Consider the following 72,089-nt stretch of genomic DNA (forward strand, 5'->3'; position numbering starts at 1 on the left):
TGTGGGACTGGAGACTGGGGTCGGTCGGTCTCCCCCCCCCCCAAGTCTCCCCTTCTTCACCTGGAAAGGTGGAAGAAGAAAGTTGTTTGTTCTGAACGACATCGACCCCGGATTTTGTCCCTGTAGGAAACCATAGACATGACTGCCCTGTGGATTTTCTGACTTGGGTGCCTGGATAAAAAAAGAAAGAAAGAAAGAAAGAAAGAAAGAAAGAAAGAAAGAAAGAAAGAAAGAAACCTAGTGTCTGGGTCTTCTTCTCCCTTAAGGAGACTATGGCCCAGGCCTGACCTCTAATTGGATCAGTCAACCCCCCTCTCGCCCGTGCTGTAGTTCCCTTGACTGAATTTTTCTCATTGTCCCCCGTGCCTGCGGCTTTGGCTGCCACACGTAGAGAATGATATCTACCCCAAAAGGAAGGCCTCAAAGGCCGCCTGAGGAGCGATGTTTCTCTGTGATCTACTTCTGTCTGTTGCTCCTCATCTCCCCCCCCCCCCAGTCCCGGGGAGTGAGCCTTGGGAGCCAGAAGACTTCTTCCCCCAGGTGGGTTCCAGAGACCTGACATCCCTCCCCGCCCTGGTGTTCCAGGGTGGTCAAGCTGCAGTCAAAATGTGTGTATGGTGCACTGGTTTATTTTGGTATGTCATTGGGACACACACACACACACACACACACGTAGCTCTGAAGGGCTCTCTCCATTTCCACACACATGCATACACGTACACACAGGTCTGACTGGGTGTGTTGTTTGTCTGGAACACTTGGAAGGCCATTTTAGGGGCAGTGCCTTCCCAGGCAAAGAGGAGAGTGGATGAGAACTTCTCAGGAGCAAAACCCCTCTTGGAATGGGAGGGTGAGTTGTGCTGCGGTATCTCCTGGGATGCGGTGACTGGCTCTCCCCTGCCTCTTTCTGTGCCTCACCGGAGGGAGCAGAAGCTTCTTGTGGGCTGAGCTAGATCCTGTGTGCCCAGACGCTGTTCACTGTGCAGCCATTTCTGCTCATGTGCTGGGAAGGGGAAGGCAGGCCAGGCTCCTGTCCTGTTTCCCAGAGACCCAGTCTGCTCTCTTCCTCCTCTGACCCCTGCCTGCTGATGGGGAGCAGAGTAAAGTGTGCTCTCTCTCTCTCCCTCTCTCTCTCCCTCTCCCTCTCTCTGCTTGCTCTCTCTGGGAGACTGTCTGTTCTCCCCTTCTTTCACATCTCTGACCCACTGCCATTCCACCTCCTTTCTGTCCCCAAAAGAGCTCAGTGGCTCCCCTAAGATCTTAGAAGAAAGACAAATAGAGGCCGGTGGGCACAGTGGCTCACTAGGCTAATCCTCTGCTTGCGGCGCCGGCACACCGGGTCCTAGTCCTGGTTGGTGCACTGGATTCTGTCCCGGTTGCTCCTCTTCCAGGCCAGCTCTCTGCTGTGGCCCAGGAGTGCAGTGGAGGATGGCCCAAGCCCTTGGGCCCTGCACACATAATGGAGACCAGGAGGAAGCATCTGGCTCCTGGCTTCAGATCGGTGCAGCGCTCCGGCCATAGCGGCCATTGGGGGGGGGGGTGAACCAACGGAAGGAAGACCTTTCTCTCTGTCTCTCTCTCACTGTCTAACTTTGCCTGTCAAAAAAAAAAAGACAGAAATTTAAAGTTAGCTAGTGGGAGCTATGCAGCATTGTAGCACAACATGTTAAAGACAACGTCAGCGGGAGATGGGCCAAGTAGTTGTGTCCTTGTCACCCACAAGGGTGGCCCAGATGGAGCTCCTGGCTGCTGGCTTTGGCCTTGCCCAGCCTCAGCTGCTGTGGGCATTTGGGAAGTGAAGATATCTCCCTCCCTCCCTCCCTCCCTCTCTCTCCCTCTCTCTCTCCCCCCACCTCTCCTACCTCTCCTCTCTCCCCTCTCTCTCTGTCCTTCTCTTTATGTCACTGCATTTCACATGAAAAAGAAAAAAATGGCATAAATCAATGTATCTCTCCAAGAAGCATACAAAGCTGGGCAGGTTTGTTGTGCTTCCACCCTGCCTCCCGGTCTTCCAGTGGTGACCCTTCACATTTCCTTCCAACTCCTGGTGGTGGAAGGAGACACACAGCGAGGAGATACTGGGCCATCCTTTATAACAGTACTACCTAGGGAGGGCCGTCCCGGCTGGAGACAGTGATTGCATTGAAGAAAGTGAGTGTGTGAGTGTGACTGTGAGTGTGTGCCTGTGTTCCTGTCTGGCCCAGCTCCCAGCTCCCGGGAAGCCCTCCCTCTCATCATTGGCTGAGATTTCTGGAGAGCCAGGCCTGGAGAAATATGGCCCAAGGGTGTGTGTGTGTGTGTGTGTGTGTGAGTGTGGGGGAATCTGGAGCTGACCCACGGGCCTGGGACCCAGTGTCATTCCTCATTCACCTTCCTCCCTCAGCCTCCTCTGCCCTGCCCTTCATCTCCCCCTTCCTCCCCACCCACCTACCCCCGCCGAGAGAACCAAATCTCTCTACGGCGATCCTTGCGCGCCACCTAGCGACCACAGTATCAGATCGGGCACGGTGGCCGGTGAAAGCCAAAATGGCGCTGGCATCTAAATAGAGCGTCCTGAGTATCGCGAGACTTCGGGGTGGAGGCTGCGCAGTGGTTGGGGGCCTGTTTAGCACATGCGCGGTGTGGAGCACAGGCGAGCTTTCTGCTGTGGGGGCGGGGGCGGCATTTTTCTCTGGGCTGGGGCGCTGCCGCCGCCACCGCAGCTGCCGCGAGAGGGGTGGGAAGCTGGCCGGGTGCGGGGAGCGGGCCGTGACTGGGGATGGGCTCTCGGGTCCTTGGGCGCCACCCTGGGTGATCTGAGTCCCCTGTGGGTTACCGTTCACGTCTTTCTTTCTCTTTCTTTCTTTCTTTCTTTCTTTCTTTCTTTCTTTCTTTCTTTCTTTCTTTCTTTCTTTCTTTCTTTCTTTTTTCTCTTTCTTTCTTTCTTTCTTTCTTTCTTCCTTCCTTCCTTCCTTCCTTCCTTCCTTCCTTCCTTCCTTCCTTCCTTCCTTCCTCTCGTTCTTTTTCCTTTCTTTTATGTTCTCTTTCTCAGTTTATTCCCTGTTGTCTCTTGCTCTCGTGCTGTTTCCCGCTCGTCCGTGTGTCTGTCCGTCTCCTTCTAGCTTCTTTCTCTTTCTTCCGACTTTATTTCTCACTCCCCCCTTGACTTGATATTCTTTGTCCTTTCTTATTTTTTCTCCCCACTTGCTCTCTCTCTCTCTCATCTTTTTAAATCTTCATGCTTTCTCCTCTCTTCCTTATTTTGGTTTCATTTTTTGTCTCCTACCTTCCCTCGTGTGTTTCCTCTCTTTGTCATGTCCTCACGTCCTCACGGTTTTCTTTCTAAACTTCCATTCCTTCTTTCCCCCATCTTTTACGTTTTCTTTCTCTCTTCTTAGTTTTTGTCTTTCTGTTCGGTCCTCCTTTTTTTTTCTTCTTTCTCCAACTTTTTTTTTTTACTTTCACTCTTTCTGTTTCTCTCTCCCTAGTGTTCTTTCAATGTTTTCCCCTCTTTTTAATTCTCTCTGCTGCTCTCTCGTCTTTTCTTTTTCCTTTCCTTTCCTTTCCTTTCCTTTCCTTTCCTTTCCTTTCCTTTCCTTTCCTTTCCTTTTCTTTCCTTTCCTTTCCTTCCTTCACCTTTGGGTGGCCAAGTGGACTTTTTAAGAAGTCAATTCTTATGTGAATGTGATATCAATGCAAAGAGAAGAGGTTCTATGTAGTTCATAGATACAAAAAATAAGAATATGACACACTACACTCCCCTCCCCCCCCATTTTTTTAAACTTCTGTGTAAATAGTGATCTGTGGAGTGCATCCCCACGTGCCCAGGCAATAGTGAAGCCCATGGATGGCCTCTGTCACAGATGGTGTGCTGCCAGAGGATGAGCCTCCTTCCCGATGCCCCCCTCTCCCTCCCCACACACACCCCATGAGCCACGAGAAGATGCTCCTCGCGGCCAGGACAGCCCTGGGGGTCTGACAGGCTGACTCCCCGGAGCCAGGCGAGGCCAGACCCGTCTTTGGGAGGCACTTCATGCTCTGAGATTCCCAGAGTCTGCTGAGTCCCAACCCTCGGCTGTGTGGGCACCTATGCCCCACAGCCTTTGTGGTTGTGCAGACACCTGCCCCCGACCCCCTCCACACACTCTCTGCCCCCGGGCAGCAGAGAAACACGTTCTGAGCTATGATGTCGTCCCCCTGCCGCCTGGATGCATCCAGCTGGCTGTCCCTTGGTTCCTCGGTGTCGGTTGTCGGACTCCACCTGGTGGCTGCCTTGATATGGCTGTCGCAGGCTCCGGAGATGACAAGGGATGACAAGTGGCCGAGGAGCCCGAGACAGAGTGTGACAAAGTCCCTAAGCTGCAGGAAGGACTGTCCCTGCCCTGCTGGGTACAGCCTCTGTGTTTGTTTGTGTTTTCTGGGCTTTATCTACGGACTTGATGGGTTTGAATGCCTTTTGGCATGAAACATTTTGTTTTCTGGCAGCAAACGCTAATAGATTCTACATGGTGTCAATCCCTCCACACATTCGAGTTTTCTTGGCAGAACAATTCAGAATCCCGAGAAAACATGCTATTTCTGTTTGTGACATTGCATTGGATCCACTTGCCTAACAGAAAGATTGTGCTTTTCCCAAAACCACTTTGACGGTGTTTTTTTTGGTTCAATTTCACCCGAATTCCACAACACTTTGTCCGGATATGCCTGGAGGAAAGCAGAAATATCCGGTGTGTTGTGGCTATCTCAATGCCAGATATTGATACAGCCTCTGTGTTTGTTTGTGTTTTCTAGGCTTTATCTAAGGACTTGACGGTTTTGAATGCATTTTAGCATGTAACATTTTGTTTTCTGCCGTCAAATGATAATTGGTTCACCATGGAGTCAATTCCTCCACACATTCAATTTTTCTCGGGAGAACAATTCAGAATCCCGAGAAAACATGCTAATTCTGTTTGTAAACCTGGCATTGGATCCACTTACGAAACAGAAAGAATGTGCTTTTCTCCAAAACCACTTTGACCGTGATTTTTTGGTTCAGTTTCACCCAAATTCCACAACACTTTTTCGGGTTATGCCTGGAGGAAAGCAGAAATATCCGGTGTGTTGTGGCTATCTCAATCCCAGATCTTGCTACAGCCTCTGTGTTTGTTTGTGTTTTCTGGGCTTTATCTACGGACTTGATGGTTTTGAATGCATTTTGGCATGTAACATATTGTTTTCTGATGGCAAACGCTAATTGGTTCCACATGCAGTCAATCACTCCACACATTCGAGATTTCTGGGCAGAACAATTCAGAATCCCGAGAAAACATGCTAATTCTGTTTGTAAACCTGGCATGGATCCACTTACCAAGCAGAAAGAATGTGCTTTTCTCCAAAACCACTTTGACGGTGATTTTTTGGTTCAATTTCAACCGAATTCCACAACACTTTGCCCAGAATGCCTGGAGGAAAGCAGAAATATCCGGTGTGTTGTGGCTATCTCAATCCCAGACCTTGCTAAAGCCTCTGTGTTTGTTTGTGTTTTCTGGGCTTTATCTACGGACTTGAGGGTTTTGAATGCATTTTAGCATGTAACATTTTGTTTTCCACCGGCAAACACTAATTGGTTCCACATGGAGTCAATTCCTCTATACATTCGAGTTTTCTCTTCAGAAAATTCAGAATCCCGAGAAAACATGCTATTTCTGTTGGTAAACATGGCACTGTATGAACTTCCCGAAAGAAAGATTGTGCTTTTCTCCAATACCAGTTTGCCGGTGATTTTTTGGTTCAATTTCACCCGAATTCCACAACAATTTGTCCGGATATGCCTGGAGGAAAGCAGAAATGACCGATGTGTTGTGGCTGTCTGAATCCCAGATCTTGGTTCAGCCTCTGTGTTTGTTTGTGTTTTCTGGGATTTACCTACGGCCTTGATGGTTTTGAATGCATTTTAGCATGTAACATTTTGTTTTCTGCTGGCAAACGCTAATTGGTTCCACAAGGAGTCAATTCCTCCACACATTCAATTTTTCTCGGGAGAACAATTCAGAATCCCGAGAAAACATGCTAATTCTGTTTGTAAACCGGCATTGGATCCACTTACAAAACAGAAAGATTGTGCTTTTCTCCAAAACCACTTTGACGGTGATTTTTTGGTTCAATTTCACCTGAATTCCACCACACTTTGCCCAGATATGCCTGGAGGAAAGCAGAAATATCCGGTGTGTTGTGGCTATCTCATCCCAGATCTTGGTACAGACTCTGTGTTTGTTTGTGTTTTCTGGGCTTTATGTATGGACTTGACGGTTTAGAATGCATTTTAGCATGTGCCTTTTTGTTTTCTGCTGGCAAACACTAATTGGTTCCAAATGGAATCAACCACTCCACACATTCGAGTTTGCTCGGCAGAACAATTCAGAATCCCAAGAAAACATGCTATTTCTATTTGTTACCATGGCACTGGATGCTTTTGCCGAAGAGAAAGATTGTGATTTTCTCCAAAACCACTTTGACGTTGAGTTTTTGGTTCAATTTCACCTGAATTCCCCAACACTTTGTCATGATATGCCTGGAGGAAAGCAGAAATATCCGATGTGTTGTGGCTATCTCAATCCCCGATCTTGGTACAGCCTCTGTGTTTGTTTGTGTTTTCTGGGCTTTATGTACGGACTTGACAGTTTAGAATTCATTTTAGCATGTAACATTTTGTTTTCTGCTGGCAAACGCTAATTGGTTCCACATGGAGTCAATCCCTCCACACATTCGAGTTTTCTGGGCAGAACAATTAAGAAAATGAGAAAACATGCTATTTCTATTTGTTGGCCTTGGCACTGGATGCATTTGCCGAACAGAAAGATTGTGCTTTTCTCCAAAACCATTTTGACGGTGATTTTTTGGTTCAATTTCACCCGAATTCCACAACACTTTGTCTGGATACGCCTGGAGGAAAGCAGAAATATCCAGTGTGTTGTGGCTATCTCAATCCCAGACCTTGGTACAGCCTCTGTGTTTGTTTGTTTTCTCTGGGCTTTATCTATGGACTTGAGGGTGTTGAATGCATTTTAGCATGTAACATTTTGTTTTCTGCCGGCAAATGCTAATTGGTTCCACATGGAGTCAATTCCTCCACGCATTTGTGTTTTCTTGGCAGTAAAATTCAGAATCCCGAGAAAACATGCCATTTCTTTTTGTAAACATGGCATTGGATCACTTGCCGGACAGAAAGATTATGCTTTTCTCCAAAACCACTTTGACGGTGATTCTTTTGGTTCAATTTCACCCGAATTCCACAACACTTTGTCGGGATATGCCTGGAGGAAAGCAGAAATATCCGGTGTGTTGTGGCTATCTCAATCCCAGATCTTGTTACAGGCTCTGTGTTTGTTTGTGTTTGTGGGCTTTATCTACGGACTTGAGGGTGTTGAATGCATTTTAGCATGTAACATTTTGTTTTTTGCCAGCAAACGCTGATTGGTTCCACATTGAGTCAATTGTCCACGCATTCAAGTTTTCTCAGCAGAACAATTCAGAATCCAGAGAAAACATGCCATTTCTGTTTGTAAACATGGCACTGGATGCACTTCCCGAACAGAAAGGTTGTGCTTTTCTCCAAAACCTCTTTGACCGTGATTTTTTGGTTCAATTTCACCCGAATTCCACCACATTTTGTCCAGATATGCCTGGAGGAAAGCAGAAATATCCGGTGTGTAGTGGCTATCTCAATCCCAGATCTTGGTTCAGCCTCTGTGTTTGTTTGTGTTTTCTGGGCTTTATGTACGGCCTTGATTGTTTTGAATGCATTTTAGCATGTAACATTTTGTTTTCTGCTGGCAAACACTAATTGGTTCCACATGGAGTCAATCCCTCCACACATTCAATTTTTCTCGGGAGAACAATTCAGAATCCCGAGAAAACATGCTAATTCTGTTTGTAAACATAATATTGGATCCACTTGAAGAACAGAAAGATTGTGCTTTTCTCCAAAACCACTTTGACGGTGATTTTTTGGTTCAATTTCACCCGAATTCCACAACACTTTGTCCGGATATGCCTGGAGGAAAGCAGAAATATCCGGTGTGTTGTAGTTATCTCAATCCCAGACCTTGCTACCGTCTCTGTGTTTGTTTGTGTTTTCTGGGCTTTATCTACGGACTTGAGGGTTTTGAATGCATTTTAGCATGTAACGTTTTGTTTTCCACCGGCAAACACTAATTGGTTCCACATGGAGTCAATTCCTCTATACATTCGAGTTTTCTCTTCAGAAAATTCAGAATCCCGAGAAAACATGCTATTTCTGTTGGTAAACATGGCACTGTATGAACTTCCCGAAAGAAAGATTGTGCTTTTCTCCAATACCAGTTTGCCGGTGATTTTTTGGTTCAATTTCACCCGAATTCCACAACAATTTGTCCGGATATGCCTGGAGGAAAGCAGAAATGACCGATGTGTTGTGGCTGTCTGAATCCCAGATCTTGGTTCAGCCTCTGTGTTTGTTTGTGTTTTCTGGGATTTACCTACGGCCTTGATGGTTTTGAATGCATTTTAGCATGTAACATTTTGTTTTCTGCTGGCAAACGCTAATTGGTTCCACAAGGAGTCAATTCCTCCACACATTCAATTTTTCTCGGGAGAACAATTCAGAATCCCGAGAAAACATGCTAATTCTGTTTGTAAACCGGCATTGGATCCACTTACAAAACAGAAAGATTGTGCTTTTCTCCAAAACCACTTTGACGGTGATTTTTTGGTTCAATTTCACCTGAATTCCACCACACTTTGCCCAGATATGCCTGGAGGAAAGCAGAAATATCCGGTGTGTTGTGGCTATCTCATCCCAGATCTTGGTACAGACTCTGTGTTTGTTTGTGTTTTCTGGGCTTTATGTATGGACTTGACGGTTTAGAATGCATTTTAGCATGTGCCTTTTTGTTTTCTGCTGGCAAACACTAATTGGTTCCAAATGGAATCAATCACTCCACACATTCGAGTTTGCTCGGCAGAACAATTCAGAATCCCGAGAAAACATGCTATTTCTATTTGTTACCATGGCACTGGATGCTTTTGCCGAAGAGAAAGATTGTGATTTTCTCCAAAACCACTTTGACGTTGAGTTTTTGGTTCAATTTCACCTGAATTCCCCAACACTTTGTCATGATATGCCTGGAGGAAAGCAGAAATATCCGATGTGTTGTGGCTATCTCAATCCCCGATCTTGGTACAGCCTCTGTGTTTGTTTGTGTTTTCTGGGCTTTATGTACGGACTTGACAGTTTAGAATTCATTTTAGCATGTAACATTTTGTTTTCTGCTGGCAAACGCTAATTGGTTATACATGGAGTCAATCCCTCCACACATTCGAGGTTTCTGGGCAGAACAATTAAGAAAATGAGAAAACATGCTATTTCTATTTGTTGGCCTTGGCACTGGATGCATTTGCCGAACAGAAAGATTGTGCTTTTCTCCAAAACCATTTTGACGGTGATTTTTTGGTTCAATTTCACCCGAATTCCACAACACTTTGTCCGGATATGCCTGGAGGAAAGCAGAAATATCCGGTGTGTTGTGGCTATCTCAATCCCAGACCTTGGTACAGCCTCTGTGTTTGTTTGTGTTTTCTGGGCTTTATGTATGGACTTGAGGGTTTTGAATGCATTTTAGCATGTAACATTATGTTTTCTGCCCGCAAACGCTAATTGGTTCAACATGGAGTCAATCACTCCACACATTCGAGGTTTCTGGGCAGAACAATTCAGAATCCCGAAAACATGCTATTTCTATATGTTACCATGACACTGGATGCAATTGCCGAACAGAAAGATTGTGCTTTTTTCCAAAACCAGTTTCACGGTGATTTTTTGGTTCAATTTCACCCGAATTCCACCACATTTTGTCCGGATATGCCTGGAGGAAAGCAGAAATATCCGGTGTGTTGTGGCTATCTCAATCCCAGATCTTGGTTCAGCCTCTGTGTTTGTTTGTGTTTTCTGGGCTTTATCTACGGACTTGATGGTTTTGAATGCATTTTAGCATGTAACGTTTTGTTTTCTGCTGGCAAATGCTAATTGGTTCCACATGGAGTCAATCCCTCCACACATTCGAGTTTTCTGGGAAGAACAATTCAGAAAATGAGAAAACATGCTATTTCTATTTGTTACCATGGCACTGGATGCATTTGCCGAACAGAAAGATTGTGCTTTTCTCCAAAACCACTTTCACGGTGATTTTTTGGTTCAATTTCACCCGAATTCCACAACACTTTGTCCGGATACGCCTGGAGGAAAGCAGAAATATCCAGTGTGTTGTGTCTATATCAAACCCAGATATTGATACAGCCTCTGTGTTTGTTTGTTTTCTCTGGGCTTTATCTATGGACTTGAGGGTGTTGAATGCATTTTAGCATGTAACATTTTGTTTTCTGCCGGCAAATGCTAATTGGTTTCACATGGAGTCAATTCCTCCACGCATTTGTGTTTTCTTGGCAGTAAAATTCAGAATCCCGAGAAAACATGCCATTTCTTTTTGTAAACATGGCATTGGATCACTTGCCGGACAGAAAGATTATGCTTTTCTCCAAAACCACTTTGACGGTGATTCTTTTGGTTCAATTTCACCCGAATTCCACAACACTTTGTCGGGATATGCCTGGAGGAAAGCAGAAATATCCGGTGTGTTGTGGCTATCTCAATCCCAGATCTTGTTACAGGCTCTGTGTTTGTTTGTGTTTGTGGGCTTTATCTACGGACTTGAGGGTGTTGAATGCATTTTAGCATGTAACATTTTGTTTTTTGCCAGCAAACGCTGATTGGTTCCACATTGAGTCAATTGTCCACGCATTCAAGTTTTCTCAGCAGAACAATTCAGAATCCAGAGAAAACATGCCATTTCTGTTTGTAAACATGGCACTGGATGCACTTTCCGAACAGAAAGGTTGTGCTTTTCTCCAAAACCTCTTTGACCGTGATTTTTTGGTTCAATTTCACCCGAATTCCACCACATTTTGTCCAGATATGCCTGGAGGAAAGCAGAAATATCCGGTGTGTAGTGGCTATCTCAATCCCAGATCTTGGTTCAGCCTCTGTGTTTGTTTGTGTTTTCTGGGCTTTATCTACGGCCTTGATTGTTTTGAATGCATTTTAGCATGTAACATTTTGTTTTCTGCTGGTAAACACTAATTGGTTCCACATGGAGTCAATCCCTCCACACATTCAATTTTTCTCGGGAGAACAATTCAGAATCCCGAGAAAACATGCTAATTCTGTTTGTAAACATAATATTGGATCCACTTGAAGAACAGAAAGATTGTGCTTTTCTCCAAAACCACTTTGACGGTGATTTTTTGGTTCAATTTCACCCGAATTCCACAACACTTTGTCCGGATATGCCTGGAGGAAAGCAGAAATATCCGGTGTGTTGTAGTTATCTCAATCCCAGACCTTGCTACCGTCTCTGTGTTTGTTTGTGTTTTCTGGGCTTTATCTACGGACTTGAGGGTTTTGAATGCATTTTAGCATGTAACGTTTTGTTTTCCACCGGCAAACACTAATTGGTTCCACATGGAGTCAATTCCTCTATACATTCGAGTTTTCTCTTCAGAAAATTCAGAATCCCGAGAAAACATGCTATTTCTGTTGGTAAACATGGCACTGTATGAACTTCCCGAAAGAAAGATTGTGCTTTTCTCCAATACCAGTTTGCCGGTGATTTTTTGGTTCAATTTCACCCGAATTCCACAACAATTTGTCCGGATATGCCTGGAGGAAAGCAGAAATGACCGATGTGTTGTGGCTGTCTGAATCCCAGATCTTGGTTCAGCCTCTGTGTTTGTTTGTGTTTTCTGGGATTTACCTACGGCCTTGATGGTTTTGAATGCATTTTAGCATGTAACATTTTGTTTTCTGCTGGCAAACGCTAATTGGTTCCACAAGGAGTCAATTCCTCCACACATTCAATTTTTCTCGGGAGAACAATTCAGAATCCCGAGAAAACATGCTAATTCTGTTTGTAAACCTGGCATTGGATCCACTTACAAAACAGAAAGATTGTGCTTTTCTCCAAAACCACTTTGACGGTGATTTTTTGGTTCAATTTCACCTGAATTCCACCACACTTTGCCCAGATATGCCTGGAGGAAAGCAGAAATATCCGGTGTGTTGTGGCTATCTCATCCCAGATCTTGGTACAGACTCTGTGTTTGTTTGTGTTTTCTGGGCTTTATGTATGGACTTGACGGTTTAGAATGCATTTTAGCATGTGCCTTTTTGTTTTCTGCTGGCAAACACTAATTGGTTCCAAATGGAATCAATCACTCCACACATTCGAGTTTGCTCGGCAGAACAATTCAGAATCCCGAGAAAACATGCTATTTCTATTTGTTACCATGGCACTGGATGCTTTTGCCGAAGAGAAAGATTGTGATTTTCTCCAAAACCACTTTGACGTTGAGTTTTTGGGTTCAATTTCACCTGAATTCCACAACACTTTGTCATGATATGCCTGGAGGAAAGCAGAAATATCCGATGTGTTGTGGCTATCTCAATCCCCGATCTTGGTACAGCCTCTGTGTTTGTTTGTGTTTTCTGGGCTTTATGTACGGACTTGACAGTTTAGAATTCATTTTAGCATGTAACATTTTGTTTTCTGCTGGCAAACGCTAATTGGTTCCACATGGAGTCAATCCCTCCACACATTCGAGTTTGCTCGGCAGAACAATTCAGAATCCCGAGAAAACATGCTATTTCTATTTGTTACCATGGCACTGGATGCTTTTGCTGAAGAGAAAGATTGTGATTTTCTCCAAAACCACTTTGACGTTGAGTTTTTGGGTTCAATTTCACCTGAATTCCACAACACTTTGTCATGATATGCCTGGAGGAAAGCAGAAATATCCGATGTGTTGTGGCTATCTCAATCCCCGATCTTGGTACAGCCTCTGTGTTTGTTTGTGTTTTCTGGGCTTTATGTACGGACTTGACAGTTTAGAATTCATTTTAGCATGTAACATTTTGTTTTCTGCTGGCAAACGCTAATTGGTTCCACATGGAGTCAATCCCTCCACACATTCGAGGTTTCTGGGCAGAACAATTAAGAAAATGAGAAAACATGCTATTTCTATTTGTTGGCCTTGGCACTGGATGCATTTGCCGAACAGAAAGATTGTGCTTTTTTCCAAAACCACTTTGACGGTGATTTTTTGGTTCAATTTCACCCGAATTCCACCACATTTTGTCCGGATATGCCTGGAGGAAAGCAGAAATATCCGGTGTGTTGTGGCTATCTCAATCCCAGATCTTGGTTCAGCCTCTGTGTTTGTTTGTGTTTTCTGGGCTTTATGTATGGACTTGATGGTTTTGAATGCATTTTAGCATGTAACGTTTTGTTTTCTGCTGGCAAATGCTAATTGGTTCCACATGGAGTCAATCCCTCCACACATTCGAGTTTTCTGGGCAGAACAATTCAGAAAATGAGAAAACATGCTATTTCTATTTGTTACCATGGCACTGGATGCATTTGCCGAACAGAAAGATTGTGCTTTTCTCCAAAACCACTTTCACGGTGATTTTTTGGTTCAATTTCACCCGAATTCCACAACACTTTGTCCGGATACGCCTGGAGGAAAGCAGAAATATCCAGTGTGTTGTGTCTATATCAAACCCAGATATTGATACGGCCTCTGTGTTTGTTTGTTTTCTCTGGGCTTTATCTATGGACTTGAGGGTGTTGAATGCATTTTAGCATGTAACATTTTGTTTTCTGCCGGCAAATGCTAATTGGTTCCACATGGAGTCAATTCCTCCACGCATTTGTGTTTTCTTGGCAGTAAAATTCAGAATCCCGAGAAAACATGCCATTTCTTTTTGTAAACATGGCATTGGATCACTTGCCGGACAGAAAGATTATGCTTTTCTCCAAAACCACTTTGACGGTGATTCTTTTGGTTCAATTTCACCCGAATTCCACAACACTTTGTCGGGATATGCCTGGAGGAAAGCAGAAATATCCGGTGTGTTGTGGCTATCTCAATCCCAGATCTTGTTACAGGCTCTGTGTTTGTTTGTGTTTGTGGGCTTTATCTACGGACTTGAGGGTGTTGAATGCATTTTAGCATGTAACATTTTGTTTTTTGCCAGCAAACGCTGATTGGTTCCACATTGAGTCAATTGTCCACGCATTCAAGTTTTCTCAGCAGAACAATTCAGAATCCAGAGAAAACATGCCATTTCTGTTTGTAAACATGGCACTGGATGCACTTTCCGAACAGAAAGGTTGTGCTTTTCTCCAAAACCTCTTTGACCGTGATTTTTCGGTTCAATTTCACCCGAATTCCACCACATTTTGTCCAGATATGCCTGGAGGAAAGCAGAAATATCCGGTGTGTAGTGGCTATCTCAATCCCAGATCTTGGTTCAGCCTCTGTGTTTGTTTGTGTTTTCTGGGCTTTATCTACGGCCTTGATTGTTTTGAATGCATTTTAGCATGTAACATTTTGTTTTCTGCTGGCAAACACTAATTGGTTCCACATGGAGTCAATCCCTCCACACATTCAATTTTTCTCGGGAGAACAATTCAGAATCCCGAGAAAACATGCTAATTCTGTTTGTAAACATAATATTGGATCCACTTGAAGAACAGAAAGATTGTGCTTTTCTCCAAAACCACTTTGACGGTGATTTTTTGGTTCAATTTCACCCGAATTCCACAACACTTTGTCCGGATATGCCTGGAGGAAAGCAGAAATATCCGGTGTGTTGTAGTTATCTCAATCCCAGACCTTGCTACCGTCTCTGTGTTTGTTTGTGTTTTCTGGGCTTTATCTACGGACTTGAGGGTTTTGAATGCATTTTAGCATGTAACGTTTTGTTTTCCACCGGCAAACACTAATTGGTTCCACATGGAGTCAATTCCTCTATACATTCGAGTTTTCTCTTCAGAAAATTCAGAATCCCGAGAAAACATGCTATTTCTGTTGGTAAACATGGCACTGTATGAACTTCCCGAAAGAAAGATTGTGCTTTTCTCCAATACCAGTTTGCCGGTGATTTTTTGGTTCAATTTCACCCGAATTCCACAACAATTTGTCCGGATATGCCTGGAGGAAAGCAGAAATGACCGATGTGTTGTGGCTGTCTGAATCCCAGATCTTGGTTCAGCCTCTGTGTTTGTTTGTGTTTTCTGGGATTTACCTACGGACTTGACGGTTTTGAATGCATTTTAGCATGTAACATTTTGTTTTCTGCTGGCAAACGCTAATTGGTTCCACAAGGAGTCAATTCCTCCACACATTCAATTTTTCTCGGGAGAACAATTCAGAATCCCGAGAAAACATGCTAATTCTGTTTGTAAACCGGCATTGGATCCACTTACAAAACAGAAAGATTGTGCTTTTCTCCAAAACCACTTTGACGGTGATTTTTTGGTTCAATTTCACCTGAATTCCACCACATTTTGCCGAGATATGCCTGGAGGAAAGCAGAAATATCCGGTGTGTTGTGGCTATCTCAATCCCAGATCTTGGTACAGACTCTGTGTTTGTTTGTGTTTTCTGGGCTCTATCTACGGACTTGACGGTTTAGAATGCATTTTAGCATGTGCCTTTTTGTTTTCTGCTGGCAAACACTAATTGGTTCCAAATGGAATCAATCACTCCACACATTCGAGTTTGCTCGGCAGAACAATTCAGAATCCCGAGAAAACATGCTATTTCTATTTGTTACCATGGCACTGGATGCAATTGCCGAAGAGAAAGATTGTGATTTTCTCCAAAACCACTTTGACGTTGAGTTTTTGGTTCAATTTCACCTGAATTCCACAACACTTTGTCATGATATGCCTGGAGGAAAGCAGAAATATCCGATGTGTTGTGGCTATCTCAATCCCCGATCTTGGTACAGCCTCTGTGTTTGTTTGTGTTTTCTGGGCTTTATGTACGGACTTGACAGTTTAGAATTCATTTTAGCATGTAACATTTTGTTTTCTGCTGGCAAACGCTAATTGGTTCCACATGGAGTCAATCCCTCCACACATTCGAGTTTTCTGGGCAGAACAATTAAGAAAATGAGAAAACATGCTATTTCTATTTGTTGGCCTTGGCACTGGATGCATTTGCCGAACAGAAAGATTGTGCTTTTCTCCAAAATCACTTTGACGGTGATTTTTTGGTTCAATTTCACCCGAATTCCACAACACTTTGTCCGGATACGCCTGGAGGAAAGCAGAAATATCCAGTGTGTTGTGTCTATATCAAACCCAGATATTGATACGGCCTCTGTGTTTGTTTGTTTTCTCTGGGCTTTATCTATGGACTTGAGGGTGTTGAATGCATTTTAGCATGTAACATTTTGTTTTCTGCCGGCAAATGCTAATTGGTTCCACATGGAGTCAATTCCTCCACGCATTTGTGTTTTCTTGGCAGTAAAATTCAGAATCCCGAGAAAACATGCCATTTCTTTTTGTAAACATGGCATTGGATCACTTGCCGGACAGAAAGATTATGCTTTTCTCCAAAACCACTTTGACGGTGATTCTTTTGGTTCAATTTCACCCGAATTCCACAACACTTTGTCGGGATATGCCTGGAGGAAAGCAGAAATATCCGGTGTGTTGTGGCTATCTCAATCCCAGATCTTGTTACAGGCTCTGTGTTTGTTTGTGTTTGTGGGCTTTATCTACGGACTTGAGGGTGTTGAATGCATTTTAGCATGTAACATTTTGTTTTTTGCCAGCAAACGCTGATTGGTTCCACATTGAGTCAATTGTCCACGCATTCAAGTTTTCTCAGCAGAACAATTCAGAATCCAGAGAAAACATGCCATTTCTGTTTGTAAACATGGCACTGGATGCACTTTCCGAACAGAAAGGTTGTGCTTTTCTCCAAAACCTCTTTGACCGTGATTTTTTGGTTCAATTTCACCCGAATTCCACCACATTTTGTCCAGATATGCCTGGAGGAAAGCAGAAATATCCGGTGTGTAGTGGCTATCTCAATCCCAGATCTTGGTTCAGCCTCTGTGTTTGTTTGTGTTTTCTGGGCTTTATCTACGGCCTTGATTGTTTTGAATGCATTTTAGCATGTAACATTTTGTTTTCTGCTGGCAAACACTAATTGGTTCCACATGGAGTCAATCCCTCCACACATTCAATTTTTCTCGGGAGAACAATTCAGAATCCCGAGAAAACATGCTAATTCTGTTTGTAAACATAATATTGGATCCACTTGAAGAACAGAAAGATTGTGCTTTTCTCCAAAACCACTTTGACGGTGATTTTTTGGTTCAATTTCACCCGAATTCCACAACACTTTGTCCGGATATGCCTGGAGGAAAGCAGAAATATCCGGTGTGTTGTAGTTATCTCAATCCCAGACCTTGCTACCGTCTCTGTGTTTGTTTGTGTTTTCTGGGCTTTATCTACGGACTTGAGGGTTTTGAATGCATTTTAGCATGTAACGTTTTGTTTTCCACCGGCAAACACTAATTGGTTCCACATGGAGTCAATTCCTCTATACATTCGAGTTTTCTCTTCAGAAAATTCAGAATCCCGAGAAAACATGCTATTTCTGTTGGTAAACATGGCACTGTATGAACTTCCCGAAAGAAAGATTGTGCTTTTCTCCAATACCAGTTTGCCGGTGATTTTTTGGTTCAATTTCACCCGAATTCCACAACAATTTGTCCGGATATGCCTGGAGGAAAGCAGAAATGACCGATGTGTTGTGGCTGTCTGAATCCCAGATCTTGGTTCAGCCTCTGTGTTTGTTTGTGTTTTCTGGGATTTACCTACGGCCTTGATGGTTTTGAATGCATTTTAGCATGTAACATTTTGTTTTCTGCTGGCAAACGCTAATTGGTTCCACAAGGAGTCAATTCCTCCACACATTCAATTTTTCTCGGGAGAACAATTCAGAATCCCGAGAAAACATGCTAATTCTGTTTGTAAACCTGGCATTGGATCCACTTACAAAACAGAAAGATTGTGCTTTTCTCCAAAACCACTTTGACGGTGATTTTTTGGTTCAATTTCACCTGAATTCCACCACACTTTGCCCAGATATGCCTGGAGGAAAGCAGAAATATCCGGTGTGTTGTGGCTATCTCATCCCAGATCTTGGTACAGACTCTGTGTTTGTTTGTGTTTTCTGGGCTTTATGTATGGACTTGACGGTTTAGAATGCATTTTAGCATGTGCCTTTTTGTTTTGTGCTGGCAAACACTAATTGGTTCCAAATGGAATCAATCACTCCACACATTCGAGTTTGCTCGGCAGAACAATTCAGAATCCCGAGAAAACATGCTATTTCTATTTGTTACCATGGCACTGGATGCTTTTGCCGAAGAGAAAGATTGTGATTTTCTCCAAAACCACTTTGACGTTGAGTTTTTGGGTTCAATTTCACCTGAATTCCCCAACACTTTGTCATGATATGCCTGGAGGAAAGCAGAAATATCCGATGTGTTGTGGCTATCTCAATCCCCGATCTTGGTACAGCCTCTGTGTTTGTTTGTGTTTTCTGGGCTTTATGTACGGACTTGACAGTTTAGAATTCATTTTAGCATGTAACATTTTGTTTTCTGCTGGCAAACGCTAATTGGTTCCACATGGAGTCAATCCCTCCACACATTCGAGTTTGCTCGGCAGAACAATTCAGAATCCCGAGAAAACATGCTATTTCTATTTGTTACCATGGCACTGGATGCTTTTGCCGAAGAGAAAGATTGTGATTTTCTCCAAAACCACTTTGACGTTGAGTTTTTGGTTCAATTTCACCTGAATTCCACAACACTTTCTCATGATATGCCTGGAGGAAAGCAGAAATATCCGATGTGTTGTGGCTATCTCAATCCCCGATCTTGGTACAGCCTCTGTGTTTGTTTGTGTTTTCTGGGCTTTATGTACGGACTTGACAGTTTAGAATTCATTTTAGCATGTAACATTTTGTTTTCTGCTGGCAAACGCTAATTGGTTCCACATGGAGTCAATCCCTCCACACATTCGAGTTTGCTCGGCAGAACAATTCAGAATCCCGAGAAAACATGCTATTTCTATTTGTTACCATGGCACTGGATGCTTTTGCCGAAGAGAAAGATTGTGATTTTCTCCAAAACCACTTTGACGTTGAGTTTTTGGGTTCAATTTCACCTGAATTCCACAACACTTTGTCATGATATGCCTGGAGGAAAGCAGAAATATCTGATGTGTTGTGGCTATCTCAATCCCCGATCTTGGTACAGCCTCTGTGTTTGTTTGTGTTTTCTGGGCTTTATGTACGGACTTGACAGTTTAGAATTCATTTTAGCATGTAACATTTTGTTTTCTGCTGGCAAACGCTAATTGGTTCCACATGGAGTCAATCCCTCCACACATTCGAGGTTTCTGGGCAGAACAATTAAGAAAATGAGAAAACATGCTATTTCTATTTGTTGGCCTTGGCACTGGATGCATTTGCCGAACAGAAAGATTGTGCTTTTTTCCAAAACCACTTTGACGGTGATTTTTTGGTTCAATTTCACCCGAATTCCACCACATTTTGTCCGGATATGCCTGGAGGAAAGCAGAAATATCCGGTGTGTTGTGGCTATCTCAATCCCAGATCTTGGTTCAGCCTCTGTGTTTGTTTGTGTTTTCTGGGCTTTATGTATGGACTTGATGGTTTTGAATGCATTTTAGCATGTAACGTTTTGTTTTCTGCTGGCAAATGCTAATTGGTTCCACATGGAGTCAATCCCTCCACACATTCGAGTTTTCTGGGCAGAACAATTCAGAAAATGAGAAAACATGCTATTTCTATTTGTTACCATGGCACTGGATGCATTTGCCGAACAGAAAGATTGTGCTTTTCTCCAAAACCACTTTCACGGTGATTTTTTGGTTCAATTTCACCCGAATTCCACAACACTTTGTCCGGATACGCCTGGAGGAAAGCAGAAATATCCAGTGTGTTGTGTCTATATCAAACCCAGATATTGATACGGCCTCTGTGTTTGTTTGTTTTCTCTGGGCTTTATCTATGGACTTGAGGGTGTTGAATGCATTTTAGCATGTAACATTTTGTTTTCTGCCGGCAAATGCTAATTGGTTTCACATGGAGTCAATTCCTCCACGCATTTGTGTTTTCTTGGCAGTAAAATTCAGAATCCCGAGAAAACATGCCATTTCTTTTTGTAAACATGGCATTGGATCACTTGCCGGACAGAAAGATTATGCTTTTCTCCAAAACCACCTTGACGGTGATTCTTTTGGTTCAATTTCACCCGAATTCCACAACACTTTGTCGGGATATGCCTGGAGGAAAGCAGAAATATCCGGTGTGTTGTGGCTATCTCAATCCCAGATCTTGTTACAGGCTCTGTGTTTGTTTGTGTTTGTGGGCTTTATCTACGGACTTGAGGGTGTTGAATGCATTTTAGCATGTAACATTTTGTTTTTTGCCAGCAAACGCTGATTGGTTCCACATTGAGTCAATTGTCCACGCATTCAAGTTTTCTCAGCAGAACAATTCAGAATCCAGAGAAAACATGCCATTTCTGTTTGTAAACATGGCACTGGATGCACTTTCCGAACAGAAAGGTTGTGCTTTTCTCCAAAACCTCTTTGACCGTGATTTTTTGGTTCAATTTCACCCGAATTCCACCACATTTTGTCCAGATATGCCTGGAGGAAAGCAGAAATATCCGGTGTGTAGTGGCTATCTCAATCCCAGATCTTGGTTCAGCCTCTGTGTTTGTTTGTGTTTTCTGGGCTTTATCTACGGACTTGATTGTTTTGAATGCATTTTAGCATGTAACATTTTGTTTTCTGCTGGCAAACACTAATTGGTTCCACATGGAGTCAATCCCTCCACACATTCAATTTTTCTCGGGAGAACAATTCAGAATCCCGAGAAAACATGCTAATTCTGTTTGTAAACATAATATTGGATCCACTTGAAGAACAGAAAGATTGTGCTTTTCTCCAAAACCACTTTGACGGTGATTTTTTGGTTCAATTTCACCCGAATTCCACAACACTTTGTCCGGATATGCCTGGAGGAAAGCAGAAATATCCGGTGTGTTGTAGTTATCTCAATCCCAGACCTTGCTACCGTCTCTGTGTTTGTTTGTGTTTTCTGGGCTTTATCTACGGACTTGAGGGTTTTGAATGCATTTTAGCATGTAACGTTTTGTTTTCCACCGGCAAACACTAATTGGTTCCACATGGAGTCAATTCCTCTATACATTCGAGTTTTCTCTTCAGAAAATTCAGAATCCCGAGAAAACATGCTATTTCTGTTGGTAAACATGGCACTGTATGAACTTCCCGAAAGAAAGATTGTGCTTTTCTCCAATACCAGTTTGCCGGTGATTTTTTGGTTCAATTTCACCCGAATTCCACAACAATTTGTCCGGATATGCCTGGAGGAAAGCAGAAATGACCGATGTGTTGTGGCTGTCTGAATCCCAGATCTTGGTTCAGCCTCTGTGTTTGTTTGTGTTTTCTGGGATTTACCTCCTGACTTGACGGTTTTGAATGCATTTTAGCATGTAACATTTTGTTTTCTGCTGGCAAACGCTAATTGGTTCCACAAGGAGTCAATTCCTCCACACATTCAATTTTTCTCGGGAGAACAATTCAGAATCCCGAGAAAACATGCTAATTCTGTTTGTAAACCGGCATTGGATCCACTTACAAAACAGAAAGATTGTGCTTTTCTCCAAAACCACTTTGACGGTGATTTTTTGGTTCAATTTCACCTGAATTCCACCACATTTTGCCGAGATATGCCTGGAGGAAAGCAGAAATATCCGGTGTGTTGTGGCTATCTCATCCCAGATCTTGGTACAGACTCTGTGTTTGTTTGTGTTTTCTGGGCTCTATCTACGGACTTGACGGTTTAGAATGCATTTTAGCATGTGCCTTTTTGTTTTCTGCTGGCAAACACTAATTGGTTCCAAATGGAATCAATCACTCCACACATTCGAGTTTGCTCGGCAGAACAATTCAGAATCCCGAGAAAACATGCTATTTCTATTTGTTACCATGGCACTGGATGCAATTGCCGAAGAGAAAGATTGTGATTTTCTCCAAAACCACTTTGACGTTGAGTTTTTGGTTCAATTTCACCTGAATTCCACAACACTTTGTCATGATATGCCTGGAGGAAAGCAGAAATATCCGATGTGTTGTGGCTATCTCAATCCCCGATCTTGGTACAGCCTCTGTGTTTGTTTGTGTTTTCTGGGCTTTATGTACGGACTTGACAGTTTAGAATTCATTTTAGCATGTAACATTTTGTTTTCTGCTGGCAAACGCTAATTGGTTCCACATGGAGTCAATCCCTCCACACATTCGAGTTTTCTGGGCAGAACAATTAAGAAAATGAGAAAACATGCTATTTCTATTTGTTGGCCTTGGCACTGGATGCATTTGCCGAACAGAAAGATTGTGCTTTTCTCCAAAATCACTTTGACGGTGATTTTTTGGTTCAATTTCACCCGAATTCCACAACACTTTGTCCGGATACGCCTGGAGGAAAGCAGAAATATCCAGTGTGTTGTGTCTATATCAAACCCAGATATTGATACGGCCTCTGTGTTTGTTTGTTTTCTCTGGGCTTTATCTATGGACTTGAGGGTGTTGAATGCATTTTAGCATGTAACATTTTGTTTTCTGCCGGCAAATGCTAATTGGTTCCACATGGAGTCAATTCCTCCACGCATTTGTGTTTTCTTGGCAGTAAAATTCAGAATCCCGAGAAAACATGCCATTTCTTTTTGTAAACATGGCATTGGATCACTTGCCGGACAGAAAGATTATGCTTTTCTCCAAAACCACTTTGACGGTGATTCTTTTGGTTCAATTTCACCCGAATTCCACAACACTTTGTCGGGATATGCCTGGAGGAAAGCAGAAATATCCGGTGTGTTGTGGCTATCTCAATCCCAGATCTTGTTACAGGCTCTGTGTTTGTTTGTGTTTGTGGGCTTTATCTACGGACTTGAGGGTGTTGAATGCATTTTAGCATGTAACATTTTGTTTTTTGCCAGCAAACGCTGATTGGTTCCACATTGAGTCAATTGTCCACGCATTCAAGTTTTCTCAGCAGAACAATTCAGAATCCAGAGAAAACATGCCATTTCTGTTTGTAAACATGGCACTGGATGCACTTTCCGAACAGAAAGGTTGTGCTTTTCTCCAAAACCTCTTTGACCGTGATTTTTTGGTTCAATTTCACCCGAATTCCACCACATTTTGTCCAGATATGCCTGGAGGAAAGCAGAAATATCCGGTGTGTAGTGGCTATCTCAATCCCAGATCTTGGTTCAGCCTCTGTGTTTGTTTGTGTTTTCTGGGCTTTATCTACGGCCTTGATTGTTTTGAATGCATTTTAGCATGTAACATTTTGTTTTCTGCTGGCAAACACTAATTGGTTCCACATGGAGTCAATCCCTCCACACATTCAATTTTTCTCGGGAGAACAATTCAGAATCCCGAGAAAACATGCTAATTCTGTTTGTAAACATAATATTGGATCCACTTGAAGAACAGAAAGATTGTGCTTTTCTCCAAAACCACTTTGACGGTGATTTTTTGGTTCAATTTCACCCGAATTCCACAACACTTTGTCCGGATATGCCTGGAGGAAAGCAGAAATATCCGGTGTGTTGTAGTTATCTCAATCCCAGACCTTGCTACCGTCTCTGTGTTTGTTTGTGTTTTCTGGGCTTTATCTACGGACTTGAGGGTTTTGAATGCATTTTAGCATGTAACGTTTTGTTTTCCACCGGCAAACACTAATTGGTTCCACATGGAGTCAATTCCTCTATACATTCGAGTTTTCTCTTCAGAAAATTCAGAATCCCGAGAAAACATGCTATTTCTGTTGGTAAACATGGCACTGTATGAACTTCCCGAAAGAAAGATTGTGCTTTTCTCCAATACCAGTTTGCCGGTGATTTTTTGGTTCAATTTCACCCGAATTCCACAACAATTTGTCCGGATATGCCTGGAGGAAAGCAGAAATGACCGATGTGTTGTGGCTGTCTGAATCCCAGATCTTGGTTCAGCCTCTGTGTTTGTTTGTGTTTTCTGGGATTTACCTACGGCCTTGATGGTTTTGAATGCATTTTAGCATGTAACATTTTGTTTTCTGCTGGCAAACGCTAATTGGTTCCACAAGGAGTCAATTCCTCCACACATTCAATTTTTCTCGGGAGAACAATTCAGAATCCCGAGAAAACATGCTAATTCTGTTTGTAAACCTGGCATTGGATCCACTTACAAAACAGAAAGATTGTGCTTTTCTCCAAAACCACTTTGACGGTGATTTTTTGGTTCAATTTCACCTGAATTCCACCACACTTTGCCCAGATATGCCTGGAGGAAAGCAGAAATATCCGGTGTGTTGTGGCTATCTCATCCCAGATCTTGGTACAGACTCTGTGTTTGTTTGTGTTTTCTGGGCTTTATGTATGGACTTGACGGTTTAGAATGCATTTTAGCATGTGCCTTTTTGTTTTGTGCTGGCAAACACTAATTGGTTCCAAATGGAATCAATCACTCCACACATTCGAGTTTGCTCGGCAGAACAATTCAGAATCCCGAGAAAACATGCTATTTCTATTTGTTACCATGGCACTGGATGCTTTTGCCGAAGAGAAAGATTGTGATTTTCTCCAAAACCACTTTGACGTTGAGTTTTTGGGTTCAATTTCACCTGAATTCCCCAACACTTTGTCATGATATGCCTGGAGGAAAGCAGAAATATCCGATGTGTTGTGGCTATCTCAATCCCCGATCTTGGTACAGCCTCTGTGTTTGTTTGTGTTTTCTGGGCTTTATGTACGGACTTGACAGTTTAGAATTCATTTTAGCATGTAACATTTTGTTTTCTGCTGGCAAACGCTAATTGGTTCCACATGGAGTCAATCCCTCCACACATTCGAGTTTGCTCGGCAGAACAATTCAGAATCCCGAGAAAACATGCTATTTCTATTTGTTACCATGGCACTGGATGCTTTTGCCGAAGAGAAAGATTGTGATTTTCTCCAAAACCACTTTGACGTTGAGTTTTTGGTTCAATTTCACCTGAATTCCACAACACTTTCTCATGATATGCCTGGAGGAAAGCAGAAATATCCGATGTGTTGTGGCTATCTCAATCCCCGATCTTGGTACAGCCTCTGTGTTTGTTTGTGTTTTCTGGGCTTTATGTACGGACTTGACAGTTTAGAATTCATTTTAGCATGTAACATTTTGTTTTCTGCTGGCAAACGCTAATTGGTTCCACATGGAGTCAATCCCTCCACACATTCGAGTTTGCTCGGCAGAACAATTCAGAATCCCGAGAAAACATGCTATTTCTATTTGTTACCATGGCACTGGATGCTTTTGCCGAAGAGAAAGATTGTGATTTTCTCCAAAACCACTTTGACGTTGAGTTTTTGGGTTCAATTTCACCTGAATTCCACAACACTTTGTCATGATATGCCTGGAGGAAAGCAGAAATATCTGATGTGTTGTGGCTATCTCAATCCCCGATCTTGGTACAGCCTCTGTGTTTGTTTGTGTTTTCTGGGCTTTATGTACGGACTTGACAGTTTAGAATTCATTTTAGCATGTAACATTTTGTTTTCTGCTGGCAAACGCTAATTGGTTCCACATGGAGTCAATCCCTCCACACATTCGAGGTTTCTGGGCAGAACAATTAAGAAAATGAGAAAACATGCTATTTCTATTTGTTGGCCTTGGCACTGGATGCATTTGCCGAACAGAAAGATTGTGCTTTTTTCCAAAACCACTTTGACGGTGATTTTTTGGTTCAATTTCACCCGAATTCCACCACATTTTGTCCGGATATGCCTGGAGGAAAGCAGAAATATCCGGTGTGTTGTGGCTATCTCAATCCCAGATCTTGGTTCAGCCTCTGTGTTTGTTTGTGTTTTCTGGGCTTTATGTATGGACTTGATGGTTTTGAATGCATTTTAGCATGTAACGTTTTGTTTTCTGCTGGCAAATGCTAATTGGTTCCACATGGAGTCAATCCCTCCACACATTCGAGTTTTCTGGGCAGAACAATTCAGAAAATGAGAAAACATGCTATTTCTATTTGTTACCATGGCACTGGATGCATTTGCCGAACAGAAAGATTGTGCTTTTCTCCAAAACCACTTTCACGGTGATTTTTTGGTTCAATTTCACCCGAATTCCACAACACTTTGTCCGGATACGCCTGGAGGAAAGCAGAAATATCCAGTGTGTTGTGTCTATATCAAACCCAGATATTGATACGGCCTCTGTGTTTGTTTGTTTTCTCTGGGCTTTATCTATGGACTTGAGGGTGTTGAATGCATTTTAGCATGTAACATTTTGTTTTCTGCCGGCAAATGCTAATTGGTTTCACATGGAGTCAATTCCTCCACGCATTTGTGTTTTCTTGGCAGTAAAATTCAGAATCCCGAGAAAACATGCCATTTCTTTTTGTAAACATGGCATTGGATCACTTGCCGGACAGAAAGATTATGCTTTTCTCCAAAACCACCTTGACGGTGATTCTTTTGGTTCAATTTCACCCGAATTCCACAACACTTTGTCGGGATATGCCTGGAGGAAAGCAGAAATATCCGGTGTGTTGTGGCTATCTCAATCCCAGATCTTGTTACAGGCTCTGTGTTTGTTTGTGTTTGTGGGCTTTATCTACGGACTTGAGGGTGTTGAATGCATTTTAGCATGTAACATTTTGTTTTTTGCCAGCAAACGCTGATTGGTTCCACATTGAGTCAATTGTCCACGCATTCAAGTTTTCTCAGCAGAACAATTCAGAATCCAGAGAAAACATGCCATTTCTGTTTGTAAACATGGCACTGGATGCACTTTCCGAACAGAAAGGTTGTGCTTTTCTCCAAAACCTCTTTGACCGTGATTTTTTGGTTCAATTTCACCCGAATTCCACCACATTTTGTCCAGATATGCCTGGAGGAAAGCAGAAATATCCGGTGTGTAGTGGCTATCTCAATCCCAGATCTTGGTTCAGCCTCTGTGTTTGTTTGTGTTTTCTGGGCTTTATCTACGGACTTGATTGTTTTGAATGCATTTTAGCATGTAACATTTTGTTTTCTGCTGGCAAACACTAATTGGTTCCACATGGAGTCAATCCCTCCACACATTCAATTTTTCTCGGGAGAACAATTCAGAATCCCGAGAAAACATGCTAATTCTGTTTGTAAACATAATATTGGATCCACTTGAAGAACAGAAAGATTGTGCTTTTCTCCAAAACCACTTTGACGGTGATTTTTTGGTTCAATTTCACCCGAATTCCACAACACTTTGTCCGGATATGCCTGGAGGAAAGCAGAAATATCCGGTGTGTTGTAGTTATCTCAATCCCAGACCTTGCTACCGTCTCTGTGTTTGTTTGTGTTTTCTGGGCTTTATCTACGGACTTGAGGGTTTTGAATGCATTTTAGCATGTAACGTTTTGTTTTCCACCGGCAAACACTAATTGGTTCCACATGGAGTCAATTCCTCTATACATTCGAGTTTTCTCTTCAGAAAATTCAGAATCCCGAGAAAACATGCTATTTCTGTTGGTAAACATGGCACTGTATGAACTTCCCGAAAGAAAGATTGTGCTTTTCTCCAATACCAGTTTGCCGGTGATTTTTTGGTTCAATTTCACCCGAATTCCACAACAATTTGTCCGGATATGCCTGGAGGAAAGCAGAAATGACCGATGTGTTGTGGCTGTCTGAATCCCAGATCTTGGTTCAGCCTCTGTGTTTGTTTGTGTTTTCTGGGATTTACCTCCTGACTTGACGGTTTTGAATGCATTTTAGCATGTAACATTTTGTTTTCTGCTGGCAAACGCTAATTGGTTCCACAAGGAGTCAATTCCTCCACACATTCAATTTTTCTCGGGAGAACAATTCAGAATCCCGAGAAAACATGCTAATTCTGTTTGTAAACCGGCATTGGATCCACTTACAAAACAGAAAGATTGTGCTTTTCTCCAAAACCACTTTGACGGTGATTTTTTGGTTCAATTTCACCTGAATTCCACCACATTTTGCCGAGATATGCCTGGAGGAAAGCAGAAATATCCGGTGTGTTGTGGCTATCTCATCCCAGATCTTGGTACAGACTCTGTGTTTGTTTGTGTTTTCTGGGCTCTATCTACGGACTTGACGGTTTAGAATGCATTTTAGCATGTGCCTTTTTGTTTTCTGCTGGCAAACACTAATTGGTTCCAAATGGAATCAATCACTCCACACATTCGAGTTTGCTCGGCAGAACAATTCAGAATCCCGAGAAAACATGCTATTTCTATTTGTTACCATGGCACTGGATGCAATTGCCGAAGAGAAAGATTGTGATTTTCTCCAAAACCACTTTGACGTTGAGTTTTTGGTTCAATTTCACCTGAATTCCACAACACTTTGTCATGATATGCCTGGAGGAAAGCAGAAATATCCGATGTGTTGTGGCTATCTCAATCCCCGATCTTGGTACAGCCTCTGTGTTTGTTTGTGTTTTCTGGGCTTTATGTACGGACTTGACAGTTTAGAATTCATTTTAGCATGTAACATTTTGTTTTCTGCTGGCAAACGCTAATTGGTTCCACATGGAGTCAATCCCTCCACACATTCGAGTTTTCTGGGCAGAACAATTAAGAAAATGAGAAAACATGCTATTTCTATTTGTTGGCCTTGGCACTGGATGCATTTGCCGAACAGAAAGATTGTGCTTTTCTCCAAAATCACTTTGACGGTGATTTTTTGGTTCAATTTCACCCGAATTCCACAACACTTTGTCCGGATACGCCTGGAGGAAAGCAGAAATATCCAGTGTGTTGTGTCTATATCAAACCCAGATATTGATACGGCCTCTGTGTTTGTTTGTTTTCTCTGGGCTTTATCTATGGACTTGAGGGTGTTGAATGCATTTTAGCATGTAACATTTTGTTTTCTGCCGGCAAATGCTAATTGGTTCCACATGGAGTCAATTCCTCCACGCATTTGTGTTTTCTTGGCAGTAAAATTCAGAATCCCGAGAAAACATGCCATTTCTTTTTGTAAACATGGCATTGGATCACTTGCCGGACAGAAAGATTATGCTTTTCTCCAAAACCACTTTGACGGTGATTCTTTTGGTTCAATTTCACCCGAATTCCACAACACTTTGTCGGGATATGCCTGGAGGAAAGCAGAAATATCCGGTGTGTTGTGGCTATCTCAATCCCAGATCTTGTTACAGGCTCTGTGTTTGTTTGTGTTTGTGGGCTTTATCTACGGACTTGAGGGTGTTGAATGCATTTTAGCATGTAACATTTTGTTTTTTGCCAGCAAACGCTGATTGGTTCCACATTGAGTCAATTGTCCACGCATTCAAGTTTTCTCAGCAGAACAATTCAGAATCCAGAGAAAACATGCCATTTCTGTTTGTAAACATGGCACTGGATGCACTTTCCGAACAGAAAGGTTGTGCTTTTCTCCAAAACCTCTTTGACCGTGATTTTTTGGTTCAATTTCACCCGAATTCCACCACATTTTGTCCAGATATGCCTGGAGGAAAGCAGAAATATCCGGTGTGTAGTGGCTATCTCAATCCCAGATCTTGGTTCAGCCTCTGTGTTTGTTTGTGTTTTCTGGGCTTTATCTACGGCCTTGATTGTTTTGAATGCATTTTAGCATGTAACATTTTGTTTTCTGCTGGCAAACACTAATTGGTTCCACATGGAGTCAATCCCTCCACACATTCAATTTTTCTCGGGAGAACAATTCAGAATCCCGAGAAAACATGCTAATTCTGTTTGTAAACATAATATTGGATCCACTTGAAGAACAGAAAGATTGTGCTTTTCTCCAAAACCACTTTGACGGTGATTTTTTGGTTCAATTTCACCCGAATTCCACAACACTTTGTCCGGATATGCCTGGAGGAAAGCAGAAATATCCGGTGTGTTGTAGTTATCTCAATCCCAGACCTTGCTACCGTCTCTGTGTTTGTTTGTGTTTTCTGGGCTTTATCTACGGACTTGAGGGTTTTGAATGCATTTTAGCATGTAACGTTTTGTTTTCCACCGGCAAACACTAATTGGTTCCACATGGAGTCAATTCCTCTATACATTCGAGTTTTCTCTTCAGAAAATTCAGAATCCCGAGAAAACATGCTATTTCTGTTGGTAAACATGGCACTGTATGAACTTCCCGAAAGAAAGATTGTGCTTTTCTCCAATACCAGTTTGCCGGTGATTTTTTGGTTCAATTTCACCCGAATTCCACAACAATTTGTCCGGATATGCCTGGAGGAAAGCAGAAATGACCGATGTGTTGTGGCTGTCTGAATCCCAGATCTTGGTTCAGCCTCTGTGTTTGTTTGTGTTTTCTGGGATTTACCTCCTGACTTGACGGTTTTGAATGCATTTTAGCATGTAACATTTTGTTTTCTGCTGGCAAACGCTAATTGGTTCCACAAGGAGTCAATTCCTCCACACATTCAATTTTTCTCGGGAGAACAATTCAGAATCCCGAGAAAACATGCTAATTCTGTTTGTAAACCGGCATTGGATCCACTTACAAAACAGAAAGATTGTGCTTTTCTCCAAAACCACTTTGACGGTGATTTTTTGGTTCAATTTCACCTGAATTCCACCACATTTTGCCGAGATATGCCTGGAGGAAAGCAGAAATATCCGGTGTGTTGTGGCTATCTCATCCCAGATCTTGGTACAGACTCTGTGTTTGTTTGTGTTTTCTGGGCTCTATCTACGGACTTGACGGTTTAGAATGCATTTTAGCATGTGCCTTTTTGTTTTCTGCTGGCAAACACTAATTGGTTCCAAATGGAATCAATCACTCCACACATTCGAGTTTGCTCGGCAGAACAATTCAGAATCCCGAGAAAACATGCTATTTCTATTTGTTACCATGGCACTGGATGCAATTGCCGAAGAGAAAGATTGTGATTTTCTCCAAAACCACTTTGACGTTGAGTTTTTGGTTCAATTTCACCTGAATTCCACAACACTTTGTCATGATATGCCTGGAGGAAAGCAGAAATATCCGATGTGTTGTGGCTATCTCAATCCCCGATCTTGGTACAGCCTCTGTGTTTGTTTGTGTTTTCTGGGCTTTATGTACGGACTTGACAGTTTAGAATTCATTTTAGCATGTAACATTTTGTTTTCTGCTGGCAAACGCTAATTGGTTCCACATGGAGTCAATCCCTCCACACATTCGAGTTTTCTGGGCAGAACAATTAAGAAAATGAGAAAACATGCTATTTCTATTTGTTGGCCTTGGCACTGGATGCATTTGCCGAACAGAAAGATTGTGCTTTTCTCCAAAATCACTTTGACGGTGATTTTTTGGTTCAATTTCACCCGAATTCCACAACACTTTGTCCGGATACGCCTGGAGGAAAGCAGAAATATCCAGTGTGTTGTGTCTATATCAAACCCAGATATTGATACGGCCTCTGTGTTTGTTTGTTTTCTCTGGGCTTTATCTATGGACTTGAGGGTGTTGAATGCATTTTAGCATGTAACATTTTGTTTTCTGCCGGCAAATGCTAATTGGTTCCACATGGAGTCAATTCCTCCACGCATTTGTGTTTTCTTGGCAGTAAAATTCAGAATCCCGAGAAAACATGCCATTTCTTTTTGTAAACATGGCATTGGATCACTTGCCGGACAGAAAGATTATGCTTTTCTCCAAAACCACTTTGACGGTGATTCTTTTGGTTCAATTTCACCCGAATTCCACAACACTTTGTCGGGATATGCCTGGAGGAAAGCAGAAATATCCGGTGTGTTGTGGCTATCTCAATCCCAGATCTTGTTACAGGCTCTGTGTTTGTTTGTGTTTGTGGGCTTTATCTACGGACTTGAGGGTGTTGAATGCATTTTAGCATGTAACATTTTGTTTTTTTGCCAGCAAACGCTGATTGGTTCCACATTGAGTCAATTGTCCACGCATTCAAGTTTTCTCAGCAGAACAATTCAGAATCCAGAGAAAACATGCCATTTCTGTTTGTAAACATGGCACTGGATGCACTTTCCGAACAGAAAGGTTGTGCTTTTCTCCAAAACCTCTTTGACCGTGATTTTTTGGTTCAATTTCACCCGAATTCCACCACATTTTGTCCAGATATGCCTGGAGGAAAGCAGAAATATCCGGTGTGTAGTGGCTATCTCAATCCCAGATCTTGGTTCAGCCTCTGTGTTTGTTTGTGTTTTCTGGGCTTTATCTACGGCCTTGATTGTTTTGAATGCATTTTAGCATGTAACATTTTGTTTTCTGCTGGCAAACACTAATTGGTTCCACATGGAGTCAATCCCTCCACACATTCAATTTTTCTCGGGAGAACAATTCAGAATCCCGAGAAAACATGCTAATTCTGTTTGTAAACATAATATTGGATCCACTTGAAGAACAGAAAGATTGTGCTTTTCTCCAAAACCACTTTGACGGTGATTTTTTGGTTCAATTTCACCCGAATTCCACAACACTTTGTCCGGATATGCCTGGAGGAAAGCAGAAATATCCGGTGTGTTGTAGTTATCTCAATCCCAGACCTTGCTACCGTCTCTGTGTTTGTTTGTGTTTTCTGGGCTTTATCTACGGACTTGAGGGTTTTGAATGCATTTTAGCATGTAACGTTTTGTTTTCCACCGGCAAACACTAATTGGTTCCACATGGAGTCAATTCCTCTATACATTCGAGTTTTCTCTTCAGAAAATTCAGAATCCCGAGAAAACATGCTATTTCTGTTGGTAAACATGGCACTGTATGAACTTCCCGAAAGAAAGATTGTGCTTTTCTCCAATACCAGTTTGCCGGTGATTTTTTGGTTCAATTTCACCCGAATTCCACAACACTTTGTCCGGATATGCCTGGAGGAAAGCAGAAATGACCGATGTGTTGTGGCTGTCTGAATCCCAGATCTTGGTTCAGCCTCTGTGTTTGTTTGTGTTTTCTGGGATTTACCTACGGACTTGACGGTTTTGAATGCATTTTAGCATGTAACATTTTGTTTTCTGCTGGCAAACGCTAATTGGTTCCACAAGGAGTCAATTCCTCCACACATTCAATTTTTCTCGGGAGAACAATTCAGAATCCCGAGAAAACATGCTAATTCTGTTTGTAAACCGGCATTGGATCCACTTACAAAACAGAAAGATTGTGCTTTTCTCCAAAACCACTTTGACGGTGATTTTTTGGTTCAATTTCACCTGAATTCCACCACATTTTGCCGAGATATGCCTGGAGGAAAGCAGAAATATCCAGTGTGTTGTGGCTATCTCATCCCAGATCTTGGTACAGACTCTGTGTTTGTTTGTGTTTTCTGGGCTCTATCTACGGACTTGACGGTTTAGAATGCATTTTAGCATGTGCCTTTTTGTTTTCTGCTGGCAAACACTAATTGGTTCCAAATGGAATCAATCACTCCACACATTCGAGTTTGCTCGGCAGAACAATTCAGAATCCCGAGAAAACATGCTATTTCTATTTGTTACCATGGCACTGGATGCAATTGCCGAAGAGAAAGATTGTGATTTTCTCCAAAACCACTTTGACGTTGAGTTTTTGGTTCAATTTCACCTGAATTCCACAACACTTTGTCATGATATGCCTGGAGGAAAGCAGAAATATCCGATGTGTTGTGGCTATCTCAATCCCCGATCTTGGTACAGCCTCTGTGTTTGTTTGTGTTTTCTGGGCTTTATGTACGGACTTGACAGTTTAGAATTCATTTTAGCATGTAACATTTTGTTTTCTGCTGGCAAACGCTAATTGGTTCCACATGGAGTCAATCCCTCCACACATTCGAGTTTTCTGGGCAGAACAATTAAGAAAATGAGAAAACATGCTATTTCTATTTGTTGGCCTTGGCACTGGATGCATTTGCCGAACAGAAAGATTGTGCTTTTCTCCAAAATCACTTTGACGGTGATTTTTTGGTTCAATTTCACCCGAATTCCACAACACTTTGTCCGGATACGCCTGGAGGAAAGCAGAAATATCCAGTGTGTTGTGTCTATATCAAACCCAGATATTGATACGGCCTCTGTGTTTGTTTGTTTTCTCTGGGCTTTATCTATGGACTTGAGGGTGTTGAATGCATTTTAGCATGTAACATTTTGTTTTCTGCCAGCAAATGCTAATTGGGTTCACATGGAGTCAATCACTCCACACATTCGAGATTTCTGGGCAGAACAATTCAGAATCCCGAGAAAACATGCTATTTCTATATGTTACCATGACACTGGATGGAATTGCCGAACAGAAAGATTGTGCTTTTTTCCAAAACCACTTTGACGGTGATTTTTTGTTCAATTTCACCCGAATTCCACCACATTTTGTCCGGATATGCCTGGAGGAAAGCAGAAATATCCGGTGTGTTGTGGCTATCTCAATCCCAGATCTTGGTTCAGCCTCTGTGTTTGTTTGTGTTTTCTGGGCTTTATCTACGGACTTGATGGTTTTGAATGCATTTTAGCATGTAACGTTTTGTTTTCTGCTGGCAAATGCTAATTGGTTCCACAAGGAGTCAATCCCTCCACACATTCGAGTTTTCTGGGCAGAACAATTCAGAAAATGAGAAAACATGCTATTTCTATTTGTTACCATGGCAGTGGATGCATTTGCCGAACAGAAAGATTGTGCTTTTCTCCAAAACCACTTTCACGGTGATTTTTTGGTTCAATTTCACCCGAATTCCACAACACTTTGTCCGTATACGCCTGGAGGAAAGCAGAAATATCCAGTGTGTTGTGTCTATATCAAACCCAGATATTGATACAGCCTCTGTGTTTGTTTGTTTTCTCTGGGCTTTATCTATGGACTTGAGGGTGTTGAATGCATTTTAGCATGTAACATTTTGTTTTCTGCCGGCAAATGCTAATTGGTTCCACATGGAGTCAATTCCTCCACGCATTTGTGTTTTCTTGGCAGTAAAATTCAGAATCCCGAGAAAACATGCCATTTCTTTTTGTAAACATGGCATTGGATCACTTGCCGGACAGAAAGATTATGCTTTTCTCCAAAACCACTTTGAAGGTGATTCTTTTGGTTCAATTTCACCCGAATTCCACAACACTTTGTCGGGATATGCCTGGAGGAAAGCAGAAATATCCGGTGTGTTGTGGCTATCTCAATCCCAGATCTTGTTACAGGCTCTGTGTTTGTTTGTGTTTGTGGGCTTTATCTACGGACTTGAGGGTGTTGAATGCATTTTAGCATGTAACATTTTGTTTTTTGCCAGCAAACGCTGATTGGTTCCACATTGAGTCAATTGTCCACGCATTCAAGTTTTCTCAGCAGAACAATTCAGAATCCAGAGAAAACATGCCATTTCTGTTTGTAAACATGGCACTGGATGCACTTTCCGAACAGAAAGGTTGTGCTTTTCTCCAAAACCTCTTTGACCGTGATTTTTTGGTTCAATTTCACCCGAATTCCACCACATTTTGTCCAGATATGCCTGGAGGAAAGCAGAAATATCCGGTGTGTAGTGGCTATCTCAATCCCAGATCTTGGTTCAGCCTCTGTGTTTGTTTGTGTTTTCTGGGCTTTATCTACGGCCTTGATTGTTTTGAATGCATTTTAGCATGTAACATTTTGTTTTCTGCTGGCAAACACTAATTGGTTCCACATGGAGTCAATCCCTCCACACATTCAATTTTTCTCGGGAGAACAATTCAGAATCCCGAGAAAACATGCTAATTCTGTTTGTAAACATAATATTGGATCCACTTGAAGAACAGAAAGATTGTGCTTTTCTCCAAAACCACTTTGACGGTGATTTTTTGGTTCAATTTCACCCGAATTCCACAACACTTTGTCCGGATATGCCTGGAGGAAAGCAGAAATATCCGGTGTGTTGTAGTTATCTCAATCCCAGACCTTGCTACCGTCTCTGTGTTTGTTTGTGTTTTCTGGGCTTTATCTACGGACTTGAGGGTTTTGAATGCATTTTAGCATGTAACGTTTTGTTTTCCACCGGCAAACACTAATTGGTTCCACATGGAGTCAATTCCTCTATACATTCGAGTTTTCTCTTCAGAAAATTCAGAATCCCGAGAAAACATGCTATTTCTGTTGGTAAACATGGCACTGTATGAACTTCCCGAAAGAAAGATTGTGCTTTTCTCCAATACCAGTTTGCCGGTGATTTTTTGGTTCAATTTCACCCGAATTCCACAACAATTTGTCCGGATATGCCTGGAGGAAAGCAGAAATGACCGATGTGTTGTGGCTGTCTGAATCCCAGATCTTGGTTCAGCCTCTGTGTTTGTTTGTGTTTTCTGGGATTTACCTACGGCCTTGATGGTTTTGAATGCATTTTAGCATGTAACATTTTGTTTTCTGCTGGCAAACGCTAATTGGTTCCACAAGGAGTCAATTCCTCCACACATTCAATTTTTCTCGGGAGAACAATTCAGAATCCCGAGAAAACATGCTAATTCTGTTTGTAAACTGGCATTGGATCCACTTACAAAACAGAAAGATTGTGCTTTTCTCCAAAACCACTTTGACGGTGATTTTTTGGTTCAATTTCACCTGAATTCCACCACACTTTGCCCAGATATGCCTGGAGGAAAGCAGAAATATCCGGTGTGTTGTGGCTATCTCATCCCAGATCTTGGTACAGACTCTGTGTTTGTTTGTGTTTTCTGGGCTTTATGTATGGACTTGACGGTTTAGAATGCATTTTAGCATGTGCCTTTTTGTTTTGTGCTGGCAAACACTAATTGGTTCCAAATGGAATCAATCACTCCACACATTCGAGTTTGCTCGGCAGAACAATTCAGAATCCCGAGAAAACATGCTATTTCTATTTGTTACCATGGCACTGGATGCTTTTGCCGAAGAGAAAGATTGTGATTTTCTCCAAAACCACTTTGACGTTGAGTTTTTGGGTTCAATTTCACCTGAATTCCCCAACACTTTGTCATGATATGCCTGGAGGAAAGCAGAAATATCCGATGTGTTGTGGCTATCTCAATCCCCGATCTTGGTACAGACTCTGTGTTTGTTTGTGTTTTCTGGGCTCTATCTACGGACTTGACGGTTTAGAATGCATTTTAGCATGTGCCTTTTTGTTTTCTGCTGGCAAACGCTAATTGGTTCCACATGGAGTCAATCCCTCCACACATTCGAGTTTGCTCGGCAGAACAATTCAGAATCCCGAGAAAACATGCTATTTCTATTTGTTACCATGGCACTGGATGCTTTTGCCGAAGAGAAAGATTGTGATTTTCTCCAAAACCACTTTGACGTTGAGTTTTTGGGTTCAATTTCACCTGAATTCCACAACACTTTGTCATGATATGCCTGGAGGAAAGCAGAAATATCCGATGTGTTGTGGCTATCTCAATCCCCGATCTTGGTACAGCCTCTGTGTTTGTTTGTGTTTTCTGGGCTTTATGTACGGACTTGACAGTTTAGAATTCATTTTAGCATGTAACATTTTGTTTTCTGCTGGCAAACGCTAATTGGTTCCACATGGAGTCAATCCCTCCACACATTCGAGTTTGCTCGGCAGAACAATTCAGAATCCCGAGAAAACATGCTATTTCTATTTGTTACCATGGCACTGGATGCTTTTGCCGAAGAGAAAGATTGTGATTTTCTCCAAAACCACTTTGACGTTGAGTTTTTGGGTTCAGTTTCACCTGAATTCCACAACACTTTGTCATGATATGCCTGGAGGAAAGCAGAAATATCCGATGTGTTGTGGCTATCTCAATCCCCGATCTTGGTACAGCCTCTGTGTTTGTTTGTGTTTTCTGGGCTTTATGTATGGACTTGACAGTTTAGAATTCATTTTAGCATGTAACATTTTGTTTTCTGCTGGCAAACGCTAATTGGTTCCACATGGAGTCAATCCCTCCACACATTCGAGGTTTCTGGGCAGAACAATTAAGAAAATGAGAAAACGTGCTATTTCTATTTGTTGGCCTTGGCACTGGATGCATTTGCCGAACAGAAAGATTGTGCTTTTTTCCAAAACCACTTTGACGGTGATTTTTTGGTTCAATTTCACCCGAATTCCACCACATTTTGTCCGGATATGCCTGGAGGAAAGCAGAAATATCCGGTGTGTTGTGGCTATCTCAATCCCAGATCTTGGTTCAGCCTCTGTGTTTGTTTGTGTTTTCTGGGCTTTATCTACGGACTTGATGGTTTTGAATGCATTTTAGCATGTAACGTTTTGTTTTCTGCTGGCAAATGCTAATTGGTTCCACATGGAGTCAATCCCTCCACACATTCGAGTTTTCTGGGCAGAACAATTCAGAAAATGAGAAAACATGCTATTTCTATTTGTTACCATGGCACTGGATGCATTTGCCGAACAGAAAGATTGTGCTTTTCTCCAAAACCACTTTGACGGTGATTTTTTGGTTCAATTTCACCCGAATTCCACAACACTTTGTCCGGATACGCCTGGAGGAAAGCAGAAATATCCAGTGTGTTGTGTCTATATCAAACCCAGATATTGATACAGCCTCTGTGTTTGTTTGTTTTCTCTGGGCTTTATCTATGGACTTGAGGGTGTTGAATGCATTTTAGCATGTAACATTTTGTTTTCTGCCGGCAAATGCTAATTGGTTTCACATGGAGTCAATTCCTCCACGCATTTGTGTTTTCTTGGCAGTAAAATTCAGAATCCCGAGAAAACATGCCATTTCTTTTTGTAAACATGGCATTGGATCACTTGCCGGACAGAAAGATTATGCTTTTCTCCAAAACCACTTTGACGGTGATTCTTTTGGTTCAATTTCACCCGAATTCCACAACACTTTGTCGGGATATGCCTGGAGGAAAGCAGAAATATCCGGTGTGTTGTGGCTATCTCAATCCCAGATCTTGTTACAGGCTCTGTGTTTGTTTGTGTTTGTGGGCTTTATCTACGGACTTGAGGGTGTTGAATGCATTTTAGCATGTAACATTTTGTTTTTTGCCAGCAAACGCTGATTGGTTCCACATTGAGTCAATTGTCCACGCATTCAAGTTTTCTCAGCAGAACAATTCAGAATCCAGAGAAAACATGCCATTTCTGTTTGTAAACATGGCACTGGATGCACTTTCCGAACAGAAAGGTTGTGCTTTTCTCCAAAACCTCTTTGACCGTGATTTTTTGGTTCAATTTCACCCGAATTCCACCACATTTTGTCCAGATATGCCTGGAGGAAAGCAGAAATATCCGGTGTGTAGTGGCTATCTCAATCCCAGATCTTGGTTCAGCCTCTGTGTTTGTTTGTGTTTTCTGGGCTTTATCTACGGCCTTGATTGTTTTGAATGCATTTTAGCATGTAACATTTTGTTTTCTGCTGGCAAACACTAATTGGTTCCACATGGAGTCAATCCCTCCACACATTCAATTTTTCTCGGGAGAACAATTCAGAATCCCGAGAAAACATGCTAATTCTGTTTGTAAACATAATATTGGATCCACTTGAAGAACAGAAAGATTGTGCTTTTCTCCAAAACCACTTTGACGGTGATTTTTTGGTTCAATTTCACCCGAATTCCACAACACTTTGTCCGGATATGCCTGGAGGAAAGCAGAAATATCCGGTGTGTTGTAGTTATCTCAATCCCAGACCTTGCTACCGTCTCTGTGTTTGTTTGTGTTTTCTGGGCTTTATCTACGGACTTGAGGGTTTTGAATGCATTTTAGCATGTAACGTTTTGTTTTCCACCGGCAAACACTAATTGGTTCCACATGGAGTCAATTCCTCTATACATTCGAGTTTTCTCTTCAGAAAATTCAGAATCCCGAGAAAACATGCTATTTCTGTTGGTAAACATGGCACTGTATGAACTTCCCGAAAGAAAGATTGTGCTTTTCTCCAATACCAGTTTGCCGGTGATTTTTTGGTTCAATTTCACCCGAATTCCACAACAATTTGTCCGGATATGCCTGGAGGAAAGCAGAAATGACCGATGTGTTGTGGCTGTCTGAATCCCAGATCTTGGTTCAGCCTCTGTGTTTGTTTGTGTTTTCTGGGATTTACCTCCTGACTTGACGGTTTTGAATGCATTTTAGCATGTAACATTTTGTTTTCTGCTGGCAAACGCTAATGGTTCCACAAGGAGTCAATTCCTCCACACATTCAATTTTTCTCGGGAGAACAATTCAGAATCCCGAGAAAACATGCTAATTCTGTTTGTAAACCGGCATTGGATCCACTTACAAAACAGAAAGATTATGCTTTTCTCCAAAACCACTTTGACGGTGATTTTTTGGTTCAATTTCACCTGAATTCCACCACATTTTGCCGAGATATGCCTGGAGGAAAGCAGAAATATCCGGTGTGTTGTGGCTATCTCAATCCCAGATCTTGGTTCAGCCTCTGTGTTTGTTTGTGTTTTCTGGGCTTTATCTACGGCCTTGATTGTTTTGAATGCATTTTAGCATGTAACATTTTGTTTTCTGCTGGCAAACGCTAATTGGTTCCACAAGGAGTCAATTCCTCCACACATTCAATTTTTCTCGGGAGAACAATTCAGAATCCCGAGAAAACATGCTAATTCTGTTTGTAAACTGGCATTGGATCCACTTACAAAACAGAAAGATTGTGCTTTTCTCCAAAACCACTTTGACGGTGATTTTTTGGTTCAATTTCACCTGAATTCCACCACACTTTGCCCAGATATGCCTGGAGGAAAGCAGAAATATCCGGTGTGTTGTGGCTATCTCATCCCAGATCTTGGTACAGACTCTGTGTTTGTTTGTGTTTTCTGGGCTTTATGTATGGACTTGACGGTTTAGAATGCATTTTAGCATGTGCCTTTTTGTTTTGTGCTGGCAAACACTAATTGGTTCCAAATGGAATCAATCACTCCACACATTCGAGTTTGCTCGGCAGAACAATTCAGAATCCCGAGAAAACATGCTATTTCTATTTGTTACCATGGCACTGGATGCTTTTGCCGAAGAGAAAGATTGTGATTTTCTCCAAAACCACTTTGACGTTGAGTTTTTGGGTTCAATTTCACCTGAATTCCCCAACACTTTGTCATGATATGCCTGGAGGAAAGCAGAAATATCCGATGTGTTGTGGCTATCTCAATCCCCGATCTTGGTACAGCCTCTGTGTTTGTTTGTGTTTTCTGGGCTTTATGTACGGACTTGACAGTTTAGAATTCATTTTAGCATGTAACATTTTGTTTTCTGCTGGCAAACGCTAATTGGTTCCACATGGAGTCAATCCCTCCACACATTCGAGTTTGCTCGGCAGAACAATTCAGAATCCCGAGAAAACATGCTATTTCTATTTGTTACCATGGCACTGGATGCTTTTGCCGAAGAGAAAGATTGTGATTTTCTCCAAAACCACTTTGACGTTGAGTTTTTGGGTTCAATTTCACCTGAATTCCACAACACTTTGTCATGATATGCCTGGAGGAAAGCAGAAATATCCGATGTGTTGTGGCTATCTCAATCCCCGATCTTGGTACAGCCTCTGTGTTTGTTTGTGTTTTCTGGGCTTTATGTACGGACTTGACAGTTTAGAATTCATTTTAGCATGTAACATTTTGTTTTCTGCTGGCAAACGCTAATTGGTTCCACATGGAGTCAATCACTCCACACATTCGAGTTTGCTCGGCAGAACAATTCAGAATCCCGAGAAAACATGCTATTTCTATTTGTTACCATGGCACTGGATGCTTTTGCCGAAGAGAAAGATTGTGATTTTCTCCAAAACCACTTTGACGTTGAGTTTTTGGGTTCAATTTCACCTGAATTCCACAACACTTTGTCATGATATGCCTGGAGGAAAGCAGAAATATCCGATGTGTTGTGGCTATCTCAATCCCCGATCTTGGTACAGCCTCTGTGTTTGTTTGTGTTTTCTGGGCTTTATGTACGGACTTGACAGTTTAGAATTCATTTTAGCATGTAACATTTTGTTTTCTGCTGGCAAACGCTAATTGGTTCCACATGGAGTCAATCCCTCCACACATTCGAGTTTTCTGGGCAGAACAATTAAGAAAATGAGAAAACATGCTATTTCTATTTGTTGGCCTTGGCACTGGATGCATTTGCCGAACAGAAAGATTGTGCTTTTTTCCAAAACCACTTTGACGGTGATTTTTTGGTTCAATTTCACCCGAATTCCACAACACTTTGTCCGGATATGCCTGGAGGAAAGCAGAAATATCCGATGTGTTGTGGCTATCTCAATCCCAGATCTTTCTACAGCCTCTGTGTTTGTTTGTGTTTTCTGGGCTTTATCTACGGACTTGATGGTTTTGAATGCATTTTAGCATGTAACGTTTTGTTTTCTGCTGGCAAATGCTAATTGGTTCCACATGGAGTCAATCCCTCCACACATTCGAGTTTTCTGGGCAGAACAATTCAGAAAATGAGAAAACATGCTATTTCTATTTGTTACCATGGCACTGGATGCATTTGCCGAACAGAAAGATTGTGCTTTTCTCCAAAACCACTTTGACGGTGATTTTTTGGTTCAATTTCACCCGAATTCCACAACACTTTGTCCGGATACGCCTGGAGGAAAGCAGAAATATCCAGTGTGTTGTGTCTATATCAAACCCAGATATTGATACAGCCTCTGTGTTTGTTTGTTTTCTCTGGGCTTTATCTATGGACTTGAGGGTGTTGAATGCATTTTAGCATGTAACATTTTGTTTTCTGCCGGCAAATGCTAATTGGTTTCACATGGAGTCAATTCCTCCACGCATTTGTGTTTTCTTGGCAGTAAAATTCAGAATCCCGAGAAAACATGCCATTTCTTTTTGTAAACATGGCATTGGATCACTTGCCGGACAGAAAGATTATGCTTTTCTCCAAAACCACTTTGACGGTGATTCTTTTGGTTCAATTTCACCCGAATTCCACAACACTTTGTCGGGATATGCCTGGAGGAAAGCAGAAATATCCGGTGTGTTGTGGCTATCTCAATCCCAGATCTTGTTACAGGCTCTGTGTTTGTTTGTGTTTGTGGGCTTTATCTACGGACTTGAGGGTGTTGAATGCATTTTAGCATGTAACATTTTGTTTTTTGCCAGCAAACGCTGATTGGTTCCACATTGAGTCAATTGTCCACGCATTCAAGTTTTCTCAGCAGAACAATTCAGAATCCAGAGAAAACATGCCATTTCTGTTTGTAAACATGGCACTGGATGCACTTTCCGAACAGAAAGGTTGTGCTTTTCTCCAAAACCTCTTTGACCGTGATTTTTTGGTTCAATTTCACCCGAATTCCACCACATTTTGTCCAGATATGCCTGGAGGAAAGCAGAAATATCCGGTGTGTAGTGGCTATCTCAATCCCAGATCTTGGTTCAGCCTCTGTGTTTGTTTGTGTTTTCTGGGCTTTATCTACGGCCTTGATTGTTTTGAATGCATTTTAGCATGTAACATTTTGTTTTCTGCTGGCAAACACTAATTGGTTCCACATGGAGTCAATCCCTCCACACATTCAATTTTTCTCGGGAGAACAATTCAGAATCCCGAGAAAACATGCTAATTCTGTTTGTAAACATAATATTGGATCCACTTGAAGAACAGAAAGATTGTGCTTTTCTCCAAAACCACTTTGACGGTGATTTTTTGGTTCAATTTCACCCGAATTCCACAACACTTTGTCCGGATATGCCTGGAGGAAAGCAGAAATATCCGGTGTGTTGTAGTTATCTCAATCCCAGACCTTGCTACCGTCTCTGTGTTTGTTTGTGTTTTCTGGGCTTTATCTACGGACTTGAGGGTTTTGAATGCATTTTAGCATGTAACGTTTTGTTTTCCACCGGCAAACACTAATTGGTTCCACATGGAGTCAATTCCTCTATACATTCGAGTTTTCTCTTCAGAAAATTCAGAATCCCGAGAAAACATGCTATTTCTGTTGGTAAACATGGCACTGTATGAACTTCCCGAAAGAAAGATTGTGCTTTTCTCCAATACCAGTTTGCCGGTGATTTTTTGGTTCAATTTCACCCGAATTCCACAACAATTTGTCCGGATATGCCTGGAGGAAAGCAGAAATGACCGATGTGTTGTGGCTGTCTGAATCCCAGATCTTGGTTCAGCCTCTGTGTTTGTTTGTGTTTTCTGGGATTTACCTACGGACTTGACGGTTTTGAATGCATTTTAGCATGTAACATTTTGTTTTCTGCTGGCAAACGCTAATTGGTTCCACAAGGAGTCAATTCCTCCACACATTCAATTTTTCTCGGGAGAACAATTCAGAATCCCGAGAAAACATGCTAATTCTGTTTGTAAACCGGCATTGGATCCACTTACAAAACAGAAAGATTGTGCTTTTCTCCAAAACCACTTTGACGGTGATTTTTTGGTTCAATTTCACCTGAATTCCACCACATTTTGCCGAGATATGCCTGGAGGAAAGCAGAAATATCCGGTGTGTTGTGGCTATCTCATCCCAGATCTTGGTACAGACTCTGTGTTTGTTTGTGTTTTCTGGGCTCTATCTACGGACTTGACGGTTTAGAATGCATTTTAGCATGTGCCTTTTTGTTTTCTGCTGGCAAACACTAATTGGTTCCAAATGGAATCAATCACTCCACACATTCGAGTTTGCTCGGCAGAACAATTCAGAATCCCGAGAAAACATGCTATTTCTATTTGTTACCATGGCACTGGATGCAATTGCCGAAGAGAAAGATTGTGATTTTCTCCAAAACCACTTTGACGTTGAGTTTTTGGTTCAATTTCACCTGAATTCCACAACACTTTGTCATGATATGCCTGGAGGAAAGCAGAAATATCCGATGTGCTGTGGCTATCTCAATCCCCGATCTTGGTACAGCCTCTGTGTTTGTTTGTGTTTTCTGGGCTTTATGTACGGACTTGACAGTTTAGAATTCATTTTAGCATGTAACATTTTGTTTTCTGCTGGCAAACGCTAATTGGTTCCACATGGAGTCAATCCCTCCACACATTCGAGTTTTCTGGGCAGAACAATTAAGAAAATGAGAAAACATGCTATTTCTATTTGTTGGCCTTGGCACTGGATGCATTTGCCGAACAGAAAGATTGTGCTTTTCTCCAAAATCACTTTGACGGTGATTTTTTGGTTCAATTTCACCCGAATTCCACAACACTTTGTCCGGATACGCCTGGAGGAAAGCAGAAATATCCAGTGTGTTGTGTCTATATCAAACCCAGATATTGATACGGCCTCTGTGTTTGTTTGTTTTCTCTGGGCTTTATCTATGGACTTGAGGGTGTTGAATGCATTTTAGCATGTAACATTTTGTTTTCTGCCGGCAAATGCTAATTGGTTCCACATGGAGTCAATTCCTCCACGCATTTGTGTTTTCTTGGCAGTAAAATTCAGAATCCCGAGAAAACATGCCATTTCTTTTTGTAAACATGGCATTGGATCACTTGCCGGACAGAAAGATTATGCTTTTCTCCAAAACCACTTTGAAGGTGATTCTTTTGGTTCAATTTCACCCGAATTCCACAACACTTTGTCGGGATATGCCTGGAGGAAAGCAGAAATATCCGGTGTGTTGTGGCTATCTCAATCCCAGATCTTGTTACAGGCTCTGTGTTTGTTTGTGTTTGTGGGCTTTATCTACGGACTTGAGGGTGTTGAATGCATTTTAGCATGTAACATTTTGTTTTTTGCCAGCAAACGCTGATTGGTTCCACATTGAGTCAATTGTCCACGCATTCAAGTTTTCTCAGCAGAACAATTCAGAATCCAGAGAAAACATGCCATTTCTGTTTGTAAACATGGCACTGGATGCACTTTCCGAACAGAAAGGTTGTGCTTTTCTCCAAAACCTCTTTGACCGTGATTTTTTGGTTCAATTTCACCCGAATTCCACCACATTTTGTCCAGATATGCCTGGAGGAAAGCAGAAATATCCGGTGTGTAGTGGCTATCTCAATCCCAGATCTTGGTTCAGCCTCTGTGTTTGTTTGTGTTTTCTGGGCTTTATCTACGGCCTTGATTGTTTTGAATGCATTTTAGCATGTAACATTTTGTTTTCTGCTGGCAAACACTAATTGGTTCCACATGGAGTCAATCCCTCCACACATTCAATTTTTCTCGGGAGAACAATTCAGAATCCCGAGAAAACATGCTAATTCTGTTTGTAAACATAATATTGGATCCACTTGAAGAACAGAAAGATTGTGCTTTTCTCCAAAACCACTTTGACGGTGATTTTTTGGTTCAATTTCACCCGAATTCCACAACACTTTGTCCGGATATGCCTGGAGGAAAGCAGAAATATCCGGTGTGTTGTAGTTATCTCAATCCCAGACCTTGCTACCGTCTCTGTGTTTGTTTGTGTTTTCTGGGCTTTATCTACGGACTTGAGGGTTTTGAATGCATTTTAGCATGTAACGTTTTGTTTTCCACCGGCAAACACTAATTGGTTCCACATGGAGTCAATTCCTCTATACATTCGAGTTTTCTCTTCAGAAAATTCAGAATCCCGAGAAAACATGCTATTTCTGTTGGTAAACATGGCACTGTATGAACTTCCCGAAAGAAAGATTGTGCTTTTCTCCAATACCAGTTTGCCGGTGATTTTTTGGTTCAATTTCACCCGAATTCCACAACAATTTGTCCGGATATGCCTGGAGGAAAGCAGAAATGACCGATGTGTTGTGGCTGTCTGAATCCCAGATCTTGGTTCAGCCTCTGTGTTTGTTTGTGTTTTCTGGGATTTACCTACGGACTTGACGGTTTTGAATGCATTTTAGCATGTAACATTTTGTTTTCTGCTGGCAAACGCTAATTGGTTCCACAAGGAGTCAATTCCTCCACACATTCAATTTTTCTCGGGAGAACAATTCAGAATCCCGAGAAAACATGCTAATTCTGTTTGTAAACCGGCATTGGATCCACTTACAAAACAGAAAGATTGTGCTTTTCTCCAAAACCACTTTGACGGTGATTTTTTGGTTCAATTTCACCTGAATTCCACCACATTTTGCCGAGATATGCCTGGAGGAAAGCAGAAATATCCGGTGTGTTGTGGCTATCTCAATCCCAGATCTTGGTACAGCCTCTGTGTTTGTTTGTGTTTTCTTGGCTGCATCTATGGACTTGACGGTGTAGAATGCACGTTAGCATGTAACATTTTGTTTTCTGCCCGCAAACGCTAATTGGCTCCAAATGAATTCAATCGCTCCACACATTTGAGTTTTCTCGTCAGAACAATTCAGCTTCCCGAGAAAACATGCTATTTCTCTTTGTAAACATGGCATTGGATCCAATTGACAAACAGAAAGTTTGTACTTTTCTCCAAAACCACTTTGACGGTGATTTTTTGTGGAAATTTCACCCGAATTCCACAACACTTTGTCCGGATATGCCTGGAGGAAAGCAGAAATATCCGGTGTGTTGTGGCTATCTCAATCCCAGATCTTTCTACAGCCTCTGTGTTTGTGTTTTCTGGGATTATCTACGGACTTGATGGTTTTGAATGCATTTTAGCATGTAACTTTTTGTTTTCTGCCGGCAAATGCCAATTGGTTCCACATGGAGTGAATTCTTCCACGCATTCGTGTTTTCTCAGTAGAACAATTCAAAATCCAAAAAAAAAAATGCTATTTCTGTTTGTAAACATGGCACTGGATGCACTTCCCGAACAGAAAGTTTGTGCTTTTCTCCAAAACCACTTTGATGGTGATTTTTTGGTTCAATTTCACCCAAATTCCACAACACTTTGTCCGGATATGCCTGGAGGAAAGCAGAAATATCCGATGTGTTGTGGCTATCTCAATCCCAGATCTTGGTTCAGCCTCTGTGTTTGTTTGTGTTTTCTGGGCTTTATCTACGGACTTGATGGTTTTGAATGCATTTTAGCATGTAACGTTTTGTTTTCTGCTGGCAAATGCTAATTGGTTCCACATGGAGTCAATCCCTCCACACATTCGAGTTTTCTGGGCAGAACAATTCAGAAAATGAGAAAACATGCTATTTCTATTTGTTACCATGGCACTGGATGCATTTGCCGAACAGAAAGATTGTGCTTTTCTCCAAAATCACTTTGACGGTGATTTTTTGGTTCAATTTCACCCGAATTCCACAACACTTTGTCCGGATACGCCTGGAGGAAAGCAGAAATATCCAGTGTGTTGTGTCTATATCAAACCCAGATATTGATACGGCCTCTGTGTTTGTTTGTTTTCTCTGGGCTTTATCTATGGACTTGAGGGTGTTGAATGCATTTTAGCATGTAACATTTTGTTTTCTGCCAGCAAATGCTAATTGGTTTCACATGGAGTCAATCACTCCACACATTCGAGATTTCTGGGCAGAACAATTCAGAATCCCGAGAAAACATGCTATTTCTATATGTTACCATGACACTGGATGCAATTGCCGAACAGAAAGATTGTGCTTTTTTCCAAAACCACTTTGACGGTGATTTTTTGTTCAATTTCACCCGAATTCCACCACATTTTGTCCGGATATGCCTGGAGGAAAGCAGAAATATCCGGTGTGTTGTGGCTATCTCAATCCCAGATCTTGGTTCAGCCTCTGTGTTTGTTTGTGTTTTCTGGGCTTTATCTACGGACTTGATGGTTTTGAATGCATTTTAGCATGTAACGTTTTGTTTTCGGCTGGCAAATGCTAATTGGTTCCACAAGGAGTCAATCCCTCCACACATTCGAGTTTTCTGGGCAGAACAATTCAGAAAATGAGAAAACATGCTATTTCTATTTGTTACCATGGCACTGGATGCATTTGCCGAACAGAAAGATTGTGCTTTTCTCCAAAACCACTTTCACGGTGATTTTTTGGTTCAATTTCACCCGAATTCCACAACACTTTGTCGGGATATGCCTGGAGGAAAGCAGAAATATCCGGTGTGTTGTGGCTATCTCAATCCCAGATCTTGTTACAGGCTCTGTGTTTGTTTGTGTTTGTGGGCTTTATCTACGGACTTGAGGGTGTTGAATGCATTTTAGCATGTAACATTTTGTTTTTTGCCAGCAAACGCTGATTGGTTCCACGTTGAGTCAATTGTCCACGCATTCAAGTTTTCTCAGCAGAACAATTCAGAATCCAGAGAAAACATGCCATTTCTGTTTGTAAACATGGCACTGGATGCACTTCCCGAACAGAAAGGTTGTGCTTTTCTCCAAAACCTCTTTGACCGTGATTTTTTGGTTCAATTTCACCCGAATTCCACCACATTTTGTCCAGATATGCCTGGAGGAAAGCAGAAATATCCGGTGTGTAGTGGCTATCTCAATCCCAGATCTTGGTTCAGCCTCTGTGTTTGTTTGTGTTTTCTGGGCTTTATCTACGGCCTTGATTGTTTTGAATGCATTTTAGCATGTAACATTTTGTTTTCTGCTGGCAAACACTAATTGGTTCCACATGGAGTCAATCCCTCCACACATTCAATTTTTCTCGGGAGAACAATTCAGAATCCCGAGAAAACATGCTAATTCTGTTTGTAAACATAATATTGGATCCACTTGAAGAACAGAAAGATTGTGCTTTTCTCCAAAACCACTTTGACGGTGATTTTTTGGTTCAATTTCACCCGAATTCCACAACACTTTGTCCGGATATGCCTGGAGGAAAGCAGAAATATCCGATGTGTTGTGGCTATCTCAATCCCAGATCTTGGTTCAGCCTCTGTGTTTGTTTGTGTTTTCTGGGCTTTATCTACGGACTTGATGGTTTTGAATGCATTTTAGCATGTAACGTTTTGTTTTCTGCTGGCAAATGCTAATTGGTTCCACATGGAGTCAATCCCTCCACACATTCGAGTTTTCTCTTCAGAAAATTCAGAATCCAGAGAAAACATGCTATTTCTGTTGGTAAACATGGCACTGTATGAACTTCCCGAAAGAAAGATTGTGCTTTTCTCCAATACCAGTTTGCCGGTGATTTTTTGGTTCAATTTCACCCGAATTCCACAACAATTTGTCCGGATATGCCTGGAGGAAAGCCGAAATGACCGATGTGTTGTGGCTGTCTGAATCCCAGATCTTGGTTCAGCCTCTGTGTTTGTTTGTGTTTTCTGGGATTTACCTACGGCCTTGATGGTTTTGAATGCATTTTAGCATGTAACATTTTGTTTTCTGCTGGCAAACGCTAATTGGTTCCACAAGGAGTCAATTCCTCCACACATTCAATTTTTCTCGGGAGAACAATTCAGAATCCCGAGAAAACATGCTAATTCTGTTTGTAAACTGGCATTGGATCCACTTACAAAACAGAAAGATTGTGCTTTTCTCCAAAACCACTTTGACGGTGATTTTTTGGTTCAATTTCACCTGAATTCCACCACACTTTGCCCAGATATGCCTGGAGGAAAGCAGAAATATCCGGTGTGTTGTGGCTATCTCATCCCAGATCTTGGTACAGACTCTGTGTTTGTTTGTGTTTTCTGGGCTCTATCTACGGACTTGACGGTTTAGAATGCATTTTAGCATGTGCCTTTTTGTTTTCTGCTGGCAAACACTAATTGGTTCCAAATGGAATCAATCACTCCACACATTCGAGTTTGCTCGGCAGAACAATTCAGAATCCCGAGAAAACATGCTATTTCTATTTGTTACCATGGCACTGGATGCAATTGCCGAAGAGAAAGATTGTGATTTTCTCCAAAACCACTTTGACGTTGAGTTTTTGGTTCAATTTCACCTGAATTCCACAACACTTTGTCATGATATGCCTGGAGGAAAGCAGAAATATCCGATGTGTTGTGGCTATCTCAATCCCCGATCTTGGTACAGCCTCTGTGTTTGTTTGTGTTTTCTGGGCTTTATGTACGGACTTGACAGTTTAGAATTCATTTTAGCATGTAACATTTTGTTTTCTGCTGGCAAACGCTAATTGGTTCCACATGGAGTCAATCCCTCCACACATTCGAGTTTTCTGGGCAGAACAATTAAGAAAATGAGAAAACATGCTATTTCTATTTGTTGGCCTTGGCACTGGATGCATTTGCCGAACAGAAAGATTGTGCTTTTCTCCAAAATCACTTTGACGGTGATTTTTTGGTTCAATTTCACCCGAATTCCACAACACTTTGTCCGGATACGCCTGGAGGAAAGCAGAAATATCCAGTGTGTTGTGTCTATATCAAACCCAGATATTGATACGGCCTCTGTGTTTGTTTGTTTTCTCTGGGCTTTATCTATGGACTTGAGGGTGTTGAATGCATTTTAGCATGTAACATTTTGTTTTCTGCCGGCAAATGCTAATTGGTTCCACATGGAGTCAATTCCTCCACGCATTTGTGTTTTCTTGGCAGTAAAATTCAGAATCCCGAGAAAACATGCCATTTCTTTTTGTAAACATGGCATTGGATCACTTGCCGGACAGAAAGATTATGCTTTTCTCCAAAACCACTTTGACGGTGATTCTTTTGGTTCAATTTCACCCGAATTCCACAACACTTTGTCGGGATATGCCTGGAGGAAAGCAGAAATATCCGGTGTGTTGTGGCTATCTCAATCCCAGATCTTGTTACAGGCTCTGTGTTTGTTTGTGTTTGTGGGCTTTATCTACGGACTTGAGGGTGTTGAATGCATTTTAGCATGTAACATTTTGTTTTTTGCCAGCAAACGCTGATTGGTTCCACATTGAGTCAATTGTCCACGCATTCAAGTTTTCTCAGCAGAACAATTCAGAATCCAGAGAAAACATGCCATTTCTGTTTGTAAACATGGCACTGGATGCACTTTCCGAACAGAAAGGTTGTGCTTTTCTCCAAAACCTCTTTGACCGTGATTTTTTGGTTCAATTTCACCCGAATTCCACCACATTTTGTCCAGATATGCCTGGAGGAAAGCAGAAATATCCGGTGTGTAGTGGCTATCTCAATCCCAGATCTTGGTTCAGCCTCTGTGTTTGTTTGTGTTTTCTGGGCTTTATCTACGGCCTTGATTGTTTTGAATGCATTTTAGCATGTAACATTTTGTTTTCTGCTGGCAAACACTAATTGGTTCCACATGGAGTCAATCCCTCCACACATTCAATTTTTCTCGGGAGAACAATTCAGAATCCCGAGAAAACATGCTAATTCTGTTTGTAAACATAATATTGGATCCACTTGAAGAACAGAAAGATTGTGCTTTTCTCCAAAACCACTTTGACGGTGATTTTTTGGTTCAATTTCACCCGAATTCCACAACACTTTGTCCGGATATGCCTGGAGGAAAGCAGAAATATCCGGTGTGTTGTAGTTATCTCAATCCCAGACCTTGCTACCGTCTCTGTGTTTGTTTGTGTTTTCTGGGCTTTATCTACGGACTTGAGGGTTTTGAATGCATTTTAGCATGTAACGTTTTGTTTTCCACCGGCAAACACTAATTGGTTCCACATGGAGTCAATTCCTCTATACATTCGAGTTTTCTCTTCAGAAAATTCAGAATCCCGAGAAAACATGCTATTTCTGTTGGTAAACATGGCACTGTATGAACTTCCCGAAAGAAAGATTGTGCTTTTCTCCAATACCAGTTTGCCGGTGATTTTTTGGTTCAATTTCACCCGAATTCCACAACAATTTGTCCGGATATGCCTGGAGGAAAGCAGAAATGACCGATGTGTTGTGGCTGTCTGAATCCCAGATCTTGGTTCAGCCTCTGTGTTTGTTTGTGTTTTCTGGGATTTACCTCCTGACTTGACGGTTTTGAATGCATTTTAGCATGTAACATTTTGTTTTCTGCTGGCAAACGCTAATTGGTTCCACAAGGAGTCAATTCCTCCACACATTCAATTTTTCTCGGGAGAACAATTCAGAATCCCGAGAAAACATGCTAATTCTGTTTGTAAACCGGCATTGGATCCACTTACAAAACAGAAAGATTGTGCTTTTCTCCAAAACCACTTTGACGGTGATTTTTTGGTTCAATTTCACCTGAATTCCACCACATTTTGCCGAGATATGCCTGGAGGAAAGCAGAAATATCCGGTGTGTTGTGGCTATCTCATCCCAGATCTTGGTACAGACTCTGTGTTTGTTTGTGTTTTCTGGGCTCTATCTACGGACTTGACGGTTTAGAATGCATTTTAGCATGTGCCTTTTTGTTTTCTGCTGGCAAACACTAATTGGTTCCAAATGGAATCAATCACTCCACACATTCGAGTTTGCTCGGCAGAACAATTCAGAATCCCGAGAAAACATGCTATTTCTATATGTTACCATGGCACTGGATGCAATTGCCGAAGAGAAAGATTGTGATTTTCTCCAAAACCACTTTGACGTTGAGTTTTTGGTTCAATTTCACCTGAATTCCACAACACTTTGTCATGATATGCCTGGAGGAAAGCAGAAATATCCGATGTGTTGTGGCTATCTCAATCCCCGATCTTGGTACAGCCTCTGTGTTTGTTTGTGTTTTCTGGGCTTTATGTACGGACTTGACAGTTTAGAATTCATTTTAGCATGTAACATTTTGTTTTCTGCTGGCAAACGCTAATTGGTTCCACATGGAGTCAATCCCTCCACACATTCGAGTTTTCTGGGCAGAACAATTAAGAAAATGAGAAAACATGCTATTTCTATTTGTTGGCCTTGGCACTGGATGCATTTGCCGAACAGAAAGATTGTGCTTTTCTCCAAAATCACTTTGACGGTGATTTTTTGGTTCAATTTCACCCGAATTCCACAACACTTTGTCCGGATACGCCTGGAGGAAAGCAGAAATATCCAGTGTGTTGTGTCTATATCAAACCCAGATATTGATACGGCCTCTGTGTTTGTTTGTTTTCTCTGGGCTTTATCTATGGACTTGAGGGTGTTGAATGCATTTTAGCATGTAACATTTTGTTTTCTGCCGGCAAATGCTAATTGGTTCCACATGGAGTCAATTCCTCCACGCATTTGTGTTTTCTTGGCAGTAAAATTCAGAATCCCGAGAAAACATGCCATTTCTTTTTGTAAACATGGCATTGGATCACTTGCCGGACAGAAAGATTATGCTTTTCTCCAAAACCACTTTGACGGTGATTCTTTTGGTTCAATTTCACCCGAATTCCACAACACTTTGTCGGGATATGCCTGGAGGAAAGCAGAAATATCCGGTGTGTTGTGGCTATCTCAATCCCAGATCTTGTTACAGGCTCTGTGTTTGTTTGTGTTTGTGGGCTTTATCTACGGACTTGAGGGTGTTGAATGCATTTTAGCATGTAACATTTTGTTTTTTTGCCAGCAAACGCTGATTGGTTCCACATTGAGTCAATTGTCCACGCATTCAAGTTTTCTCAGCAGAACAATTCAGAATCCAGAGAAAACATGCCATTTCTGTTTGTAAACATGGCACTGGATGCACTTTCCGAACAGAAAGGTTGTGCTTTTCTCCAAAACCTCTTTGACCGTGATTTTTTGGTTCAATTTCACCCGAATTCCACCACATTTTGTCCAGATATGCCTGGAGGAAAGCAGAAATATCCGGTGTGTAGTGGCTATCTCAATCCCAGATCTTGGTTCAGCCTCTGTGTTTGTTTGTGTTTTCTGGGCTTTATCTACGGCCTTGATTGTTTTGAATGCATTTTAGCATGTAACATTTTGTTTTCTGCTGGCAAACACTAATTGGTTCCACATGGAGTCAATCCCTCCACACATTCAATTTTTCTCGGGAGAACAATTCAGAATCCCGAGAAAACATGCTAATTCTGTTTGTAAACATAATATTGGATCCACTTGAAGAACAGAAAGATTGTGCTTTTCTCCAAAACCACTTTGACGGTGATTTTTTGGTTCAATTTCACCCGAATTCCACAACACTTTGTCCGGATATGCCTGGAGGAAAGCAGAAATATCCGGTGTGTTGTAGTTATCTCAATCCCAGACCTTGCTACCGTCTCTGTGTTTGTTTGTGTTTTCTGGGCTTTATCTACGGACTTGAGGGTTTTGAATGCATTTTAGCATGTAACGTTTTGTTTTCCACCGGCAAACACTAATTGGTTCCACATGGAGTCAATTCCTCTATACATTCGAGTTTTCTCTTCAGAAAATTCAGAATCCCGAGAAAACATGCTATTTCTGTTGGTAAACATGGCACTGTATGAACTTCCCGAAAGAAAGATTGTGCTTTTCTCCAATACCAGTTTGCCGGTGATTTTTTGGTTCAATTTCACCCGAATTCCACAACACTTTGTCCGGATATGCCTGGAGGAAAGCAGAAATGACCGATGTGTTGTGGCTGTCTGAATCCCAGATCTTGGTTCAGCCTCTGTGTTTGTTTGTGTTTTCTGGGATTTACCTACGGACTTGACGGTTTTGAATGCATTTTAGCATGTAACATTTTGTTTTCTGCTGGCAAACGCTAATTGGTTCCACAAGGAGTCAATTCCTCCACACATTCAATTTTTCTCGGGAGAACAATTCAGAATCCCGAGAAAACATGCTAATTCTGTTTGTAAACCGGCATTGGATCCACTTACAAAACAGAAAGATTGTGCTTTTCTCCAAAACCACTTTGACGGTGATTTTTTGGTTCAATTTCACCTGAATTCCACCACATTTTGCCGAGATATGCCTGGAGGAAAGCAGAAATATCCAGTGTGTTGTGGCTATCTCATCCCAGATCTTGGTACAGACTCTGTGTTTGTTTGTGTTTTCTGGGCTCTATCTACGGACTTGACGGTTTAGAATGCATTTTAGCATGTGCCTTTTTGTTTTCTGCTGGCAAACACTAATTGGTTCCAAATGGAATCAATCACTCCACACATTCGAGTTTGCTCGGCAGAACAATTCAGAATCCCGAGAAAACATGCTATTTCTATTTGTTACCATGGCACTGGATGCAATTGCCGAAGAGAAAGATTGTGATTTTCTCCAAAACCACTTTGACGTTGAGTTTTTGGTTCAATTTCACCTGAATTCCACAACACTTTGTCATGATATGCCTGGAGGAAAGCAGAAATATCCGATGTGTTGTGGCTATCTCAATCCCCGATCTTGGTACAGCCTCTGTGTTTGTTTGTGTTTTCTGGGCTTTATGTACGGACTTGACAGTTTAGAATTCATTTTAGCATGTAACATTTTGTTTTCTGCTGGCAAACGCTAATTGGTTCCACATGGAGTCAATCCCTCCACACATTCGAGTTTTCTGGGCAGAACAATTAAGAAAATGAGAAAACATGCTATTTCTATTTGTTGGCCTTGGCACTGGATGCATTTGCCGAACAGAAAGATTGTGCTTTTCTCCAAAATCACTTTGACGGTGATTTTTTGGTTCAATTTCACCCGAATTCCACAACACTTTGTCCGGATACGCCTGGAGGAAAGCAGAAATATCCAGTGTGTTGTGTCTATATCAAACCCAGATATTGATACGGCCTCTGTGTTTGTTTGTTTTCTCTGGGCTTTATCTATGGACTTGAGGGTGTTGAATGCATTTTAGCATGTAACATTTTGTTTTCTGCCAGCAAATGCTAATTGGGTTCACATGGAGTCAATCACTCCACACATTCGAGATTTCTGGGCAGAACAATTCAGAATCCCGAGAAAACATGCTATTTCTATATGTTACCATGACACTGGATGGAATTGCCGAACAGAAAGATTGTGCTTTTTTCCAAAACCACTTTGACGGTGATTTTTTGTTCAATTTCACCCGAATTCCACCACATTTTGTCCGGATATGCCTGGAGGAAAGCAGAAATATCCGGTGTGTTGTGGCTATCTCAATCCCAGATCTTGGTTCAGCCTCTGTGTTTGTTTGTGTTTTCTGGGCTTTATCTACGGACTTGATGGTTTTGAATGCATTTTAGCATGTAACGTTTTGTTTTCTGCTGGCAAATGCTAATTGGTTCCACAAGGAGTCAATCCCTCCACACATTCGAGTTTTCTGGGCAGAACAATTCAGAAAATGAGAAAACATGCTATTTCTATTTGTTACCATGGCAGTGGATGCATTTGCCGAACAGAAAGATTGTGCTTTTCTCCAAAACCACTTTCACGGTGATTTTTTGGTTCAATTTCACCCGAATTCCACAACACTTTGTCCGTATACGCCTGGAGGAAAGCAGAAATATCCAGTGTGTTGTGTCTATATCAAACCCAGATATTGATACAGCCTCTGTGTTTGTTTGTTTTCTCTGGGCTTTATCTATGGACTTGAGGGTGTTGAATGCATTTTAGCATGTAACATTTTGTTTTCTGCCGGCAAATGCTAATTGGTTCCACATGGAGTCAATTCCTCCACGCATTTGTGTTTTCTTGGCAGTAAAATTCAGAATCCCGAGAAAACATGCCATTTCTTTTTGTAAACATGGCATTGGATCACTTGCCGGACAGAAAGATTATGCTTTTCTCCAAAACCACTTTGAAGGTGATTCTTTTGGTTCAATTTCACCCGAATTCCACAACACTTTGTCGGGATATGCCTGGAGGAAAGCAGAAATATCCGGTGTGTTGTGGCTATCTCAATCCCAGATCTTGTTACAGGCTCTGTGTTTGTTTGTGTTTGTGGGCTTTATCTACGGACTTGAGGGTGTTGAATGCATTTTAGCATGTAACATTTTGTTTTTTGCCAGCAAACGCTGATTGGTTCCACATTGAGTCAATTGTCCACGCATTCAAGTTTTCTCAGCAGAACAATTCAGAATCCAGAGAAAACATGCCATTTCTGTTTGTAAACATGGCACTGGATGCACTTTCCGAACAGAAAGGTTGTGCTTTTCTCCAAAACCTCTTTGACCGTGATTTTTTGGTTCAATTTCACCCGAATTCCACCACATTTTGTCCAGATATGCCTGGAGGAAAGCAGAAATATCCGGTGTGTAGTGGCTATCTCAATCCCAGATCTTGGTTCAGCCTCTGTGTTTGTTTGTGTTTTCTGGGCTTTATCTACGGCCTTGATTGTTTTGAATGCATTTTAGCATGTAACATTTTGTTTTCTGCTGGCAAACACTAATTGGTTCCACATGGAGTCAATCCCTCCACACATTCAATTTTTCTCGGGAGAACAATTCAGAATCCCGAGAAAACATGCTAATTCTGTTTGTAAACATAATATTGGATCCACTTGAAGAACAGAAAGATTGTGCTTTTCTCCAAAACCACTTTGACGGTGATTTTTTGGTTCAATTTCACCCGAATTCCACAACACTTTGTCCGGATATGCCTGGAGGAAAGCAGAAATATCCGGTGTGTTGTAGTTATCTCAATCCCAGACCTTGCTACCGTCTCTGTGTTTGTTTGTGTTTTCTGGGCTTTATCTACGGACTTGAGGGTTTTGAATGCATTTTAGCATGTAACGTTTTGTTTTCCACCGGCAAACACTAATTGGTTCCACATGGAGTCAATTCCTCTATACATTCGAGTTTTCTCTTCAGAAAATTCAGAATCCCGAGAAAACATGCTATTTCTGTTGGTAAACATGGCACTGTATGAACTTCCCGAAAGAAAGATTGTGCTTTTCTCCAATACCAGTTTGCCGGTGATTTTTTGGTTCAATTTCACCCGAATTCCACAACAATTTGTCCGGATATGCCTGGAGGAAAGCAGAAATGACCGATGTGTTGTGGCTGTCTGAATCCCAGATCTTGGTTCAGCCTCTGTGTTTGTTTGTGTTTTCTGGGATTTACCTACGGCCTTGATGGTTTTGAATGCATTTTAGCATGTAACATTTTGTTTTCTGCTGGCAAACGCTAATTGGTTCCACAAGGAGTCAATTCCTCCACACATTCAATTTTTCTCGGGAGAACAATTCAGAATCCCGAGAAAACATGCTAATTCTGTTTGTAAACTGGCATTGGATCCACTTACAAAACAGAAAGATTGTGCTTTTCTCCAAAACCACTTTGACGGTGATTTTTTGGTTCAATTTCACCTGAATTCCACCACACTTTGCCCAGATATGCCTGGAGGAAAGCAGAAATATCCGGTGTGTTGTGGCTATCTCATCCCAGATCTTGGTACAGACTCTGTGTTTGTTTGTGTTTTCTGGGCTTTATGTATGGACTTGACGGTTTAGAATGCATTTTAGCATGTGCCTTTTTGTTTTGTGCTGGCAAACACTAATTGGTTCCAAATGGAATCAATCACTCCACACATTCGAGTTTGCTCGGCAGAACAATTCAGAATCCCGAGAAAACATGCTATTTCTATTTGTTACCATGGCACTGGATGCTTTTGCCGAAGAGAAAGATTGTGATTTTCTCCAAAACCACTTTGACGTTGAGTTTTTGGGTTCAATTTCACCTGAATTCCCCAACACTTTGTCATGATATGCCTGGAGGAAAGCAGAAATATCCGATGTGTTGTGGCTATCTCAATCCCCGATCTTGGTACAGACTCTGTGTTTGTTTGTGTTTTCTGGGCTCTATCTACGGACTTGACGGTTTAGAATGCATTTTAGCATGTGCCTTTTTGTTTTCTGCTGGCAAACGCTAATTGGTTCCACATGGAGTCAATCCCTCCACACATTCGAGTTTGCTCGGCAGAACAATTCAGAATCCCGAGAAAACATGCTATTTCTATTTGTTACCATGGCACTGGATGCTTTTGCCGAAGAGAAAGATTGTGATTTTCTCCAAAACCACTTTGACGTTGAGTTTTTGGGTTCAATTTCACCTGAATTCCACAACACTTTGTCATGATATGCCTGGAGGAAAGCAGAAATATCCGATGTGTTGTGGCTATCTCAATCCCCGATCTTGGTACAGCCTCTGTGTTTGTTTGTGTTTTCTGGGCTTTATGTACGGACTTGACAGTTTAGAATTCATTTTAGCATGTAACATTTTGTTTTCTGCTGGCAAACGCTAATTGGTTCCACATGGAGTCAATCCCTCCACACATTCGAGTTTGCTCGGCAGAACAATTCAGAATCCCGAGAAAACATGCTATTTCTATTTGTTACCATGGCACTGGATGCTTTTGCCGAAGAGAAAGATTGTGATTTTCTCCAAAACCACTTTGACGTTGAGTTTTTGGGTTCAGTTTCACCTGAATTCCACAACACTTTGTCATGATATGCCTGGAGGAAAGCAGAAATATCCGATGTGTTGTGGCTATCTCAATCCCCGATCTTGGTACAGCCTCTGTGTTTGTTTGTGTTTTCTGGGCTTTATGTATGGACTTGACAGTTTAGAATTCATTTTAGCATGTAACATTTTGTTTTCTGCTGGCAAACGCTAATTGGTTCCACATGGAGTCAATCCCTCCACACATTCGAGGTTTCTGGGCAGAACAATTAAGAAAATGAGAAAACGTGCTATTTCTATTTGTTGGCCTTGGCACTGGATGCATTTGCCGAACAGAAAGATTGTGCTTTTTTCCAAAACCACTTTGACGGTGATTTTTTGGTTCAATTTCACCCGAATTCCACCACATTTTGTCCGGATATGCCTGGAGGAAAGCAGAAATATCCGGTGTGTTGTGGCTATCTCAATCCCAGATCTTGGTTCAGCCTCTGTGTTTGTTTGTGTTTTCTGGGCTTTATCTACGGACTTGATGGTTTTGAATGCATTTTAGCATGTAACGTTTTGTTTTCTGCTGGCAAATGCTAATTGGTTCCACATGGAGTCAATCCCTCCACACATTCGAGTTTTCTGGGCAGAACAATTCAGAAAATGAGAAAACATGCTATTTCTATTTGTTACCATGGCACTGGATGCATTTGCCGAACAGAAAGATTGTGCTTTTCTCCAAAACCACTTTGACGGTGATTTTTTGGTTCAATTTCACCCGAATTCCACAACACTTTGTCCGGATACGCCTGGAGGAAAGCAGAAATATCCAGTGTGTTGTGTCTATATCAAACCCAGATATTGATACAGCCTCTGTGTTTGTTTGTTTTCTCTGGGCTTTATCTATGGACTTGAGGGTGTTGAATGCATTTTAGCATGTAACATTTTGTTTTCTGCCGGCAAATGCTAATTGGTTTCACATGGAGTCAATTCCTCCACGCATTTGTGTTTTCTTGGCAGTAAAATTCAGAATCCCGAGAAAACATGCCATTTCTTTTTGTAAACATGGCATTGGATCACTTGCCGGACAGAAAGATTATGCTTTTCTCCAAAACCACTTTGACGGTGATTCTTTTGGTTCAATTTCACCCGAATTCCACAACACTTTGTCGGGATATGCCTGGAGGAAAGCAGAAATATCCGGTGTGTTGTGGCTATCTCAATCCCAGATCTTGTTACAGGCTCTGTGTTTGTTTGTGTTTGTGGGCTTTATCTACGGACTTGAGGGTGTTGAATGCATTTTAGCATGTAACATTTTGTTTTTTGCCAGCAAACGCTGATTGGTTCCACATTGAGTCAATTGTCCACGCATTCAAGTTTTCTCAGCAGAACAATTCAGAATCCAGAGAAAACATGCCATTTCTGTTTGTAAACATGGCACTGGATGCACTTTCCGAACAGAAAGGTTGTGCTTTTCTCCAAAACCTCTTTGACCGTGATTTTTTGGTTCAATTTCACCCGAATTCCACCACATTTTGTCCAGATATGCCTGGAGGAAAGCAGAAATATCCGGTGTGTAGTGGCTATCTCAATCCCAGATCTTGGTTCAGCCTCTGTGTTTGTTTGTGTTTTCTGGGCTTTATCTACGGCCTTGATTGTTTTGAATGCATTTTAGCATGTAACATTTTGTTTTCTGCTGGCAAACACTAATTGGTTCCACATGGAGTCAATCCCTCCACACATTCAATTTTTCTCGGGAGAACAATTCAGAATCCCGAGAAAACATGCTAATTCTGTTTGTAAACATAATATTGGATCCACTTGAAGAACAGAAAGATTGTGCTTTTCTCCAAAACCACTTTGACGGTGATTTTTTGGTTCAATTTCACCCGAATTCCACAACACTTTGTCCGGATATGCCTGGAGGAAAGCAGAAATATCCGGTGTGTTGTAGTTATCTCAATCCCAGACCTTGCTACCGTCTCTGTGTTTGTTTGTGTTTTCTGGGCTTTATCTACGGACTTGAGGGTTTTGAATGCATTTTAGCATGTAACGTTTTGTTTTCCACCGGCAAACACTAATTGGTTCCACATGGAGTCAATTCCTCTATACATTCGAGTTTTCTCTTCAGAAAATTCAGAATCCCGAGAAAACATGCTATTTCTGTTGGTAAACATGGCACTGTATGAACTTCCCGAAAGAAAGATTGTGCTTTTCTCCAATACCAGTTTGCCGGTGATTTTTTGGTTCAATTTCACCCGAATTCCACAACAATTTGTCCGGATATGCCTGGAGGAAAGCAGAAATGACCGATGTGTTGTGGCTGTCTGAATCCCAGATCTTGGTTCAGCCTCTGTGTTTGTTTGTGTTTTCTGGGATTTACCTCCTGACTTGACGGTTTTGAATGCATTTTAGCATGTAACATTTTGTTTTCTGCTGGCAAACGCTAATGGTTCCACAAGGAGTCAATTCCTCCACACATTCAATTTTTCTCGGGAGAACAATTCAGAATCCCGAGAAAACATGCTAATTCTGTTTGTAAACCGGCATTGGATCCACTTACAAAACAGAAAGATTATGCTTTTCTCCAAAACCACTTTGACGGTGATTTTTTGGTTCAATTTCACCTGAATTCCACCACATTTTGCCGAGATATGCCTGGAGGAAAGCAGAAATATCCGGTGTGTTGTGGCTATCTCAATCCCAGATCTTGGTTCAGCCTCTGTGTTTGTTTGTGTTTTCTGGGCTTTATCTACGGCCTTGATTGTTTTGAATGCATTTTAGCATGTAACATTTTGTTTTCTGCTGGCAAACGCTAATTGGTTCCACAAGGAGTCAATTCCTCCACACATTCAATTTTTCTCGGGAGAACAATTCAGAATCCCGAGAAAACATGCTAATTCTGTTTGTAAACTGGCATTGGATCCACTTACAAAACAGAAAGATTGTGCTTTTCTCCAAAACCACTTTGACGGTGATTTTTTGGTTCAATTTCACCTGAATTCCACCACACTTTGCCCAGATATGCCTGGAGGAAAGCAGAAATATCCGGTGTGTTGTGGCTATCTCATCCCAGATCTTGGTACAGACTCTGTGTTTGTTTGTGTTTTCTGGGCTTTATGTATGGACTTGACGGTTTAGAATGCATTTTAGCATGTGCCTTTTTGTTTTGTGCTGGCAAACACTAATTGGTTCCAAATGGAATCAATCACTCCACACATTCGAGTTTGCTCGGCAGAACAATTCAGAATCCCGAGAAAACATGCTATTTCTATTTGTTACCATGGCACTGGATGCTTTTGCCGAAGAGAAAGATTGTGATTTTCTCCAAAACCACTTTGACGTTGAGTTTTTGGGTTCAATTTCACCTGAATTCCCCAACACTTTGTCATGATATGCCTGGAGGAAAGCAGAAATATCCGATGTGTTGTGGCTATCTCAATCCCCGATCTTGGTACAGCCTCTGTGTTTGTTTGTGTTTTCTGGGCTTTATGTACGGACTTGACAGTTTAGAATTCATTTTAGCATGTAACATTTTGTTTTCTGCTGGCAAACGCTAATTGGTTCCACATGGAGTCAATCCCTCCACACATTCGAGTTTGCTCGGCAGAACAATTCAGAATCCCGAGAAAACATGCTATTTCTATTTGTTACCATGGCACTGGATGCTTTTGCCGAAGAGAAAGATTGTGATTTTCTCCAAAACCACTTTGACGTTGAGTTTTTGGGTTCAATTTCACCTGAATTCCACAACACTTTGTCATGATATGCCTGGAGGAAAGCAGAAATATCCGATGTGTTGTGGCTATCTCAATCCCCGATCTTGGTACAGCCTCTGTGTTTGTTTGTGTTTTCTGGGCTTTATGTACGGACTTGACAGTTTAGAATTCATTTTAGCATGTAACATTTTGTTTTCTGCTGGCAAACGCTAATTGGTTCCACATGGAGTCAATCCCTCCACACATTCGAGTTTGCTCGGCAGAACAATTCAGAATCCCGAGAAAACATGCTATTTCTATTTGTTACCATGGCACTGGATGCTTTTGCCGAAGAGAAAGATTGTGATTTTCTCCAAAACCACTTTGACGTTGAGTTTTTGGGTTCAATTTCACCTGAATTCCACAACACTTTGTCATGATATGCCTGGAGGAAAGCAGAAATATCCGATGTGTTGTGGCTATCTCAATCCCCGATCTTGGTACAGCCTCTGTGTTTGTTTGTGTTTTCTGGGCTTTATGTACGGACTTGACAGTTTAGAATTCATTTTAGCATGTAACATTTTGTTTTCTGCTGGCAAACGCTAATTGGTTCCACATGGAGTCAATCCCTCCACACATTCGAGTTTTCTGGGCAGAACAATTAAGAAAATGAGAAAACATGCTATTTCTATTTGTTGGCCTTGGCACTGGATGCATTTGCCGAACAGAAAGATTGTGCTTTTTTCCAAAACCACTTTGACGGTGATTTTTTGGTTCAATTTCACCCGAATTCCACAACACTTTGTCCGGATATGCCTGGAGGAAAGCAGAAATATCCGATGTGTTGTGGCTATCTCAATCCCAGATCTTTCTACAGCCTCTGTGTTTGTTTGTGTTTTCTGGGCTTTATCTACGGACTTGATGGTTTTGAATGCATTTTAGCATGTAACGTTTTGTTTTCTGCTGGCAAATGCTAATTGGTTCCACATGGAGTCAATCCCTCCACACATTCGAGTTTTCTGGGCAGAACAATTCAGAAAATGAGAAAACATGCTATTTCTATTTGTTACCATGGCACTGGATGCATTTGCCGAACAGAAAGATTGTGCTTTTCTCCAAAACCACTTTGACGGTGATTTTTTGGTTCAATTTCACCCGAATTCCACAACACTTTGTCCGGATACGCCTGGAGGAAAGCAGAAATATCCAGTGTGTTGTGTCTATATCAAACCCAGATATTGATACAGCCTCTGTGTTTGTTTGTTTTCTCTGGGCTTTATCTATGGACTTGAGGGTGTTGAATGCATTTTAGCATGTAACATTTTGTTTTCTGCCGGCAAATGCTAATTGGTTTCACATGGAGTCAATTCCTCCACGCATTTGTGTTTTCTTGGCAGTAAAATTCAGAATCCCGAGAAAACATGCCATTTCTTTTTGTAAACATGGCATTGGATCACTTGCCGGACAGAAAGATTATGCTTTTCTCCAAAACCACTTTGACGGTGATTCTTTTGGTTCAATTTCACCCGAATTCCACAACACTTTGTCGGGATATGCCTGGAGGAAAGCAGAAATATCCGGTGTGTTGTGGCTATCTCAATCCCAGATCTTGTTACAGGCTCTGTGTTTGTTTGTGTTTGTGGGCTTTATCTACGGACTTGAGGGTGTTGAATGCATTTTAGCATGTAACATTTTGTTTTTTGCCAGCAAACGCTGATTGGTTCCACATTGAGTCAATTGTCCACGCATTCAAGTTTTCTCAGCAGAACAATTCAGAATCCAGAGAAAACATGCCATTTCTGTTTGTAAACATGGCACTGGATGCACTTTCCGAACAGAAAGGTTGTGCTTTTCTCCAAAACCTCTTTGACCGTGATTTTTTGGTTCAATTTCACCCGAATTCCACCACATTTTGTCCAGATATGCCTGGAGGAAAGCAGAAATATCCGGTGTGTAGTGGCTATCTCAATCCCAGATCTTGGTTCAGCCTCTGTGTTTGTTTGTGTTTTCTGGGCTTTATGTACGGCCTTGATTGTTTTGAATGCATTTTAGCATGTAACATTTTGTTTTCTGCTGGCAAACACTAATTGGTTCCACATGGAGTCAATCCCTCCACACATTCAATTTTTCTCGGGAGAACAATTCAGAATCCCGAGAAAACATGCTAATTCTGTTTGTAAACATAATATTGGATCCACTTGAAGAACAGAAAGATTGTGCTTTTCTCCAAAACCACTTTGACGGTGATTTTTTGGTTCAATTTCACCCGAATTCCACAACACTTTGTCCGGATATGCCTGGAGGAAAGCAGAAATATCCGGTGTGTTGTAGTTATCTCAATCCCAGACCTTGCTACCGTCTCTGTGTTTGTTTGTGTTTTCTGGGCTTTATCTACGGACTTGAGGGTTTTGAATGCATTTTAGCATGTAACGTTTTGTTTTCCACCGGCAAACACTAATTGGTTCCACATGGAGTCAATTCCTCTATACATTCGAGTTTTCTCTTCAGAAAATTCAGAATCCCGAGAAAACATGCTATTTCTGTTGGTAAACATGGCACTGTATGAACTTCCCGAAAGAAAGATTGTGCTTTTCTCCAATACCAGTTTGCCGGTGATTTTTTGGTTCAATTTCACCCGAATTCCACAACAATTTGTCCGGATATGCCTGGAGGAAAGCAGAAATGACCGATGTGTTGTGGCTGTCTGAATCCCAGATCTTGGTTCAGCCTCTGTGTTTGTTTGTGTTTTCTGGGATTTACCTACGGACTTGACGGTTTTGAATGCATTTTAGCATGTAACATTTTGTTTTCTGCTGGCAAACGCTAATTGGTTCCACAAGGAGTCAATTCCTCCACACATTCAATTTTTCTCGGGAGAACAATTCAGAATCCCGAGAAAACATGCTAATTCTGTTTGTAAACCGGCATTGGATCCACTTACAAAACAGAAAGATTGTGCTTTTCTCCAAAACCACTTTGACGGTGATTTTTTGGTTCAATTTCACCTGAATTCCACCACATTTTGCCGAGATATGCCTGGAGGAAAGCAGAAATATCCGGTGTGTTGTGGCTATCTCATCCCAGATCTTGGTACAGACTCTGTGTTTGTTTGTGTTTTCTGGGCTCTATCTACGGACTTGACGGTTTAGAATGCATTTTAGCATGTGCCTTTTTGTTTTCTGCTGGCAAACACTAATTGGTTCCAAATGGAATCAATCACTCCACACATTCGAGTTTGCTCGGCAGAACAATTCAGAATCCCGAGAAAACATGCTATTTCTATTTGTTACCATGGCACTGGATGCAATTGCCGAAGAGAAAGATTGTGATTTTCTCCAAAACCACTTTGACGTTGAGTTTTTGGTTCAATTTCACCTGAATTCCACAACACTTTGTCATGATATGCCTGGAGGAAAGCAGAAATATCCGATGTGCTGTGGCTATCTCAATCCCCGATCTTGGTACAGCCTCTGTGTTTGTTTGTGTTTTCTGGGCTTTATGTACGGACTTGACAGTTTAGAATTCATTTTAGCATGTAACATTTTGTTTTCTGCTGGCAAACGCTAATTGGTTCCACATGGAGTCAATCCCTCCACACATTCGAGTTTTCTGGGCAGAACAATTAAGAAAATGAGAAAACATGCTATTTCTATTTGTTGGCCTTGGCACTGGATGCATTTGCCGAACAGAAAGATTGTGCTTTTCTCCAAAATCACTTTGACGGTGATTTTTTGGTTCAATTTCACCCGAATTCCACAACACTTTGTCCGGATACGCCTGGAGGAAAGCAGAAATATCCAGTGTGTTGTGTCTATATCAAACCCAGATATTGATACGGCCTCTGTGTTTGTTTGTTTTCTCTGGGCTTTATCTATGGACTTGAGGGTGTTGAATGCATTTTAGCATGTAACATTTTGTTTTCTGCCGGCAAATGCTAATTGGTTCCACATGGAGTCAATTCCTCCACGCATTTGTGTTTTCTTGGCAGTAAAATTCAGAATCCCGAGAAAACATGCCATTTCTTTTTGTAAACATGGCATTGGATCACTTGCCGGACAGAAAGATTATGCTTTTCTCCAAAACCACTTTGACGGTGATTCTTTTGGTTCAATTTCACCCGAATTCCACAACACTTTGTCGGGATATGCCTGGAGGAAAGCAGAAATATCCGGTGTGTTGTGGCTATCTCAATCCCAGATCTTGTTACAGGCTCTGTGTTTGTTTGTGTTTGTGGGCTTTATCTACGGACTTGAGGGTGTTGAATGCATTTTAGCATGTAACATTTTGTTTTTTGCCAGCAAACGCTGATTGGTTCCACATTGAGTCAATTGTCCACGCATTCAAGTTTTCTCAGCAGAACAATTCAGAATCCAGAGAAAACATGCCATTTCTGTTTGTAAACATGGCACTGGATGCACTTTCCGAACAGAAAGGTTGTGCTTTTCTCCAAAACCTCTTTGACCGTGATTTTTTGGTTCAATTTCACCCGAATTCCACCACATTTTGTCCAGATATGCCTGGAGGAAAGCAGAAATATCCGGTGTGTAGTGGCTATCTCAATCCCAGATCTTGGTTCAGCCTCTGTGTTTGTTTGTGTTTTCTGGGCTTTATCTACGGCCTTGATTGTTTTGAATGCATTTTAGCATGTAACATTTTGTTTTCTGCTGGCAAACACTAATTGGTTCCACATGGAGTCAATCCCTCCACACATTCAATTTTTCTCGGGAGAACAATTCAGAATCCCGAGAAAACATGCTAATTCTGTTTGTAAACATAATATTGGATCCACTTGAAGAACAGAAAGATTGTGCTTTTCTCCAAAACCACTTTGACGGTGATTTTTTGGTTCAATTTCACCCGAATTCCACAACACTTTGTCCGGATATGCCTGGAGGAAAGCAGAAATATCCGGTGTGTTGTAGTTATCTCAATCCCAGACCTTGCTACCGTCTCTGTGTTTGTTTGTGTTTTCTGGGCTTTATCTACGGACTTGAGGGTTTTGAATGCATTTTAGCATGTAACGTTTTGTTTTCCACCGGCAAACACTAATTGGTTCCACATGGAGTCAATTCCTCTATACATTCGAGTTTTCTCTTCAGAAAATTCAGAATCCCGAGAAAACATGCTATTTCTGTTGGTAAACATGGCACTGTATGAACTTCCCGAAAGAAAGATTGTGCTTTTCTCCAATACCAGTTTGCCGGTGATTTTTTGGTTCAATTTCACCCGAATTCCACAACAATTTGTCCGGATATGCCTGGAGGAAAGCAGAAATGACCGATGTGTTGTGGCTGTCTGAATCCCAGATCTTGGTTCAGCCTCTGTGTTTGTTTGTGTTTTCTGGGATTTACCTACGGACTTGACGGTTTTGAATGCATTTTAGCATGTAACATTTTGTTTTCTGCTGGCAAACGCTAATTGGTTCCACAAGGAGTCAATTCCTCCACACATTCAATTTTTCTCGGGAGAACAATTCAGAATCCCGAGAAAACATGCTAATTCTGTTTGTAAACCGGCATTGGATCCACTTACAAAACAGAAAGATTGTGCTTTTCTCCAAAACCACTTTGACGGTGATTTTTTGGTTCAATTTCACCTGAATTCCACCACATTTTGCCGAGATATGCCTGGAGGAAAGCAGAAATATCCGGTGTGTTGTGGCTATCTCAATCCCAGATCTTGGTACAGCCTCTGTGTTTGTTTGTGTTTTCTTGGCTGCATCTATGGACTTGACGGTGTAGAATGCACGTTAGCATGTAACATTTTGTTTTCTGCCCGCAAACGCTAATTGGCTCCAAATGAATTCAATCGCTCCACACATTTGAGTTTTCTCGTCAGAACAATTCAGCTTCCCGAGAAAACATGCTATTTCTCTTTGTAAACATGGCATTGGATCCAATTGACAAACAGAAAGTTTGTACTTTTCTCCAAAACCACTTTGACGGTGATTTTTTGTGGAAATTTCACCCGAATTCCACAACACTTTGTCCGGATATGCCTGGAGGAAAGCAGAAATATCCGGTGTGTTGTGGCTATCTCAATCCCAGATCTTTCTACAGCCTCTGTGTTTGTGTTTTCTGGGATTATCTACGGACTTGATGGTTTTGAATGCATTTTAGCATGTAACTTTTTGTTTTCTGCCGGCAAATGCCAATTGGTTCCACATGGAGTGAATTCTTCCACGCATTCGTGTTTTCTCAGTAGAACAATTCAAAATCCAAAAAAAAAAATGCTATTTCTGTTTGTAAACATGGCACTGGATGCACTTCCCGAACAGAAAGTTTGTGCTTTTCTCCAAAACCACTTTGATGGTGATTTTTTGGTTCAATTTCACCCAAATTCCACAACACTTTGTCCGGATATGCCTGGAGGAAAGCAGAAATATCCGATGTGTTGTGGCTATCTCAATCCCAGATCTTGGTTCAGCCTCTGTGTTTGTTTGTGTTTTCTGGGCTTTATCTACGGACTTGATGGTTTTGAATGCATTTTAGCATGTAACGTTTTGTTTTCTGCTGGCAAATGCTAATTGGTTCCACATGGAGTCAATCCCTCCACACATTCGAGTTTTCTGGGCAGAACAATTCAGAAAATGAGAAAACATGCTATTTCTATTTGTTACCATGGCACTGGATGCATTTGCCGAACAGAAAGATTGTGCTTTTCTCCAAAATCACTTTGACGGTGATTTTTTGGTTCAATTTCACCCGAATTCCACAACACTTTGTCCGGATACGCCTGGAGGAAAGCAGAAATATCCAGTGTGTTGTGTCTATATCAAACCCAGATATTGATACGGCCTCTGTGTTTGTTTGTTTTCTCTGGGCTTTATCTATGGACTTGAGGGTGTTGAATGCATTTTAGCATGTAACATTTTGTTTTCTGCCAGCAAATGCTAATTGGTTTCACATGGAGTCAATCACTCCACACATTCGAGATTTCTGGGCAGAACAATTCAGAATCCCGAGAAAACATGCTATTTCTATATGTTACCATGACACTGGATGCAATTGCCGAACAGAAAGATTGTGCTTTTTTCCAAAACCACTTTGACGGTGATTTTTTGTTCAATTTCACCCGAATTCCACCACATTTTGTCCGGATATGCCTGGAGGAAAGCAGAAATATCCGGTGTGTTGTGGCTATCTCAATCCCAGATCTTGGTTCAGCCTCTGTGTTTGTTTGTGTTTTCTGGGCTTTATCTACGGACTTGATGGTTTTGAATGCATTTTAGCATGTAACGTTTTGTTTTCGGCTGGCAAATGCTAATTGGTTCCACAAGGAGTCAATCCCTCCACACATTCGAGTTTTCTGGGCAGAACAATTCAGAAAATGAGAAAACATGCTATTTCTATTTGTTACCATGGCACTGGATGCATTTGCCGAACAGAAAGATTGTGCTTTTCTCCAAAACCACTTTCACGGTGATTTTTTGGTTCAATTTCACCCGAATTCCACAACACTTTGTCGGGATATGCCTGGAGGAAAGCAGAAATATCCGGTGTGTTGTGGCTATCTCAATCCCAGATCTTGTTACAGGCTCTGTGTTTGTTTGTGTTTGTGGGCTTTATCTACGGACTTGAGGGTGTTGAATGCATTTTAGCATGTAACATTTTGTTTTTTGCCAGCAAACGCTGATTGGTTCCACGTTGAGTCAATTGTCCACGCATTCAAGTTTTCTCAGCAGAACAATTCAGAATCCAGAGAAAACATGCCATTTCTGTTTGTAAACATGGCACTGGATGCACTTCCCGAACAGAAAGGTTGTGCTTTTCTCCAAAACCTCTTTGACCGTGATTTTTTGGTTCAATTTCACCCGAATTCCACCACATTTTGTCCAGATATGCCTGGAGGAAAGCAGAAATATCCGGTGTGTAGTGGCTATCTCAATCCCAGATCTTGGTTCAGCCTCTGTGTTTGTTTGTGTTTTCTGGGCTTTATCTACGGCCTTGATTGTTTTGAATGCATTTTAGCATGTAACATTTTGTTTTCTGCTGGCAAACACTAATTGGTTCCACATGGAGTCAATCCCTCCACACATTCAATTTTTCTCGGGAGAACAATTCAGAATCCCGAGAAAACATGCTAATTCTGTTTGTAAACATAATATTGGATCCACTTGAAGAACAGAAAGATTGTGCTTTTCTCCAAAACCACTTTGACGGTGATTTTTTGGTTCAATTTCACCCGAATTCCACAACACTTTGTCCGGATATGCCTGGAGGAAAGCAGAAATATCCGATGTGTTGTGGCTATCTCAATCCCAGATCTTGGTTCAGCCTCTGTGTTTGTTTGTGTTTTCTGGGCTTTATCTACGGACTTGATGGTTTTGAATGCATTTTAGCATGTAACGTTTTGTTTTCTGCTGGCAAATGCTAATTGGTTCCACATGGAGTCAATCCCTCCACACATTCGAGTTTTCTCTTCAGAAAATTCAGAATCCAGAGAAAACATGCTATTTCTGTTGGTAAACATGGCACTGTATGAACTTCCCGAAAGAAAGATTGTGCTTTTCTCCAATACCAGTTTGCCGGTGATTTTTTGGTTCAATTTCACCCGAATTCCACAACAATTTGTCCGGATATGCCTGGAGGAAAGCCGAAATGA

Source organism: Oryctolagus cuniculus, chromosome 20 (genome assembly GCF_051225735.1).
Source record: "Oryctolagus cuniculus isolate XC-2025 breed Fujian yellow rabbit chromosome 20, ASM5122573v1, whole genome shotgun sequence".
Lineage (NCBI taxonomy): Eukaryota > Metazoa > Chordata > Mammalia > Lagomorpha > Leporidae > Oryctolagus > Oryctolagus cuniculus.